The sequence below is a fragment of the Jatropha curcas genome, chromosome 4 (genome assembly GCF_041381405.1).
Source record: "Jatropha curcas cultivar XTBG-Jc1 chromosome 4, XTBG_Jcur_1.0, whole genome shotgun sequence".
Classification (NCBI taxonomy): Eukaryota; Viridiplantae; Streptophyta; class Magnoliopsida; order Malpighiales; family Euphorbiaceae; genus Jatropha; species Jatropha curcas.
Window position 1 is genome coordinate 3,916,130 of NC_143154.1, and position 72,089 is coordinate 3,988,218.

General features: G+C 34.1%; 5 protein-coding genes and 1 pseudogene across 6 annotated transcripts; 5 read left to right on the plus strand and 1 right to left on the minus strand.

Moving 5' to 3' along the window:
• Nucleotides 1-9,510: 9,510 nt before the first annotated feature.
• Nucleotides 9,511-10,245, plus strand: LOC149496711 (uncharacterized). Its single transcript, XM_089720422.1, has 2 exons — nucleotides 9,511-9,771; nucleotides 9,865-10,245. Exons 1-2 carry the CDS (start codon nucleotides 9,511-9,513, stop codon nucleotides 10,243-10,245), a joined length of 642 nt encoding a protein of 213 aa, XP_089576548.1.
• Nucleotides 10,246-12,420: 2,175 nt separating this feature from the next.
• Nucleotides 12,421-12,825, plus strand: LOC149496712 (uncharacterized). Its single transcript, XM_089720423.1, has one exon. It carries the CDS (start codon nucleotides 12,421-12,423, stop codon nucleotides 12,823-12,825), a length of 405 nt encoding a protein of 134 aa, XP_089576549.1.
• Nucleotides 12,826-14,227: 1,402 nt separating this feature from the next.
• Nucleotides 14,228-34,464, plus strand: D2HGDH (FAD-linked oxidases family protein). 2 transcript variants are annotated; one of them, XM_012217481.4, is made up of 16 exons: nucleotides 14,232-14,464; nucleotides 14,553-14,905; nucleotides 15,620-15,721; nucleotides 17,028-17,075; nucleotides 17,342-17,412; nucleotides 17,918-18,036; nucleotides 25,829-25,924; nucleotides 26,028-26,137; nucleotides 27,127-27,207; nucleotides 31,239-31,339; nucleotides 31,980-32,088; nucleotides 32,707-32,812; nucleotides 33,373-33,458; nucleotides 33,545-33,670; nucleotides 33,873-33,969; nucleotides 34,074-34,464. In XM_012217481.4, exons 1-15 carry the CDS (start codon nucleotides 14,365-14,367, stop codon nucleotides 33,963-33,965), a joined length of 1,701 nt encoding a protein of 566 aa, XP_012072871.2. In that variant the 5' UTR covers nucleotides 14,232-14,364; the 3' UTR covers nucleotides 33,966-33,969; nucleotides 34,074-34,464. The 2 variants fall into 2 exon arrangements, 1 of the variants encoding a protein (XP_012072871.2); XR_005176824.2 differs by lacking the exons at nucleotides 33,373-33,458; nucleotides 34,074-34,464 and having other exon boundaries at nucleotides 14,228-14,464.
• On the minus strand, nucleotides 29,133-30,888 carry LOC149496713 (uncharacterized; annotated as a pseudogene).
• A 17,201-nt stretch (nucleotides 34,465-51,665) lies between the features above and the next one.
• On the plus strand, nucleotides 51,666-52,196 carry LOC149496714 (uncharacterized). The gene has a single exon (XM_089720425.1). It carries the CDS (start codon nucleotides 51,666-51,668, stop codon nucleotides 52,194-52,196), a length of 531 nt encoding a protein of 176 aa, XP_089576551.1.
• An 11,065-nt stretch (nucleotides 52,197-63,261) lies between these two features.
• UBC17 (ubiquitin-conjugating enzyme 17) lies at nucleotides 63,262-66,643 on the plus strand. Its single transcript, XM_089720708.1, has 6 exons — nucleotides 63,262-63,424; nucleotides 63,598-63,701; nucleotides 63,901-64,003; nucleotides 64,106-64,169; nucleotides 66,022-66,110; nucleotides 66,284-66,643. Exons 1-6 carry the CDS (start codon nucleotides 63,395-63,397, stop codon nucleotides 66,377-66,379), a joined length of 486 nt encoding a protein of 161 aa, XP_089576834.1. The 5' UTR covers nucleotides 63,262-63,394; the 3' UTR covers nucleotides 66,380-66,643.
• The last annotated feature ends 5,446 nt before the right edge of the window (nucleotides 66,644-72,089 follow it).

The following is a 72,089-nucleotide window of genomic DNA, read 5'->3' on the forward strand; positions in this document are numbered from 1 at the left end:
TTTGCTTCCTAGGCCGTTGGCTTAATGTACTATTTTGTCCTCAATCGAGTAGCAATTTCATCTTAATTTCAGCTTTGCGTCAATAATACCAAGTTTAGTGGCAAAGAGTATATAACCAAGGCATTGTGTCCCCGGTTAATTATCATAAATTTTATGTTTATAAATGTAATTTTTAAATTGCGTCATGATATAATAGAGCATGAATTTTTTTCCAGTGACCAGCATGACCACAATGAAAACATAACTCGGGAATGCTTTCTACAAAAAAGTAGAAAGCATAATTGTAAAAAAAAAAGTAGAGAACATTTTTTTTCAAAATTTAAAATTTAAAAATTTGTGAAATAATTTCTACAAAAAATACTCTTAAAAAATTAAAAAATGCTTGAACTTAATTTATTATTTTTTAAAAAAGACTTGAACTTAATTTTTTTTTTTTTTGAAAAAAAAGTCTTCAACTTAATTTATTTTTTGTTTAAAAATGCTTAAACTTAATTTATTTATATTCGTCGAGAGTGAAATCGAAGATGTTGTTTTTAGGGATAGATGAATATTGTGTTTCTCTAATGTTTCCATTGCCTTTAGCAGAATTTGAGTTTCCTCTACTTGCCATTATAGGAAAATAATATGTAACTTGGAAAATTGAATAAAAAAAAAATTAGAGAGAATAATTAGAGATCGGAATTTGAAGAAATTAATTCACAATAATTTGGACAAATAATTGGAGATTGGATTTTGAAGAAATTATTTCAATATTTTGGACAATAATATATGAATGAAAATTAGAGAGATTGTAGAGTAGAGAGAGTAGAGATTATTTTGTATGAGGGGATTGTAAATGGAGTGAGATATTTATAATAAATCCAAAAAATCAGTTTTCCACAAATACCTTTGAAATTAGCATTTATCGTTGTTAGGAGGGGTAATTTGGGAATTTTACAAACTATTTGAAAAATAAAAAAAATGCTGGAACCGCCGGTTCCAGCTTAAAATTCAAAATCTACTTGGAACCATTGGTTCAAACGGCTAGTTCCAACCGCCGGTTGGAACCAACGATTCTAACCAGCTAGAAGAACTGAGGTTACGGACGGTTCCGGCCGATTTTGAGAACCGCCGATTCACAATTTCAAAACTAATGGAATTAGAACTGAACGTTAGGCCACCAGTTTTGGTTCCGATTTGGACTGTTCCGATTCGGAACCGACGGTTCTGGATCTGGAAATCGTAATTTGGCCGAGTCTAAATAAAGCCTCAGATGACATTTGCCTTTATATCAAACAACAAAGTAACACCACCACATCATGGTTATGGGCAAGAGCTACCAAGGGCAAGGTGAGAGATATGGGTAAAGGCAAGTATTTTTTTTCTCTATATGGGTTATATTACAATGGGTAGAGAGAGAAAATTGAAAGAATGGTAGGGAGAGATAAGAGGACAACGAAGAGTTAGTGTTTAAGGGTGTTTTAGTCATAAAAAAGCTTTATCTCTCTTTTGATTGCATTTTAGTACATACAAAAAGAATGTATTTTACAAAAGGAAGTTCTAATCGGTGCATCTGACCAATATACAATCTCTCCAAATTGGAAAGAAAGTGAGGCGTTTATGGTGGAAAATGCCATTTTTTATTATTTAATTATTGAAATACCCTCATTATCTTTGCTTTTGTATTCCCGCTTTATATTTTGAAAGGTCTATTGGATTCTTTCATTCTGAACTTTTAATTTTGTTGCGATTTTACTCTATTTTCAACTTTGTACCAATTTTACTCTAATTATCACCTTTTGTGGCATTAACACTCCAAATTACAATCAAAGATTAAATTGCAAAGTAGAAATACATTCATGTGGATCCCACTCTTTACTTTGTGTTAACTTAATTCAAGTCACCTTATCATGTAAAACTCTCCATTTTGGCAAAGTAGAACAAAGGACACACGCCCAGAAATAAAGATATTATCACAATGTCTGCAAATAAAAACTTCATTAATGCCTCTTTAACATTTGCTCAATTGCGTAGTTCAGTCTTATATTCTCAACAACAAGCAACTCCAGTTGTGCCTTCGATTTGCTTCAATGCTTGTTTCCTCTTCAGCTAACTTTTCCTCTTTTAATGAAACTTGATGCTCCTCTTTTCTTTTTCTTTTTTTTTAACTTCAATCAAATTTTGCCACCATTGATTTAGAGCAGATAACATTTCATCTGTTTCTTTGACCAAACTACTCTCTTTTTCTAGTAGTTTACTTTATCAATGGCAAGCGAAAGGAAAAATATATAAAATGTTAAAATTCAGAAATAATTACATATGAAACCATCTTCCATAATCTAAATAGTGATCTCTCTCTAACAGCCTCTAATTTCTTTATCGTAGGTGAAGGATTTGTATTCACAATCTCTTTCATCGAGTTTAAAACCTTAGTATCACATTTTAAAGCCAAAAGACATTCAAATATCATCAAGGGATTGCACTATCTTTTCCAAGGTACCAATCAGTTGCACATCTTCATTACAGAACTGACTAATCCTATAACCCATAGAAACTCAGTAAATTTTCCTTTCCATTGACAACTTCATAACATCTTTAATCAAATTTCTTTGCTCAGTCTTCAGCTCATCAACTATGTGTGGGTCCCAAATATGAATGGTACAATCCAAGAAGAGGGTGAATTGGGTTTTCTAAAAATAAAAATTTAACTTTACAAACAAACTCAGAATTCTATAGTATCGGAAAAGTAATGCACTTGTGAGAATAAGTTATTGATTAGAACTTCCTCACAATGTTTTATGCAGAAAATAGAAAGACTTTGCAAAGTACAGTTATTGATTAGAACTGCTTCACAATTTCTTATGCAATATCAAAACTACTTTATAAAGGAAAGCTATTATGTTTAGAACTTCCTCATAAAGTTTAGATAAATATAAAAGACTATGTGAGAAACAGTTATTGAAATCTGAACTGCTTCACAAAGCTTCAATCAAGATTAGAAAACTGATTAGAAACCCAAATAGTGAAATATACTGAAATAAAAGAACAATTTAGAACTTGGTATATTTACTGAGCAGAAGACTAGAGTTCTAATATTCAGAAAAGACAAAGCTTATTCCAGTTTAGAACATCAAAACCATTAACAACTCTTAGCATTTCTAAAATATAAACAGAAGTGTGTGAGTAAAATAGTATTAAGCAAAATTTTAGAAAATAAAAAGATTAACACAGTGATTTATAGTGGTTCAGCGCTAACTCACCTACATCCACTCCCTGAGACTCATCTTGAGATCCTCAACTATGTTACCCCTTTTCAATGGTAAGACACAAACCAACAGTACAAGGCAATAGATCAACTTCAAGATATACCCTTTGTCCCACTAGATTTTCTAAAGGTTTTATTTAACCTCAACCCTTTTTATTTTTAGCAGAGAACAGAAAATTAAATCAAGACATTAGAATCTCTCTCACGGAGAAGTTCGCTTGATAACCTATTTCACAATAGCTTTTCACATAAGCTATTACACAAAAGTTTATCAAATGGAAACCTGTCTACTAAAGATTACAGAATCTAAATAGACAGACAGAAATGCAAATATAAGCACAGGAAAAATAGTTTTTAAGATTAGAAAATCGTTTTAGAAATCAGAACTGTTTTTCAAAAGAAGTTGTTATAAAATTTCTTTTCTGTTTTAAAGATAAAACGTAAAGTATTAAGATGAAAAGAAATAAGGGGGTTGAGAGTAAGTTTTGAGAGATAAAAGATATGATCAATGGACGAATACTCTTGAAAACGAAAACTCTTTTCTCCCACGTCTTTTAAAGAAAAGACGTCATATATAGAGAGGGATGAGAATCCCGTATTTAGAAAGTGAAATCCCTTTTTCAAATCAGAATATTGACTGTCCATTTTTAGAAGATACGAAAATCTTTGTTACCGAATCTTTTGAGTCAATATTCTTTCTTTTTAGTAAGCGAATAGAAGAAAATCTGACTTTCCTTTAAAAACAAGATTTTTGAAAATAAGAGAAAAAAAAATATTTTTCGAAATATATATTTACCAAAAACGATTTGAGATAGAATCTCTTTTGTTTAGGTAAGAAGACAAAATCAAGATTTTGGATCTCTTTAAAAAATTTGTTTCCGAAAATGAAGAGCATAAAAATCTTATTCGATTTATTCTTATTACCAAAATCGTTTGAGACAAAGTCTCCTTCATTTAGGTAAGTGAATAATTTTTGAACCTTTATAAAGATAATTTTTGAAAAACTAAAACAAACTTTTTCTAAGATATTTATTACCAAATATGATTGAGACAAGATCTCCTCCGTTTTTGGTAAGATAATCAAGGAACGAAAAAAGCTTTTGATTTTTAAAGAGTTATTTTTGAAAAATCCTTTTGATAAAGAAAGAAGAAATTAATTTTGTGCTTATAAATGGATGTTCTCTCTATCCTACAATGAATCCTAAAAATCTAACCACTAAGGTCTTCAATAGTCTTCATGATCCTTGAAATTGTAGGACTTTGCCTTGTTTATTTATTACTTTCCATATAATCTGCATAAAAATATTATTAGCACAAATAATATAATTTAAATTTCTTTGTTTTCCTTTAATCATTAAAATCTCGAGATAAATATTTGACCCTTGAGCCAACACTATGGCTTCTGAATTTCTAATTGTTATCTCCTTTAAATTCATTAACCTTTTCATTTCCACTTGTTTTCTGAAATACCCCGAATTTTTATTTTCAAAACTTTTGAATTTTCATTAAATCAAAAATCCAGATTTATGATAATATGGGCTGTTAGGACCGAGTAATTCTAATTGAGCCCAAAGTTTTACTAATTGGGCCCAAGCCCAAAAATATATTATTTAGAATTTTCGTTTGGGTAATACTTAAAATTTCGATGACAATAAAATGGAACACTGATTGTTAATCGATTAAAAATGTGTCTATATATATGTAACTACTATATAAATTAATCAGTCTAAAATTAAATATCTTTGTTATTAATATTTTATGAATAAATTGAGAAAATATTACGGAATTGAACAAAATAATCAAATAAATTGAACCGGATCCAAAAATCAAATTAATTTTTCGAAAACCAGATGAAAAATCCATAAATCAATTGAAAAACCAAGCTAAAACCATGATTTAAACCAAACCAGACTCGAATCGACCCAAACCCCATCCACCAATTAGAAAATTCTAGAAAAAAAAAAAGAAAAGAAAGAAAAGAGAAACGAGAAGAGAGACTCAGTGGTCTCTCTCTCGCTCTTCTCTCTCAACAACCCCCCTCCCCTTTTCTTCTCGTTCTCCGACCACCGGCCGCCAAATCCGGCAAATAGATACTCTAAAAATATCTACTCGTCGCAAGGAGTTTGATTTAAACTTTGGTTTGCGCGATTTGAGCCCGGATTGAGAGAAATCTCGACCGAAACGTTTAGCACCGTTGCAACAACTTCTCCGGCGATTTCCCATCGTTTCCGATGACTTGAGGCGTCGAGGTAGGTGTTGATCGACTCCTCTCTTCTTCCTCTTTCATTTGGTGGCCTCCTCGTCGACTATAATAGCCGGAATCGGAAAACCCAAAATGGGTATCACCGAACCTTTCCGGTCAATTTCCGGCCAAATAGTTCACACCCACCCTGATTTGAATACATATTAGTGATCCTCTCATTGAAATGAATAAAATGATGTATTGTTTGTTAATTTTGGTGAAGATTTGACTTTTCCGGCCACCGCGCGTGGCGGCGATGGCGGTGGTCCGGCGACCGGCCGGCGAGACTCCGGCGAGACTTCAAGAGACAGAATGCTCTCCTCTTCGCGTGGATCACGGACATAACATCTTATTTTCAATCGGTACACTCTAAAGCTTAATTCGCAATTTTTAAATAAATCCCAAATTAATTAATTAATGAACTTAATTAAGTATTTAAGTAAATTAAATTAAATATTGTTAAATATATTTTACTGAATATTAATTATAACTATAAGGACGGTACTAAAATATATATTCCTAGCTAATAATAAATTTTAGGAATTTTATTAACAAATAAATAGTTATAGAACAATTAATTATAATGGACTATGTGAATTAAGTGATTGAATAAATGACGGTTATGGCGGACGAGATTAGTGGATATGAATTTGCCCGATGGATGGGCTGTGCGTGTGGATTTGTGAAAATTTGATAAATTGGGGTAGTACAGTTTAGAGAGGAAATATTGCCGAATTTTTAATAAAACACTTAATGAAGAATTAAATTAGTTATATTCTTAATAAGTAGTAACGACTAAAACCTTAAGTATTATGATTATTATCAGCATTAGGAATATCATTATTATTATTATAACTAGAAATTTTATCTAAAGGTTATAAATTAGAATAAATAAATAAATAGGGAAACTATATATATAGAGAAATATAAAGTTTAGTTTCATATGTGAGTAAAGCGAATAGTAACCAAAACTAATAATTAAGGTAAAAGTACGTTTCTTGGATGAAACCCCTAATGTAGAATTTTCTTATTATGTTAGATGTTTATAGGTTCTGAAAGGTGGAGACAAATGCTGGAAGCGTGCAGTAATAAAGATAGTTCTTTTAAGAACAAAAAAAAAAAAAAATTGTAAGTAGTGTTAGATAACTAGTATCATTCGCCTGCATTCATGCATTCACGGCTAAATGTTATCATGCATTATTTTGTTGAATTGCCATATTATGATGCACTATTTGTTGATATTAAAAATTGTTTGATTACTTGTGCTATGAATATACTGTGCCTTGTTTGTGTGGAATTGGGATGACGTGGACCACCATGGGTTTGTGAGGACGGTCTGTGATATGGATCCTGAATATGATATGATATGGAATTTGACCGTCGGCCGAGAAAATGGGAGATCGGCGCCCCCGTGTGCACCTGATGATATGGATTATATGAAAAACCACAGGATGGCTTCTTGTTGTTGCGCACCTGATAATCTAGATTTGATTGTAGCCCGCAGGGTGGCCTCCTGTTGTGAGCACTTGATGATCTAGATTGGATGGAGACCACCGGATTGCCTCCTGTTGGTATGGAAAAGAAAAGAGAGAATGGAAAAACAATGAGAGGACTGGTCAGTGAGGATTAGACCAGTTGGCCGTATGGGGGATCGGCTCCCTGGTGCACATGTATGAGAGGGCAAGCCATGTGTGAGGACGGCTCGTTGGGGATTCAGGTGGTGACATTGACTAATTTCCACGTGATGTGATTATATGAAGGTGATAATACTTGTGATTGATGTTGTATTGTCATTTGTGTGACAAACTGCATGATCTTATAATCAAACGGTAACCAGATAAAAATATTTTAGCATCTGTGTGATTGTGTGGGGTGAGAGGGTTATCTAACCCTACTCATTGAGTTTGGCGCTCACCCCTGCCTACTATTTTTTTTCAGGTAATAGAAAGAAAGGAAAGCCCTATGGAGTTGAGATACTTATTGTAGAAGACTATTAACGATAGAAATAACGATATAAATATAAGGTAGAGTTCCGCAATTGTATTCCAGTTAGGTTGTAAATAAATAATAAAAGTCCATATTAAATATATGAACTGTATTTTGGATGTATATGTATAATAAGTTAATGGGCCTGAATCCATAATTATGAATAGAATGTGAGATTTAAATAAGTTAGGCTTACTACGGGCTTCGGGGGCCTTAAGCCCACCCAGGTCCTAGTGCCGGTCCGGTCCATGGAAATGGGTCGTGACATTTTCCTTACATTTAGCTTCAATGTCCACTGCTTGATTTTTTACAAAAGATAAAAGATTTTTTATTATGTTTCTAGTTTTTGCTGTATAGAGAACATGAACACCACTTTCTATTTATTTGATTAGCCCTTGATCAATTAAAGATTTTTTATTATGTTTCTACTCTTGAATGCCTAGAACATTCTAGAATATTCCAACCCATAAGATATTTGTTGAAATGTCTCAACCAATCTAGAATGTTCCCTTGCAATCTCCACCACACATTTTGTAGGCAAATTGTAGGCACATATTAAGGAGGTGGAAAAGCTTATAAATACCACTCCAAAATCCTCTTGTGCTCTCTTCCATACTTAGTTTCTATTCTCGCTCCAACACACTTCAAGGCTTACTTAGCACATCCTAAACACTCAAGGGTGACTAAGTGTCATAAGGATAGGCATAGCTAAGTCCTATCTCTGTGACAAGTGGTATCAGAGCAACGATTTCATCCTAGGTACCAAGCATTTCTTATTGATTTATGGCGAGTAGGGAAGCTAACGTGGTTGTTGCTGAGGAACAACAACTCGAGCATGCTGAATCTACTTAAGGACATGAGCCATCGTGTACTCAACCTAAGCAGGGGAAGTCCAAGGTACGGGAGTCTCCCACTGACCCTGTGGAGCGAAGAATCAGAGCTCTTGAGCGAAGAATCAGAGCTCTTGAGCGATCCTTGTCCACTTAAGAGGCTTATGTGAGTGAACTCTCCGAGCAACTTGACAATGTTGCTTAGGAGAACGAAGAGATCACTAAGGCCGTTAAGGACATGATCACCGAGCTTGGCAAAGCCCTTCAAGAGTAGCTCCAAGCCTTTGCAACGAAGTGACTAAGGATACTTGAAATTGCCAAATTTGAAGTTAGTGCTCTACATAAGGAAGTAGATGCTATTTGTTTTGAGTGTCGGATGCACCATCGTGTGAGTAGTTCCACCTCAACTAGTGCTACCACTGATCCTTTGGTAGTTGATCTGAGGTGCCCAAGCCTGCGATGTACAACGGTACACGTAGTGCTTCGATGGTAGAGAACTTTCTCTTTGGTCTTAATCAATACTTTGAGGCCATGGTGTATTGGATGATGTTGCCAAGATTAGCAATGCCCCTACATTCCTCCGGGATGCTGCTTAACTCTGTTGGCAAAGGAAACACACATAGTGTAAGAAAGGCATATGTACTATCCATACGTGGGATCAATTCAAGGCAGAATTGCGAAAGCACTTAGGGCCTCATAATGCCAAAAGCGAAGCAAGGGGTAAACTACATTGTCTATGACAAAGCGGTAGCATCCTCGATTACATCAAGGAATTCAATACCCTCATGTTGGAGATTGATGATTTGTTTGACAAAGATGCTCTCTTTCACTTCAAGGATGGGCTAAAGGATTAGGCGAAGGTGGAGCTAGAGTGGCGTGGCGTGCAAACACTTGATGATGCCATTGCCAAGGTCGAATCTCTAACCGACTACTCCACCCAAGGCAAGAACAAGAAGCTTGCCCCTGGCAAGAGTGGGGGAGAGAAACAAGGTCAGAGGAAGGATCATAGTTGCAAGGAGGGTGGTTCATCCAAGTCTTTCGGTGGAAAATATGATAAGCAATTTAAGAAGAATGAATCCAAGCCTCCTAAACCTTGCTTCATCTGTGATGGACCATATTGGGTATGAGACGCCCCAACAAGAAGGCAATGAATGCTATGGTTATCGAGTTCAATAAGGAGAAACAAAGGACGGGGATCCCAAGCCAACATGGGTTCCCTACAACATTTGAGCTCCATGTCCAAGACCCTTCCTCCTAGCACGTCCAAGAAGGAGAATGGACTATTATATGCGGATGTAGCCATCAACTGCAAACCAGCTAGCGCTATGCTGGACACGGGGGCTACACACAACTTTATAGATGTTGAGGAAGCCAAACGACTGGGTCTTGATATCATAGGAGCTGGAGGTACTATCAAGTTGGTAAACTCACCAGCAAAACCAATTGCGGGAGTGGCAAAGGCTATGCTTGTGCAAATTGGCTCATAGTATGGTAAGCTAGACTTCACCATTGTGCCCATGGATGATTTCAAAGTAGTATTGAGCCTAACATTCTTTTGCCAGGTAAACACACTCCTCTTTTGCCAGGTAAACATTCTTGAAGGAAGTAAGCCATACATGATCCCATTGAAGAGCATAGAGAAATCAACACCAATGATCTCGGCTATGCAATTCAAGAGGGGCTTCAAATCGGCTGAAAGTTATATAGCAACCATTAGGGAACTAAATGAGGGTGAGGAGGTGACGAATCTTAAGCAACCCTTGCCCGAATGTGTCCAAGCTGTGTTGGATGAGTATAAGGATGTCGTGCCTCCACAGTTGCCAAAAAAGCTTCCTCCTAGAAAGGAGGTTGATCATCAAATTGAGCTTGAGCCTGGTGCTAAGTTGCCAGCCATATCTCCTTATCAAATGTCTCCTCCGGAGTTGGAAGAACTGAGGAACTGACTTCAGGATCTTCTCGACTTGAAGTACATTCAACCCTCTAAGGCTCCTTATGGCACACCGGTCCTTTTCCAAAAGAAGAAGGATGACTCTTTACGAATGTGCAAGACTATCAGGCCTTGAACAAGATCACTATCAAGAAAAAATATCCAATACCTTTGATAGCTGATCTATTTGATCAATTAGGGAATGCACAATGGTTTTTGAAGCTGGACTTACGATCGAGTTACTATCAAGTGCAGATTGCGGCAGGAGATGAGCCGAAGATGACTTGTGTAACTTGATATTGTGCATTCAAATTTTTAGTGATGCCTTTTGGTCTGACTAATGCCCCGGCCACATTCTGTACTCTTATGAATAAGTTGTTCCACCCTTTCCTTAATAAATTCGTGGTGGTTTACTTGTACGATATTGTAGTGTATAGCACTTCTCTCGAATAGCATGTGCAACATCTCAAGCAAGTCTTCCAAGTTCTCCGAGAAAATGAATTGTATGTAAAGGTGGAAAAGTGTTGCTTTGCTCAATAAGAAGTGGAGTTCCTTCGGCATAAGATCAAGGAAGGCAAGCTAATGATGGATCTAGCAAAAGTTAAAGCCATTCAAGAGTGGCAACCTCCATCAAACATACCCGAGCTAAGATCTTTCTTGGGCTTAGTAAACTATTATCGCTGCTTCATAAAGGGGTATTCAGTCATTGCGGCACCCTTGACGAATTTGCTCAAGAAAAATTGTTCATGGCATTAGTCTTCGTAATGCCAAGATGCCTTCGAAGAACAAAAGCAAATGGTGTCCAAAGAGCCTATTATGGTGCTACCTGACTATACGAAGCCTTTTGAGGTGCATACAAATGCGTCAGACTTTGCCATTGGAGGGGTATTGATGCAAGACGGTCATCCCATCGCTTATGAAAGTCAAAAATTTAATGATACCGAATGACGATATGATGTCCAAGAGAAGGAGATGACGACCACAGTTTATTGCCTACGAACATGGTGCCACTACTTGCTTGGCAGCAAGTCTATAGTCAAGACGGATAATGTGGCCATGAGCTACTTCTAAACAGAAAAGAAGTTGAGCCCCAAGCAAGCTCAATGGCAAGACTTCTTGGCAAAGTTTGATTACAAGCTTGAATATAAACCAGGAAGGGCCAACGTTATCGCCGATGCATTAAGTCGCAAGGCGGAGCTAGCCAACATCAGTGCTAGTACCCCATAAAGCAACCTATTGGATCCATCCGAGAAGGTATGCAACATGCTACTTTTACTGGAAACTTGCTTAAACTTGCAAAAGAGGGTAAGACACGAAGATTATGGGAGCAAGATGGAGTACTTTACACTCATGGCAATCGAGTCTTCGTGCCAAAATGGGGGAACCTTCACAAAATCCTTAAGGAGTCCCACGATTCGAAATGGGCTAGACATCCTGGTGAGACTCGTACAATGGCCTTAGTAAGAGTTCATTACTATTGGCCAAGAATGCAAGATGATGTCGAGACATATGTCAAGACTTGCCTTATCTGCCAACAAGACAAGGTAGAACAACAACCTCCCGCGAGTTTACTTGAACCTCTTCCCGTTGCGGAGCATCCTTGGGAAAGTGTCTCGATGTACTTCATCGTTGCACTACCAAAATTTGAAGGATATGGCAGCATCATGGTCGTTGTCGACAAATTTAGCAAGTATGCTACCTTTATCCCAGTCTCTATGGACTGTCAAGTTGATGAAGCAACCTATCTATTCTTCAAGAATGTGGTGAAGTTATGGGGACTTCCTCAGAATATAGTTTGTGACCGAGATCCTCGCTTTACTGGTAAGTTCTGGCGAGAGTTGTTCAAGCTGATGGGGATGGACTTGAACTTCTCAACTAGCTTTCATCCCCAAAGTGATAGGCAAACTGAGCATATCAATGCATTGCTCGAACTATATCTATGACATTATATCAATGCTTATCAACGAGATTGGGCCAAGTTACTCGACGTTGCCTAATTCTCGTATAACCTCCAATGAAGCGAATCTACGGGCAAAAGTCCCTTCGAAATTATCATGGGACAGCAGCCCATGAATCCTAATGCCATTGCAGCTTCATATGCTGGGGTGAACCCTACAGCCCACAAGTTCACAAGGGAATGGCATGAAGAAGTTGTGAGACTTGTGCTTGTCTCGAGAAGGTTGCTCGACGAATGAAGAAATGGGCCGACACCAAGAGGCAACCAAAGGGGTATGCTAAAGGAGACAAGGTACTGGTCAAACTTCTCCCTAACCAATTGAAGTTGTTAAAAAAGGTGCATAAAGGGTTGGTGAGGAAGTATGAGGGACCATTTCCCATCGTCAAGCGAATGGGAAAAGCTACTTATCAAGTTGAACTGCCTCCGAAGCTAAAGATCCATAATGTCTTCCATGTTATCATGTTAAAACCTTATCGTGCCAATGAGGAGGACCCAAGCAGGAGTGAATCCACACGAGCTCCAACGACTGTTGTCACAGAATTCGACAGAGAGGTGGACGACATACTTGACTCACGAGTAGTGTGGAGACATGGAGTCCCAAACTACCGCAAGTACTTGATTGCCGGAGTTCGAAGCTAGCTGGAGCGTGAAGACACTCTTTGGCAGTTCGTGGAAAAGATAAAGGAATACAAAGTTCAGGGCGCGACGAGGGCGTCGCGAGCTTGAGTGGGGGAGGGTGTTACGCCCCGCACGGCAGCAGGCGGAATTGCAAGACAGCCTCCAAAATGGCTTGCAAATGTGCTGAAATTTCCAGAAGCTTCCAAAATTTGTGGGAAAGGCTTGGAAGGCTAAAAATGGGCTGCGACAATGAGCCAAGACTTGGGAAGCCTCAAGCCCAAAGGTGGAAGCCTCAAGCCCACAAGGTGTTTGATAAAATGCCTAAGACATTCTAGAATGTTCCAAACCACAAGATGTTTGATGAAATGTACCACTCCTCCCTCATTTGTAATCATTATGTACAAAGTTATTAAAGAATAATACAACAAAGCTCTTCCAAAATCCTCTTGTGCTCTCTTCCATACTTAGCTTTTATTCTCGCTCCAACACACTTCAAGGCTTACTTAGCACCTCCTAAACACTCAAGGGTGACTAAGTACCGCACGGATAGGCATAGCTAAATCCTATTTTTGTGACATTTCACATACTATATTTTTCTCATTTCATTTGGCAAAAATGGAGAGTTTTATGTGAATGAGGGAGAAGTTAACCCAAGGTGAAGAGTAGACTCCATGTTAATATATTTCTACTTTGCAATTTAACCCCTTATTATAATTTTGGGTGCTAATGCAATAAAAGATGATAGTTAGAATGAAATTGGCATAAAGTAGAAAATAGAGTGAACTCGCAACAGAACTGAAAGTTCAGGGTAAAACAATCTATTAGACCTATTCTGGAATGTTTCTCTATTCTCCAGACAATAGACTTTAGGCACTAAACTATTTCAATATGCAAGCAGTTGTTGAAAATTATATTTTGTTAAATTAAATATTAAACTTTTATTTATAGAACAAAACATTTTAAAAATAGACTAAGTATTGTTAACAAATATTAAACTCTTATAAATTTTATACTTTTCTATTCTTTTACTTACATACTGAAAAATTATTAATTCGTTATAATTAATCAAGTCAGTAATAAATTACAATTTAATTGCAAAATGCCCAAAAATGTTTATAAAATGTAAAAATGTAAATTTATAATAATATTAGTTTCCTTCTTCCATAATTTTGGGTTTCTAAATAAAAGAAAATAAAATTTCTCCCTTATATTTTTCTTCCAATGCATAGAATGGAAAATAAATAGTGCAATCCTTCAATATTTTTCTCCCTTATTTTCTTTTCTCTCTTCCCTAAACAATAATGTAAAATTTTTAAAAGTGTTGGAAGTGTTTTTAAAGCGCTGATAATTAATAAAAAAAAAAAATGACAGTTTTTCTTTAATTATCTGATACGTGTCGAATAGTAACCCAAAAAACGCCATAATTCTTAGATTATTAGAACAAAACAAAAACCAACTTGGGTGTCGGGGTACGCATCTAATCCAAATAACACCATAGTTCTTAGATTTTTAAAACAAAATCTGCGAATATAGACTAACAAAAACCAAATTGGGATACGCATGTTGAAGATGATAAACAAGTTCAGAGCAACTCATAGCCTTTTGAAGCACTTCAATTATCGATTAATCCCCGATAATTCCGTCCTCCGTTCCGCTTCAGGCAAGAATCGATTACGCGTTTACTAAGTTTGATCTTTTAATCTTGATTACCGATCACCACCAATAATTGGAACTGTCTATTGAAACAGGCTTTACGCATCACTTCAATGAAAGTGTTGATGATGCCAATCAGAAGCAAGAATTGCAGACTCGTGGTCGTTCCTTTAGGGAATGCGGAGAAATTTTCTCGTCTTCAAATGAAAGAGGCTTTGGAAAGATGCCGGCAGTTCAATGTAGAAGTTTTGGCTCCGCGGCGACAACAATTAAGAGAAATCCATCGTTTGCGACCTTGAATTCTGATGATATATCGTATTTTAAGGGGATTTTGGGCGAGAAATATGTTGTTCAAGATGAACTTGCTTTGGAGCTTGCAAATTCAGATTGGATGCATAAATACAAAGGTTCAAGTAGGCTTATTCTCCTACCTAGGAGCACTGATGAGGTACATTTCTTTACTTGGATTTTGTATTCTTTTGAGTTCTACTGTTTATAAGTTAAAATATGATTTCGCGGTATTGATTTCTTTTTTAATTATTGTGCTATCTAAGTAACCTTGAAATAGTTGGTTTTGTTGATCTTTATGCGAGTTTGGTTCACAGAGATAAGAGCATACTCAAGCTAAATTCACTAAGGTTGCTAGTTTAATTGTTCTCAACTGGGAAAATTTTGTTCCTTCGTGGCGTTGCGCTTTAATTTCCCACATGAAAAACTGGGACTTAATAGTTAATCCATGTCCCTGTCCTATAACTTTTCGCCCTGTGCATTTTATTTAGCTAACGCTAACACAAGAAGGCAAGCCCAGAAGGTATAAAAGAAAGAAATGAGATGAGATTATCTATTAGAATACAAATGATCCATCGAAATTGTTGGATAAATAGTATGATTATAATTACATTTTTTTTTTTCAAACTTGGATATCCCAATTCATAATGTCTATTATTTTTTTATGAATATTCTTTTTTACTTGTCCATGAGAAATTTTTAATAAGTTTATGTGGGGAGAACTATATTCATCCTATGATGTAAGTTCAATTTTTCCTTTTGGCATTCTTAGCTTGATGAAATAATATTTTTAGGTTGAGCTCCACTGAAGAATTCCTTGATCTGCCATTATATATCTGAGGAAATAATATTTCTGTACTCATTTTGTCTGCAGGTCTCCCAGATTCTTAAATATTGTAATTCGAGGCACTTGGCTGTTGTTCCACAAGGTGGAAATACTGGCCTTGTAGGTGGAAGTGTGCCAGTTTTTGATGAGGTGATGCTGTTATTCCACCTATGATCATAACCGCTCATTGATCTTCTTTTATCAGTGCAACCTGTTATTGGTGGGCTTGTCTTGACCTCTACCATATGCTTATGCGAATGTTTTGTGGAAGGTTCTTTAATGTTGCATCATTTGATATTCTTTTTAATTTATTACATGCTATACTTGTTAGGAATAATGTAGGTTTAATATTTACCTATCATTATTTGTTGCTTATTAATTCCTATAAATTGCAGTACATTAGATAAAAAAAATCATTCAATGCCCACCAATGGTTCAATTTGAACAATCAACTTAGATGTTGTCAGGATTTTGTTAAATGATTTAGATGAGAAAAGAAAATGGACTCTGGGTTGCACTACAAATTGCAGTTAGAGCTTTCAGTAAATATACAAAAGCGGGCATTAACTTTGTCATGGTGAAATTGAGAAACTGGAACAAGGATTAGGTGCTAGGAAAAGGAATGACAAAAATGACAGATATTTTCAGTTTGAAGAGACTGGATTCTTATTCTTTTACTAGGAGAAATACCTTGGCAGGTTAGAAAGCAGATGGGGATTATTTAGCTGCTGTGAATAAATTGGTATAACATTTCAACCTGTTAATTGATCCTGTCTTGGATATTATCAGCTTGCATTGAATAAGTAAGGAGTTTACTATTTCCATAAGCTGCAAGTAATTGCAGTTTGACTTAAGAATATGAAGGTGCGAGCTTGATTATGGATGTTATCACACGAATACTGGTTAAACCCCTTTTAACCTTAAATTCTGGTTGAGCTGCATGGTTCATTCTTGCTCTTTCTTAATGACTTAATAAACTGTCGTGAAATATAAAATATTTTCTAGAAACCTGATTTGAGGGTTTCTTTTCTTGGCCAAAAAGCAAGCATGTAGTCTGTCGGTCACCACTCAATTATCTTACTGATTATATATCCATCGATGCATTGAATATCCTATCTATACAGTTTACATGCACCTGTGCATACTAAACCAGGTATACTTGCAGACAGTGCATGCTGGACCTTGAAGAGTGACGAGTTTGTTGCCCAAAATTCATTTTGGCCCTGAAATTGAGACAAAGAACTGCCTAACTTAATCTTAAGATTAGTTGTTCCCAGAGCAACACATTTGCAACCTTAATATGATTATAGATTGGTGATGATGTGCAGATGCACATATAAGATTGTACATATGTGATATAATCCTGGTTTTTTCATATAAACCATAATTCACATCTTTGGAAATATTTCCTATTTGATCTAATAACTGAAATGCTAACTCATGATATGATCTACAGGTAATTATCAAGATGAGTTCTATGAGTAACATTATAGCTTTTGACAAGGTAGGCATGTTATCCCATTCGTTATTATTCATTTGAGTTCTAGGCTTTGCTTGATACTTGAGTTGCATTGCTTCTTTTTTTTTTTTTTTTTTTTTTTTTTTTCGGGTTAATATTAGATTCTAGAGGTTTTGTCTCTGTCTCATAGCTTATATTTTTCTTTTTTAAAGGTGTACTTTATTAATTTAAAATTCAAAATTTCAATTTTAATGGTGTTTAAGTCAACATTTCTGCTCATCTTGGAGTGACTATCTCATTCTTTCTTTCAGGTTAGTGGCATACTTGTTTGTGAAGCTGGATGCATATTGGAAAATTTGATATCCTTCCTGGATAACCAGGGGTAATTCACCTAAATCTTTGTTGTCTTTTCTAGACCTGCTACACATGGAGACTACCAGAAAGAATAGATGAACATAATACAACTATAATTGAAGTTCCGTGGTTGATTTTCCTACTTAAAACTCAATTATATATGATGCTCATTTTCTTAGCAACCACTTATTTGGAATGACAACAGCTATTGATAATTTCATGATGAGTTATTTGCAACTGAATAGCATTCAAATTTCTAAAAATCCTCAGTGTGCCAAAGAATTTCTCAAATGAATCATTTTAGAATTCCAATTTTTACTATAAAGAGAACCATGTATGGGTTAATTTGCAATAAAATGTGATATTGAATCTTCTCAGTTTTATTTGGTGTATGCAGCAGCGCTTTCTGATGTAGTTTGGTTTTACACTATGTCAAATTAGTAGTAATCTCTGGACCATCTAATTAAGATTAACCAAATGGAAAATTGACAATTTGTTTATATTTTATTCAAGTAAATTATGCTTCCATTCAGATTTATTATGCCACTGGACTTAGGTGCAAAAGGAAGCTGCCAAATTGGTGGAAATGTTTCAACTAATGCTGGCGGTCTGCACCTTGTTCGTTATGGTTCGCTGCATGGGAATGTACTCGGTGAGAATTATCATTATCTGGTGAACTTTGATATTTACCTTTTACATATTGTTAAGTCCCCTTCTAATAGAGTAAAGAACAGTTCCAATATCTGTAAATTAAATGGCTGAAACAAAAAAAAAAAAAAAAAAAAAAAAGGAAGAAGAGAGAAATTGTATTAGATTGATAGGACTGAATCAATAACAATGTATTGTCAATACAATAATCTCAGTAGTCTAAAATGGAGAAAAGAAATACAAGAGATAACTAAAATCTTAATTCCAAAGAAACCAAGCCAAGAGCTACAGCTTTCCAACAGAATAATCTGTCCAAAACTATTTGCCAAAAAGATCCTCAACCTTCTCCTCACTTGCCTTCTTGTATTGGCGTGATACGCTCATCATAACCGATTGTGATAGGTGTTACATTCTCATTCCTTGGATTATTCCCCTGTTTTCTTGGATTACTCACCAAATTAGCAGCAGTCTTTGGCCTTCTTGAGTAAACCTTAAAGGACCTGGGCTCATTTCTATTAATACTTCTCCCTGAATTAACAGCCTTGTCCTCAAGGTTGTAATATGGAAATTGCCCAATAAAGTCAGATGCGTCCATCCAGGTGGATTCTTCAACCGGATGGCCTGTCCACTGAACAAGGAACTGCTTGACGTTGGTATCATCTTTCTTGACAGAGCGAGTCTGTAATATGGCAACAGGTTCTACTATAGGCTCTCCAACATCTTGCAGTTGTTCAGATTGTTCGGTGACCAACCTATGCTCCCCAACGACCTTTTTCAGCTGAGATACATGGAAGACCGGGTGTATTCGAGAGGAAGAGGGCAGGAGCAGCTTGTACGCGACGGCTCCCACTTTAGCAACAACCTCGAAGGGGCCATAAAAATGCGCTGCAAGTTTAGCATTAACCCGTGAGGTTACTGATTGTTGCCTATAGGGTTTGATTTTGAGGAATACTTTGTCACCCACCTGAAATTGCACATCGCACCTATGGCGGTTGGAGTACTTAGTCATCAAGTGTTGAGCCTTTGTAAGGTTGAATTTCAGCTGGCGAATGATTTCATCCCGATCCTGAAGTTGAAGTGACACTTCCTCTACCTTTATTTCCCCCGGCAGGTGTTGATGAATGGTGGGGGGTGGACGGCCATAGACTATCTTGAAAGGTGTCTTCTTTACTGCACCTTGGAAGCTTGTATTGTACTAATATTCTGCCTATCCAAACCATTTTGCCCAGCTTTGCGGCTGCTCGGAGTAGAAGCAGCGGAGGTAAGACTCAACACATCGGTTCAGAACCTCAGTTTGCCCGTCCATCTATATGTGGTAGGCTGATGAGAACTTGAGTTGGGTGCCTTGGAGCTTGAATAATTCTTTCCAGAAGTTGCTTAAGAAGAGTGGGTCACGATCACTAACCATAGTTTAAGGAAATCCATGAAGCCGAACAATTTCTGAAGTGAACAATTCAGCCACTCTTTTAGCAGTGAAAGGATGCTTCAATTTCAAAAAGTGACCATACTTGGATAATCTGTCCACGACCACTAAAATACAATCAGCCCCGTGAGATCATGGTAAGCCAGTGATAAAATCTAGGGCGATTTCCTCCCAAATCATATTAGGAATGGGTAGTGGCTGTAGCAGCCCGGCGGCGGATTGAGCCTCGTATTTATGTTGCTGACAAACCAAACAAGCAGCCACAAATTTCTAGATTTGTCCCATCATCCCTGTCCAATAAACGCTTGAGGCAATGCGACGGTAGGTGCGATATGCTCCGGAATGACCACCCGTGGGTGTAGAGTGAAATTCTGAGATTATCTGCTCTAACCACTTAGAAGTAGCAGGAAGCACAAGCCTTCCCTTGAAATAGAGTCTACCATGGATGAGACAATAATGAGGGTACTTCTTAGGATCCTTCCGCAAGTCAGAGATTAACTGTTGCAGAACCCCATCGGCCTGAATTTCTTGGTTGATTTCTTCCCATTCCACCCATAGAGAGCATGACATTACTTGGAATTGAGGGCTGTCATCCTGTCGGGATAGTGCGTCGGCAACTTTGTTGGGGTTTCCGGGCTTATATTCAATCTGAAAATTGTAACCCATTAGTTTGGAAATCCAATGCTGTTGTGCTGGGGTGGTTACCTGTTGGGAGAGCAAGTTGCCTAGGCTTCGTTGATTGGTACGAACCAAGAAATTTGGGCCGATCAAGTATGGCCTCCAATGGCGGACAGCTAGGACTTAGGCCATTAGTTCATTGTCATAGGCTGATCTTCTTGAAGCGGGATCAAAAGTGCCTTTACTGAAGTAGGCAATGGGTTTTCCTTGCTGCATTAGGACAACCCCTATGCCAGTCCCGGATGCATCACACTCAACAACAAAGGGCTTGGTGAAGTCGGGCATAGCAAGTACAAGAGATGTGGTGACTGCTTGCTTCAATGTTTCAAATGAATCTTGTGCCAGCGAGTTTTAGGAGAACTTTTGTTGAGACTCTTTCTTCAAAAGTAAAGTGAGTGGCCGAGCCAAACGACCGTAGTTGCGGATGAACTTCCTATAGTATCCTGTGAGTCCCAAGAATCCCCTAACAGCTTTTACAGACCTTGGGGTTGGCCATCGGAGAATACTAGTAACCTTTACTAGATCCATGGAAACCCCCTCGCTTGAGATTATGTGCCCCAAGTACTCCATTGATGACTTGGCAAAGGAACACTTCTTTGGGTTAACATGTAGTCGATGCTGCTCTAGAAGGGTAAGAACCATGGATAAGTGTTGAAGATGAGATTCCCAGTCCTTACTGTAAATCAGTATGTCGTCAAAGAATACTAACACAAAACGATGAAGGTGAGGGCGGAATATGTCATTCATAATAGCTTGGAACGTGGTAGCAGCATTCATAAGCCCTAAGGGCATAACCAAGAACTCGTAGTGTCCTGTGTGTGTTGGAAAAGCTGTCTTATGAATGTCAGGTGTTGAAACTCGGATTTGAAAGAACCCCAATTTCAAATCCAGCTTGGTGAAAAATAGGCGCCATAAAGTTCATCTAGCAACTCTTGAACCACTGGAATTGGATACTTGTTCGGTACAGTGGCTTTGTTCAATTGGCGGTAATCGACGAAAAAATGCCAACTACCATCTTTCTTGCCCACTAGCAACACCGGGCTAGAGTAAGGACTGTGACTAGGCTGTATAATTCCAGCAGATAACATCTCAGATACTAGCTTCTCAATTTCGTCTTTCTGCAAATAGCCATACCTGTATGGTTTAACACAAATCGGTTCCTGCCTGTTTTGAGAGTAATTTGATGGTCAGCCAGTCGATGTGGAGGAAGAGATCGAATCTCATCGAAGACAATCTAGTGTTTCTCTAGTAACCTGTGCAATGTCGATTCTTATGAAGACGAGAGCTCATTTGTGTGTAGTGGGGAAATTTCAGCATCGACACCCCAAGCAAAACAGAGAAGTCTACGTCCAATAATTTGCGGATGGACTTTAGGGAAGAAGGAGTTCTCATAAGAGACGGGTCACCCACTAGAGAAACGGTATGTCCTTCATGGGTAAACTCCATAGTCATCTGAGCCCAATTGCTCCGTATATCACCCAAAGTTTCTAGCCATGCTATTTCCAGAATGAAATCAACCCCATGCAATGGAAAGATGAAGAAGTTGCCCACAATTTCAAATGAACCAAACCGTACCTGAAGTTGACGACACATACCCGAGGCGGCTACTCGATTACCGTTCCCGAGGCGAACGTAATAGACGGGAGTGGGGGTGACTGTAAGTTTGAGCTCTTTGTGGACTTGGGACGAGATAAAATTGTGGGTTGCTCCACTATCCACCATGATCACAACCTCCATAGAAGAGAAAGTACCTTTGAATTTCATGGTTTTTGGTTTGGAGATGCCCCCAATTGAGTTAAGAGAAAGCTCTATATTGGAGAAGTGAGCTTCATCCCAGGTGACAGGAGGATCGGTCTCAACGGTAGCATCCAATTCGGCCATCTGGCCTTCATTCACTGCGGGCTCGTATTCACTAGCAATTAGGGCACGATGGGTGCGATTGGGACATTCATGAAGGGGTGAGTAAGGCTGTTTGCACTTAAAGCAAAGTCCCTTGGCTCTGAGATTTTGGTATTCTTGGTGGGAGTAGTGGCAGGTGGCTCTTGGTGGACGAATGTGGGTGGCTGGTTTTGTAGGTGGTGCGGGTAGAGCTAGAGGGCGTGGTGAGGAATCTGGTGGTTTGAGGGGTGGGGATGGAGGTGTCTCACGTTTCTGCAAGGTGAAGGTGTTAGTTGGGCATGTGGAGTAGCTTGGGCCTGAGGGTTTTGGGCCGAGCCCGAATTTGGGGGTGGGAAAGTGTTGTTTGGTGGGAGAAGTTAATTTCCCTTTCAATCTCGCGTGCCACCTTCATCGCGCGACGCAAATCGATTTTGTCGGGTGAACGCAGACGGAGTCGAATGTCACAGCGTAGACCATTGAGGAAATATCCTAACAGCTGCGGGTCAGATAAGGATGGGGCTTGGGCTGCTCGGGAGATGAACTCGACAATGAAGGAGGAGACTGTCCCAACCTGTTTGACTGCAGCAAGGAGCTCGTAGGGGTTCTCAGAATCATCCCCACTCAACTGAATGGCTATTTCCTCTTTTAACTGGTTTCAAGAGAAAGCAGGCTTGCGCTGCCGAACCCATCGATGCCAGTGAAGAGCTTCTCCTTCATAGCCACAAGGGCCAAAGGAATCTTCATATCGGGTTCCGACTGATGGAGCTCGAAGTATCGTTTTGCCCGTGCAATCCAACTTATTGGGTCAGACCCATTGAAGATAGGCATGTCAACTTTCTTAATTTGGTCTTGAATAGATGTGGGTGTGGTAGGTGTTGTGGCTGGTGGTGTGGGAATGGTTGTAGTGGGTGCGATGTTTGGAGGAGGCTGTGGACGGGAAGAGGTTGGTTTGGGAGAGGAGGAGTCACCGGATTCTGTTTGGGCCCTGCCGGCAGAGAGAACTGACATAAGTTGGTCGAACTTGGTTGTGAGAGTGGACATTTGGTTGGTGAGGGATGTAAGGTTCTGGGTATATTCATTGTGGAAGGATGTTTGAGAGTTGTCAAGGGTGGCAAGGTGAGCTTCAATGGTGGAAATATTCCTCTCTATCTGATCAAACCGCGAATCTTGTCTGGTGTTTGTCATTGTGGAGGTTGAAGAAAAGGGCAGGTCGGACCAAATTGATAGAGTAAAGAACAGTTCCAATACCTGTAAATTAAATGGCTGAAACAGAACAAAAAAAAAAAAAATGAAGAGAATGTAAAGGAAGAAGAGAGAAATTGTATTAGATTGATAGGACTGAATCAATAACAATGGATTGTCAATACAATAATCTCAGTAGTCTAAAATGGAGAAAAGAAATACAAAAGATAACAGAAATCTTGATTCCAAAGAAACCAAGCCAAGAGCTACAGCTCTCCAACAGAATAATCTGTCCAAAACTATTTGCCAAAAAGATCCTCAGCCTTCTCCTCACTTGCCTTCTTGTACTGGCGTGATACCCTCATCATAACCGATTGCGACAGGTGTTACATTCTCATTCCATGGATTAATCCCCTGTTTTCTTGGATCACTCACCAAATTAGCAGCAGTCTTTGGCCTTCTTGAGTAAACCTTAAAGGGCCTGGGCTCATTTCTATCACCTTTTTTCAAATATTCATAGTAATATGCTCCCTCTCTTCCTTTTTAGGTGTCATGATTCTAAATTGTACAAGATTAAAAAATTCATTATGCAACCTCAGGTTTAGAAAAAAAATAGTTGTAATTGACTAAGTTACCTTTGTATTAGTTCTCTAAATAATCAATGCTTCTTTAGTGAAGATAAAAAGAGTCAATGGTAAAGTTAGAAAAAATAATTAATGCTTCCTTGATTTTCGGAGGTGACAGACAAAAAGAAATTAAAAAAATTTGAATTGTGACATGTAAAAAGGAATGGAGGGAGTAGCAAGGTAATCTAAAATGCAACATGAGCAGGTTAATGAGTAGATACAATCAAAAATTTGATGGTTATATACAGAAGCATGCTATTAGTATTCTACGAGCTTGTTACCCGGCAACGCGCCGAATTTCTGTTTCTTAAAGAAAAGGTAATAGAGTAAAAAAAGTGAAAAAAGTTATGTTTAACTTTTTTAAAGAAGTGATGAAATGAATTGCACAATATGCAAAAGCTATGTTGAATAAATATTATATATTTTTAAAAATTATAAATAGTTAGATATTTGATTATTTTAGAGGTTATATGAGTTGTAAAGTTTAAGGTAAAATCATTGTAATTGTATAATTAAGAATATTTTAGGTATAGAAATTAGGTTTTAAACACTTTAATTAATCAAATAAATGACTGTTAAATATGATATGGTACTTAAAAGATTCTATGTATTTTTAGTAATATAAATACATTGTTTTAATCATCTTAAAGCCATTATATTTATTGTATTTGACCTATTTTATTTTTATTCAACATCTTTATTTTTATTTTTAATAGTACAAATTTATTAATGAATTTATCACTTTGTACTATCCAAAATTATTCAATATATAATATATACTATTTTTTATGTTTTTAAATTTCTCAAATTCTACCTGTTAAGTAATGTAATTTTTAATGATTTATAAACTACCTTCCACAATTTTTACATATATTGTTTACTTTAATATTAAAAAATAACCAAAGGATAATATTGTTTAAATTGAAGCTATAAGTGTAGGATTGTCAAGTTGTAGCAAAATGACATCACTGTAATTAAAAAATATCAAAGGGCTAAAGTATGAAAACATTATTGTGGATCTTATTTCAAGAACCATGTCAATAAAAATGTGTTTTATTACCTCTTTACACAATTTGGAAAAAAATAAAAGAGTATAAATGTAATTAAAGAGATATCAAAGGGGTAAAATTGAGAAAATACTATTGTGTCATGTCAATAAAAATAGGTTTTATTATCTTTTTATACAATTAAAAAAATAAAAAAATCCATTAAAAAGATATTAAAGAGCAAAAGTGAGAAAACATTATTAAGAATAGTATATATATACAATGATAATATAATATCTAATGATTCTAAATATAAATTTGGATGGAATTTTAATTGTTTTTAAAAAATAAAAACAATAATTTTAGATATTGGATGTTGTATCTTGGGCCAGCGTGACCTCATTAGAAGACAGTTGACAGGTGAGATAAGCAATAGGCCCATAACACTGTCAAAACTACCTGTTATGAACAATGAGAAAAAGGCAAAATGTTAAATATACTATTATGGCAATAGTAATCGCTCATGCGGCTTAGATATATGTAATAATAATATGTATTATATATAGGCATCATACATATTTGTTGTATTGTTTTGTCTGCATATGTGTTTGCTGGTGACATACTTGCTATTGATAATTGCATGGCCAGAAGTTTGCCTTCTTATTATCTTATCTATTATGTTGGGGTAAGAGGCACAATAGGGTTGAAGGTGTAGTATGTTGAAAGTTGATATTAGTATTGTATATGTGTTATATATAGGCATCATACATATTTGTTATCTTGTATTGTCTATATATGTATTTACCTGTGACATATTTATTATTTGTTAATTTCATGTCTAGCTTATTATCTTACTTATTATGTTTAGGTAAGACACAAATGTTTTGAAGGTGTAGTAATTGAGTTACCTATTTTGAGGTGTTGAAAGTTGCTATTAGCTTCTAATCTTGCTCTTTAGTGCAAATATTCGGTGATTATACCTCTTGTATTTGTTCTAAGACATTTTTTGGGCATACCATACAGGTCTTGAGGCTGTTCTAGCAAATGGTACTGTGCTTGACATGCTTGGAACTTTACGTAAAGATAATACTGGCTATGACTTGAAGCATTTGTTTATAGGTGTGAGCTAAGGACTCTGGTTGCTGTTTCTATATCAAGGTTACTAGTCAATTTTTTAGTGTATGGTGCAATTCATATATTTATGTTGTGTTTTGGTATATAGGAAGTGAGGGGTCCTTGGGAATTGTAACTAAGGTGTCCATACTTACCCCACCAAAGCTGTCAGCAGTGAATATAGCTTTTCTTGCATGCAATGATTATCTCAGCTGTCAGGTATAATTTCAGGCCCGTATAACTAATGTTCCTATGTGTAAAATGGATTCCTTTTGGCATATGTGCTCACTATATAGACATGCCCAAATCAACTAAGCCTCAAACCCAATCTAGATGGGGATTGGTTATATGGATCCTTTTCCCCCTTTCAACTTGGTTTGGGATTATGTGTACACACACACACACACACACACACACGCACAGAGACATCCACCTTAACTTCAGACATCCAATGGAGAATTTTTTTTCCTTTGGGTGATTGCACAATGCACGTTATAAGTAGTTAGTTTAAAAGTTCATGTTATATCCTAATGGTTGGATCCTTGAAAACTACTTAGCTTCTTTTGTTGTTTAGTCAAGGAAATAGAACCGCTATCACAGTCATTTGGTTTTTCCCTGAAAATTTCATTTTTCATTATCTATCTTGATAGACAATTAAAGCTACTAATGTCTTTTGCTACATGGTTAGTATATCATTAAACAATCTTAATTTGTTTATGCCTTGTTTTGTAGAATTTGTACTATCCTTGTTGACAATAAATGATAACGAAAAGAGAAAAAATGAAATAAAAGTTGAACTAGTAGTCAAAAAGATTTCTTAGACTTTGTGCAATAAGCAATGATTACCTATGATCAATAATATAGTTTTATCACTTGAGGCACAAATATTAGGGTGTCGGTTAAGAATTTAGGATTCAGAACAAGATAACTATTGATGCATTGATTGACAAGATTGAATAAAGACTTTAGAAGGATTTCTGTAATTTTCTTTACACTTAGCAGAAGAGCCAAAAAGAAAAGGTACTTGATTATTTTTTGAGGCGACATAGTTTAGTTTAGAAATTCTTTTTATGATTTACTTTTATGTAGAAGAAATTTTACTAGAAAGTTTGCTTTATTGTTTCTTGTCATCTTCATCATTTAGATGTTGCCTTTGAGTAGATAGAATGTTTTTGTTGCCTTTCCTTATTTTCTGTTCATTTTACCAGAAACTTTTATTGGAAGCAAAGAGTAAACTTGGAGAGATTTTGTCTGCGTTCGAATTTTTGGATAGTGAGGCAATGGAATTGGTTAGTTTCTTTTCCTCGTTCTATTCTTCATTCTCTTGTTATATTTTTGGATATGAGGCAGTGGAATTGGTTAGTTTGTTTTCCTTGTCCTATTTTAGTTTGTTCATTTGTAATGAGCAACTATAATTAGTGGTAGATGTGGAAGGGGGCCACTACTTTTTAGGTAAAACTGTGAACTTTCTGCTTCTATGTAAAGCATTGAAAAAAAAAGAGTAAAGAATTCAATAGGGGAAAAATAATAATTAAAAATGATGGCAGACTCATGACAAAGATTTATATACAAAGCCCTTCTATGTAAGAGGAAAAAACCATGGGCAAAACTATGAATAGATCTTTACTATTAAGAATAAAATTATGATCTTTCCTAAAGCTAGAGGTATATGAAATTATAGTTGTAATAAAAAGATATTCTTAGAACTAAAAAGTAGAGAGATGTCATAAAATAATAGTTCGTGTCTCCCAAGAATACCCATTAGCTAAAAACTAATTTCCACTATTTTTCTCTTTCAAAAACACAAATCTCAACTTTCTCTTAACATAGAGCTCTACTCACTTCATTTTAATAACCTGCTCATCAAGGACCGATATATTGATGAGATAACATGGAAAGAAATCTTCTTGTTTTTTCTTTCTTTTCTTTTCCTTTTTTCTATTTTAAAGTTTAATTGTTAAACCTCCATGCTGAAAGAAATTAAACCATCAAATATCCCCGCAAACTCCATTGAGGGCTCTTACATGCCTGAATTTGTTCTTCAGACTTTTCTTTAAATGATGATTTAGTTGCGTTATTAAACCATTATCAATGGTGTCAATCTTTTCAAGCTCCAATTGTTTCTAATCAACTCATCGCCTATCTAATGTGATTTCATATTGATATTTTTTTACCTAGAATGGAAGATTATGCGATTACTATGGTGATGACATTTTGACTATCAAAATACGGGATGTATCTATTTTGAATAAATTGAAACCCTTGTAAAAACTTCTTCATCTTCGTCTTGCAAGCTTTAATAGTTGCAATGAACTTAACATTTGTTGTAGAGTGTTTTTTGTAACCTTAACTACCAAGATATAGTACCCTTGCAAAAGTAACCAAGTATCTTAAGGTGATTCTTTTGAAGGCAACAATTGTAATCATATGAGCATTTTGTTACATATACGATATAAGTTTTTCACTTCCAGATCAAATTGAAAATTTGGAAGCACCTTGAAGATAATTGAAAATCCATTTTACTCCACCCTAATATAGACTACCAAGATTAAAGAGAAATTTGATAATAACACTAACAAGGTTGTCAAACTCGCATTGTTATATGGAAGCAGTGGATGGTGCACAAAAATGAGAATGTAAACTGGAATTGTAAAATTGTAAGATTTTACAAACCTGCTAAAATAAAGTAATACAGCTCCCGTGCATATTAATGACAAGTCAAGAATAAAAATAAAAATAGAAAATAGATAATATTATCATAATACAAACCAAGTTCACAACACACAATAAAAAAATAACATAATAATTTGTAAGTGAAGAAAAATACTAAATAAAACATAAACTAAAATATTAGAAATAGTCGTTAGCACTATTTTCAAGACAGTGGCTTGCTGGAAACTCAGAGTATTTACTTGATCCAAGATGTGTAATGTATATGCCATTACAAAATGATATATTAATATGCTAATAAGTCATTTAATGACAGTTCCATCTATCACTTTATTGTGAAAGACCAGACTGGCCTGTTCGACCATAACCACCTCCATATTCTGATGATTAGGGTTCGACAATGGATTTGAGTCACTGATTGGCTCTGTCCTCTATTTCATTATTCACATCATTATTAATATTTTCATCACCACCAAATGCATTACCTATATCATCACCATCAAATGCACTATCTATATCATCACCACTAAATGTATTACCTATCTCAGTCACCATCCAAATTAGATTCATGGATTTCTAAATCATCTCCTGTTTCATGACTTTTTATGTTCTCAAATTCATTTGATACTTCGTTTTCACCACTTTGATCTTCTTCATCTATATTTATACCACTTGTTGCTCCACTTCTAAGAGCATCCAACCAATCATTATTTGTTGTTGATGGTGAAGCAAGATGATCTTCTTCAGCTATCCACTCATCATCAAATAGTAACTCTTCAAAAGATGTTGGCTCATCATAATTTTCAGCTTTTCTGTCTTTTAACTTTAAATTATACATTACAAAACCAAATCATTCATTTTCTTTTGGTGCAAGCAATTTCTTTTCTTTGTATGAACCTATAGAGGTAAAGAATGTGACTAAACAATATTAGATAACATATATATGAATTAAAAAAATTATAAAGCACTTCCATTAACGAATGTAACCTTTTCAAATGCATTTCAATTACGCTCACAACAAGAAGAACTACAAGTCAAACTCAATATTCAAATTGCAAATTTTTGCAACTCAGAACATTCACCACCATAAGAATCCCACCACTTAGCTGGAGGTTTCTTGTCCCTGGCCAGCTTTGCAGCTTCTATGCCAGATAAACCTTTTGCATCCTTGAAAGATTCAAGTTGTAGATCTATTTTACATCTCTCCCATGAATTCGGCACAATTCTTTCAAGGAAATTGTGTAGTACAATTCTAATTTCAGCATCAACATTGAAATTAGGACTACAATGGTATATGGGTTCAAGTAATAAGCCATTGCATGCAAAGGCCTATGCAATTGAAGCTCTCATCTTTCATCAATGATTTTCCATACAGATTCATAGCTTTTAAATGAAAAAAACTGAATTAGCAACATTTAAAATATAAATTTAGATTCTACATAAATCAATGTAAATTGCAAAAAAGTACCAAAAAACAAATTCCTACTTACAAAAATTCAGATTTTTTTTCCTTTACCTTTTCACGACTTTATTGAAATTGGCTTGTATCTTCTCTTTTGCATGATCCATCTCTTGATAAATGAAACTAATAGCTGGTTTCTCTTTTGAATCCACCAATCTAAGCGCTTTGAGGAGAGGATATGCAACTTTAAGACATGTGACAATATTTTTCCAAAATCTAGAATCCAAAACCATGTGTTGAACTCGTTTCCCATCTTGTTATTGATAAAAACTTACTAGCTTTCCATGTTTTGGAAGTAAACATGAACATCAAAGACCTTGTTTGATCATTAAGACATCCTATGGTCAAATAAGCAGTTGCAAAACAAGTAGCAGGTCTAATCAAATCTCTATCTTTAGTAGAATGCCTTAGAATGGAAATTAGCAAGGGTCTTACATAAATATATGTTGAAATCCTTCTGGCTTTGGCAATTGTCACCTCATGGACAGTTTACTTCTTCTCAAAATTCTTTGAAATCAAGTCAATGCAGTATGCAGCACAAGGTGTCCAAAACAATCTTTTCCTTTTCTTCATTAACGTTTCACTAGCAACTTTATAATCTGCAGCATTATCACTAACCACTTGCACAATATTCTCCTTCCCCTAATTTCTATACAATTTCATCTAACATTTCAAGAACCTTATCTGTAGTTTTAGAAATGTTAGATGTATCCAATGATGACAAAGAAACTGTTCCCTTTGGACTACTAGCCAAGAAATTGAAAATTGAACGCCTCTTCTTATCAGTCCATCCATTAGACAAGATAGAACAACTAAATAGGAAGTTACTAAATAACATATCTCCTACCAAAAAGAAAAATAGGAAACTACTAAATAGGAAGACTAAACTGCAAACTGCGTAGTTGCTTCTCTAACATTGGGTTTCACATTTAATCTACAAAGACACTCATTTCCATGGCTTGATGAGATATAACTTCAACCATACCAATATTTTTAACCTTTTTTTAATCTTTTTGAATAGATTAAATATCATAAGAAGAAAAGAAAAATTCCTAATTTATTAAGAGATTTTTCTTACTCAAAATCATCCTTTGAAATATGTCTACTGTATTGGAGGGAGATGCAAATTTTGTTACTCTTTGTCTTCTGTTTTGTCTAGGGTTCTGCTCATTGTATTTTATCTAACAGGTTGTTAACCATTTAGAAGGTGTTCGAAATCCATTATCACCCTCAATGCACAACTTTTATGTTCTGATCGAGACAACAGGCAGTGATGAATCTTATGACAAGTAACCTTCTCACCTGTTTGTCATTCTGTCTCTTGTAATACAAGTAAATTTTGTTCTTGTAGAATTCTATGGTACTTAATAAAAAATAACTACATGACTTTGAGATTGAGGCGAACCTTGGCCCCTTTGGGTGGCCCTAAATGGAATTTTGAATTTCTTCTTTCAAGAAATTGATTTGTGTATACAATATTGGTTTAACAGTTATCATAGTACACTTACTCATTTTAAATTGGCAATAGCTTCACAGTCAAATTGGAAAAGTTTGACTGGAAATCTAGTGCTTTTATTTTAATAATTTTCTTGAATGCCTCACTTTGCAATGTGGAACTGTAACATGTTGCAGTCCTATAACCAATATATTACAAAATTGGTATCTTTTCCTTGAAGAAAAATTACTTGAGCTTTAAAATTTTGTAACTAAGGCTTAGTTGTTGTTGTTGAAGAAAAGTTACTTGAGCTTTAACATTTTTTATTTTTAGATTTTGGTTTGACCTTTCATGACCATTTTGCCAAATTGCATTCTTTGTTTGTTCATTTTCCTGTCCAACCTGGACAACATGTGAAATTTGTGTTGGTAATTACATTCGTATAACTTCCATGTCCACATTTCTAAAATTTACAATTTTGTGATTTCATACAGAGAGAAGCTTGAGGCATTTCTATTCCGCTCCATGGAATCCGGTTTAATTTCTGATGGAGTTCTTGCACAAGACAGTAACCAGGCATCATCTTTTTGGCGTATACGTGAGGTTCCCATTTCCAACTCAATCAATTGTCTTTATATGCAGTATTCTTTATGATTTTTATAATTGAAAAAATACTTTATGAATTTCACTTTTCATTTATGAATGAGCAGTTCATCTATTTTTAGATATGTGGCATGCCTTTCATTTTATTGCAAATGCTCCCAGCTACTAGTGTGGATGTATGTATAAAAGGGTTGAACAAAAAGTACAAGAAAGACAAGGCCAATTATTTCTCTAAATGGCAGTTCAAATAAAAAGTCTTATCCATGATTTTAATCTGCAATATAGCTCCTTCAGATGGATGATCCAGTTTTGCAACCTTAAGCTGTTTTACTCTGGATGTTGACCTTGGTCAGTGTTACTTCTGGCTTTTCATGAATCTTTCATGGTTCAACTATCAATTATCTTTTCAACCAATTAACTTATGATCTGTTTGTGCGTGAAGGCCTGTCAAGAAATAGTAAATATTGATATCAGAGCTGGATCATCTCATGATTTATATATTTATGCATACATGAGCGTACTGTTACCCTTTTTTTATCATCCTTAATGATAATTTGGGAAACACATGAGAATACAAATATTAATATCCTTTAACTGGATCACTTAATTTGGTCTCAGGGTATACCAGAGGCATTGATGAGAGCAGGAGCTGTATACAAATATGATTTGTCATTGCCTGTTGAAAATATGTACAATCTTGTTGAAGAAATGCGAGTAAGATTAGGTAAAAATCTATTATTGATTCATTTTACCCAAACTTTGAACTGGTATTGTTTTGGATGGTAGAATCCGTTCTGACAGGTTCAATGGAGAGAGAGAGAGAGCAAGGAAGGGTGTGGATGGGGAATGGGTAGGAAAGAGAATTAATTTCTTTTCCTGACATTGTAAAGGAATCTTTTATTTTTAATATCCTGAGGAATATGTAGTTGAAGAAAGCTACATCTCCTTTTATTTTTTGGATTATGATTACAGAGGATTATTAGTAGACATAGCCCCAGCATCTACTGAGCCATGGGCCCATGGTTCCAAAGCAGAATGGAACTGGTTCATTTCGTTCCGTCTCTTTAAACATCTTCAAGAATTAGATGTCCTAAACCAGATTGTTTTTAGAGAGAGAGAGAGAAAAAAAAAAAAAAAGCTCTCACTGAAACCGGCATGTGTACACCTCTAATTTGTTTATTCTGCATATGATGCATGTAGTGGACATCCATTCTTTAAAGCCACTTTGTTTTATTCTGCATGTGATGCATGTCATATCTCTCACCTGTATGCCATATTTCTCAGCTCAAAAAGCCAAAGTAGTGGGATATGGCCATTTGGGAGACGGCAACTTGCATCTCAATATTTCAGCCCCACAATCTGATGATATGGTGATTTTAATCATCACACTTCAGGGAGTTATTTGCATGCTTCCTATACAACTACTCTTATATGCTATAAACTTTGTGGTTTGCAGATTTTGGCACAAATTGAACCTTATGTCTATGAGTGGACATCTAAATACCGTGGAAGTATAAGCGCAGAGCATGGCCTAGGACTTATGAAGGCAAATGAGATATTTTACAGCAAGTCGCATGAAACTGTATGTATTTTGGATTGTGAAACATCCTAATTCATTTAGGATACGTTTGGTGAGCATAATGGGAGGAGATATAATGTAATCAAAGTCATTTTTAGTGTAAACTAATGTAGCCAACTTCTTACTCTTCTTTTTTTTGTTTTTTTTGGCAGCATGTGTTATCGCTTTGTTATATGTCTAAATTACATTTATTGCACTTGGATAGGTTCAAGTAATGGCTTCCATCAAAAAGTTGCTTGACCCCCATGGAATACTAAACCCATATAAAGTTCTTCCGCACTCGCTCAGTTCATGCTAATGAGGTAATAAATTTGATCAATGAATTCTTGTTTCATTTGAGTATTCATATAGATAATTGTTTCAAAGTAATTTAAGGTTTTAATTGTTTATTGAATTATTTTACCAGTGACCGTCTATATCTGGAACATAAAAAGAGAGGAATTGCTGTGAATAATATCTGACCGAGTTACATCGGTAACTTAAGGAAGCCCACTATTCTGATAGCTAGACGTAAGTATCAGGGCGCGTTCTACCACTGAGCTAATAGCCCGTCTAATTGATATGCAAGCTTCTCATGTATCTTGGTGTATATTCTAATGACAATAAAGAAAGCTTTCATGATAGTTGTATTTCGACGATTTGCTGCCTTTCTTTATTTGCAAAAATAAATATTCACCTCTCAGTGCTTTCAAAATCAGACCAAAGCAGCAGGTTGAACTGTTTAAACTTATTATTGGAAAACAAAATATCTTCTGTTAATGATTTATTTTAGTAAATATAACATGATGTTGCAAATATCTTATGATATACTCTAAACAAGCTTTTGCCATCATCAGTTTAACCATTTGACATAGATATTTTCCTACTTAAATGTTTGGTAGTGGCATCAACTTTTTCTTTAAAAAAAAAAAAATGGAAATCTTGCGCATTTTTTTAATGGAAAAAGCCTGTGTTGATGGTTATAATCTATTTAAATATCATCTAATTATTGAAAATAGGGAGGGGGAATATTGGGATTAATGCCTCAATTAAGTTTATGAATTGAAAAAAAAAAATCTTTTAAGATTTTAATTTTATTGGTTTAAAAATAAAGATAATTTAATTTTGTTCGTCATATTAATTTTGTATTTAAATCTGAATTCTATTGATAAGAATTCAGATTTAATTTGGTAAAATAAAAAATTATATAATATATATTAGATATGGTATATTAAATAGGAGATATATTGAATTTCTTTTTCAAGTTCATTGAAATATTTGTTGAATGAATTAATCTTACAATGTTTTCGGACCTATGTTGGGTTAAAAACCAAGGTATTAGACTAAAGTTTGTGAGATACAGAGGGCCCATTAATTCTAATTGAGAACGAAAGACAAAAAAAAAGAAAAAAATACAAGACAACTAATGTATAAATACATACATATATATATATATATATATATATATAGAGAGAGAGAGAGAGAGAGAGAGAGAGAGAGAGAGAGAACACTTTGTAAAATTCATGTAGAAAATTATCCTCAAAAAAAATCATGTAGAAAATAAACAAAATGTGATAAATATTCATCATCCACATAAAATATGAGCATTATTGTCGATTAAATATTCTAAATTGCTTAATATGATATATTAAAATTATATTATATATTCAATAAAGTATATATTAAATATGGTAAGAATATAAGAATTTAATTTGATAAAATAAAAAATTATATAATATATTAAATATAGTAAGAATATTAGAATTCAATTTGATAAACTAAAAAAATTTTATATTACAATAAAAAAAATATAATTGTCATTTAGGAATTTTCTTTATAATTTAATGTTATGTTTTAATATTTATTTTATATTTTGGAGCATATATTACATTCCTAATATAATTCCTAAAAAAATTAAATTATAAATATATACAACGAGCATAAACAATGTGCAATAATGACTAATGTTTGAACTCTATTTTGACTCAATTTAGGAATTTTAAAGACTAATATTTTATCATCGGTAATAAATGAGTAATAATTAAATTCAATCAGGAATTTTATACGTAAAACAATTAATGGAAAAAAAAAGCACGAGTACGAACAATGAATATAAATGACATGCAAGATGCGTTCCGAAAGACTACTATATAAAAATGAAAATAGAAGGAAAATTGCAAAAATACCTCTACTATAGCGCATCTTTTTTTATTAGATATACTTGGTTAGAATCGTTACTTTTGTTAATTTTGCAATTTGAAATTGAATAATACATGTTATGAATTTACAAATTTGCAATGAAGATTTACTTGTTGTGACTCGATTATATTATTGTTTGTCCATACATTATAAAGGGGAAGGGAATTCTTATATAGTTATTCGTGCACTTAATTAATACTTAAGATGAAAAAAACTCAATTGATCAAATGCGGTACCACTACAAGAAAAATGCCAAATTACGATCGATTTCAGCAAATCGATTATTTTTGGTCGCTAAAAAATTATTAAAATAGTGACCGTTTAGAGATAGGCTGCAACCAAAAAAAATGGAAAAATAAGATAATTATTTAATATATATTGCGATTGTTTAAATTCGAAATAGCGACCATCTTGGAAACTGAATAGAAACCGGTCGCTAAAAGTGGCGAAAATTATTGGCGCTAAAATTACAAACTGTTTTTGTGACTAGTCAGCGATGGAACTGTAAAAAAATTGTATTAAAAAATAAAATTGTTACGGCTTTTCTTTTTATCAACATTTTAAGGGTTTTTTTTTTTTTTTTTTTCTTAATCTCATTATGGCTTTTCTTTTCCCCTTGCCATTGCTTACAAATGAGTGTAGATTGGGTGACCTTCATTTGTTGGTTCTGTGATTTGCTGAAGGTAAGAATTCTCATTTTGTTCTTAGTTTTTAATTTTTCAGTTTTTGAATGCTTCCTCTGTTGTATGCTTTAAATTTTCAAATTTTTGAATGCTTAGTTAGGGTTTGGTGGTGATTTCTGCAATTACAAGTTTGTTTGCCACTTAATTCTTTTATGCCCACGCAATTCTGCAATTACAGTCCTGCAAATTACGCAGATAGTGTGAAAATGCTTAGTGTCGGTATTATTGGTTTATGGCATTGGCAGACATCTTCTGTTTATTACAACAATTTTACTACTGCTCTTCCAAGTGCCACTTCTGCAGCTACACAGGATCCAGCTTTGACCGAGGAGATTCGTCTAATGCAAAGAGCAGATGCAGAAACAAGCGGAGGAAATGAGACAACTTAGAGAGTGGCGAGAGCAGGTGATGCAGCAGATGGGTACCAAACAGGGTCCACGTGGTCCTCCACGTGCAGACGCTACTACTTCTGCAAAGGATGCAGGCATTACACCACTTTCTGACCACTCACCAAATCACTCTGATGATGATACGGATGCGACTTAGATATATTTGACTAATTGATCTATTTCAAACTTCCTTTTTTAGATTTTGCAATTATTGTGTATTAGGATTAGTCAAATATTTATTCTACAACTGTTTGACTGGCTTTTGCTTCCTTCCATTTTGTTTTTGTTTATCTTGGAAGGTTGGAAATACTTGTGTATATTTGGAATATGTTTTTGCAGGTTGTAAATTTTTTGAAATTATATATAAACAATTTTTTTTTCTGTATACATGCATTTAGCGATCGAATTGACACAATTTAGCTATCGAATATTAAATTTATTTTAATTCATTTGAAAATCTTAGCGACCGAATTGTGACCGATAAATGGAATTTAATTTAATTCATTAAAACTATTAGCGACCGATTAGAAACCGAACAATGACTTTTTTCGACCATCTAGAAACCACTTTGTAGCTACTAGAATGAAACCGAATTAGCGACTACCTTATGATTTTTAGCGATCGAAAATCGGTTGTTAATTTATTGAACGAATTACAAAATGGTCGCTAAATGAGTTAGCGACCAGCAAATTAGCAACAAAATCGTTCAGTCACAATTCGATCGCTATTTGACGAGTTTTTTTTATAGTGACTGTATGTTCATAAATATGAACAAGCAATTACAAATATTATAACTATTCTTTATGATAATTCCTTCTAATTTCAATTGTGATAAAATAATTATAAACATGATCAGTAGCACTAAAGAATATTTAGCATTACAAAAGATGGATTATAGCAGCCACTTATAAAATAAATCAATAGCGACTCTATTTCTGAATGTATAAATTCATATATTAGTCCAGATAATTTCATCTTTCTATGGACTTGAATTTTAATTCTAGATCCAATACCTTCCTCGTGAATAACAATTTTATCGCCAACTCGCAAATTCTTTTGACTAGCAAACTTAAGCCAATCTGTTGAAAGAAAATGTTCAATATTTCCATCTTCTCGAATAGAGCAGGGAAAGATACATTGGCAGCCACCGTCATCATAGGCATGCATGTCCACTCTCTTCTTCTCTTTGAAGAATTCTGTAGAACTAGAGATTGGTAACTGAATTTCAATATCAGTATTGGTCAGTATTTTTGAGAAGAATACTCGTTCTGCCATTTCTTGACTTGTGATAATTTCAAAAATACTTCAGCTTGGAGAAACCTGTGTTAGATATCTTGGTTTTCTAACTTGTGCATGTCTGTGCGTGTTTGATGAATAGTTTGCTGCGTAGCGAAATAACATGCTATTTATGGTAAATTGGTAGATAATTAATTGAAATAGTTGATTTTTTCCTTCAGAGTTGTCAAACACAAGTTGATTTTTCTATATTTGAAAATGCAACATTATTTATTATTCTTGCAAGAAATTTAACACTCTTCGATCAACATATTGATTTTTTTATATTTGGTTGCTATATTTCTCTATTATTTCTATAAGAAATTTAGTATTCTTCAATGAAGTTACAAATTAAAGGGGATAAGTGCGATGTTTAAATCCGGACGTAAATGATTCTTGCGTTATCGGTTAGGCTTGGATTGCATTGACTTATTAGGTTATATTATAATTATATTTGAGTAAAAAAAAATACCTTTATTCATTCTAGACATTAAATTTTTATATTGGTTAATAAGTAATTTTATTTTCATGAAATTTTGATTATCAAATTATAGTTAATCTTTTACTATTATGAATATGTTTTCTTACGAAATTATTTAATTATTGAATTTTTTATAATAATAATAAAAATTAATAAAAAATTATATAAATAAACTAAATTGTATTTATTTGCAACGACTACAAACAATGTGCAATATACATTCGAGAATACGAACACGAATGGTGAGGGTAATATTCAGATGGTTAAAAAGGGACATAGTTAATTTAACAAAAATAAATTGTCATCTATTTTGATCTGTAAAAGAATAAATTAAAAAATTATTATTTTTAAGTAATTTTTAATTTAATTGATTGTATTAGTTTTCTACTTACATGTAACATTAATCTTATTGGGAAAAAAATGAAATAAAAATTTATTTAAAAAAATAAATATTAAATGAATGAATGCATATAATTATGAAAAGAGTTAAAATCAATGTAAAATAAAGAATCTAAATTACCTTTGTATCCAAAGAAATTTGTATTTTTAAGTTACTTGATTTAATTTTTTTTTATTCACGTGTTTGAACATTTCCATTCATATGTATATGTGGAAGTTTATACTTTATTAAATTAAGTATATATTAAAATCCTAATTAGAAAGTTGGACAATCTAAATTAGAAATTAGAACTCAATTATGAAAATTTTGTCCTATTATACGAGTATATATATATACACTTGTGTAAAGAAAAATTAACAACTAAGTTTCTTTTTTTAGCTATCAAAGAAGTATTATTTTTTCTAACAATCGACGGTTGGTTTGATTTTGAAATCAACAATTTTTAATTTTATTATTAAAGATACTGTCGAAGACTTCTCATTTTATTATTATTAATCAAATTTTTTATTCTTGAAGTATTACTTTTAATTTTTTTTATTTTTTTAGTATATTACCACAACAAAACATTTTTTATTTGACTAATGTTTTTGGTTTCATTGTCCAAGGTTTGATTTTGATTTCAAATACTATTATTGATTTGGTAACTATTTATAATATATATTAAAAAGAATTATTATTAAAAAATTTACTTTATTCCCAAAAATATCATATCTTATCTACATAAACCTTACGTTAAATGCTTATGTAACTATTTGATAAGTTTTTGTGGGTTGTATATGTTGCTTTCATATTGGATTTATACAATGGCTTTTGTGCTGCAGAATTTAAAAATTCTGCAGACGTACAAAAACTGTGTTTGCGTACAATTTAAGAATTTTCTTCTTAAATCACACATAAAAAAAATTATATATCATGATTTTCAAATATTTATTTTTTTTAATTGTTTCTTGGAACCATAATTTTTCTTAATTCATACAAATTTAGTATCTTTCTCTCTATAAATTCTTTTTTATTTTTAATATTTTTATATATATATATTTTTTTTTGATAATTCTAACCTCATTCTATAATTTTGAAATATGTTATAATGTTAAATATCAAGTAAGGAACATTAAAAGAAACTAATTCAAAAAAAAAAGTTAAAAGATATAAAAAATAAATTGTCTATGTCTATAATAATATGTTAAGTGAAGTGAGAATTTAAATTTCAAGGTAGCTAATTAATATCATATCATTTTATGGTGACAATATTAAAATTATTATTTGTCAATTAGGTGGTAGTCTGATTGATATTCTCACTTATGTGAGGAGTAGGAGGTCTATCATCTGTTGTGTAGCCCGTAATGTTATTTCGGCCCATAAAAGTCTCCAATGAATTAAAAAAATATTAAAATTATTATTTCTTATTTTTTTTTTAAATTTTGAGAAGGCATAGTTAGCTTATTTACAATATTAAAAAGAAAAAACAGTTAAATATATATTTTTTTAGATATGAGAATCAATGTTTTTAATTTATTTTTTTTTAACAATACTGAATTCAAATTTTTTTTTTTTTTTATTCATAAAACTTATGAAGTCCTTTTAGACATTTGGGAACTTGCCCCGGTACGAATCCGAATTAATTGTATAAGTGGACTTTGAACACCTATTGTCATCTTTGCTTGATAATGTTAATTAATAATTATAATTTTAACTTTTTCTTTTTCCAATTTTGCAGGGAACATAACAATATGGGAGAAATCAAACTAACTGGAGTATTTGATTATGACAATATTAATTATTTTGCTCATAATCTACTAATTTTCATGAATTATTTTTGAATTAGTGTATATAGTTATATATCTGTTAATGAACAACGTATAATATTGGCTATATACATAATATTAAAATTAAAAATTTCAATATTAAAATTTAAAAAATGTACAAATATTATTCAATTAGGAATCCTGATAATTAACCTTCTCAATTAGGAACCTTAACGACTAAAATTTTATTTTAACGGTAACTGTCTAATATTTAAATTCAATTGGAGGAATCTTGATATTAAAATTAAAAAAGAAAATGACAAATGTGTTGGCTCTAATTTGTCTATTACGTAAATTTATTATTATGACAATAACTATATTTAAAAATTTATTTTAACTCAATTAGAAATTATAAGAATTATTTTATTGATAATAAAATATTATTATTTGAACTAAATTAGGAATCATATAGATAAAAAAGAATTTATAAATAAAAAATTAGGCTAAATTACCAAAAAAAGTCTAAACTTGTACGATTTTGACAATTTTAACCAAGACTTTTAATTTTATAATTATCATCTCATAATTTTTTTCCCTTGTCAATTATGACCTCAGGGATAAATTTTTTTTTTTTCCTTAAGGGGAAAAAAATAACATTCACCTAAATTACTAATTACCGATTTCTGTTATAATATTTAATTTGTTTACAAGATTTAAATATTATTTATTTAATTTACTAATTAGAATATTATTATTAATTCTTTTTACATTTATTTGTTATTGTGCTCAATTGTTTTTTACAGAAAATTAAAACAATAATAAGTATAAATAATAAAAATAATAAATTACATAACTAGTATCTATAAGAAAAGCAAATAGTAGTAGTTAAAAAAGCAGCAGTTGGTGGACTCTATCTTGTTGGGAAAGAAAATGAAAGCAGAATCAATCTAATAGCTTAATCCATCCATCCATTGCCACTAATTGGGGTTGGAATATGCTTAATCCTCAACTTGGAGAAGAACTCAAAAAGGCATATGCCTTGTTACAAAGCAAACTTTATTTTCTTCAATGCTTGTTGGCATTAGATGACAAGGAATAAGATCATTAGCTCAATTTACCATTTAATTATTATTATTATTATTATTATTATTATTATTATTATTGATTTGCTTAAATTTTTTTTTCATTTCCATTATTAAAAGAGAAATTTATGTGAAAGCAGACTTTAATTGATGGTGGGATTGGGTCATAGGACAATTTTAAATTTTATGAAATTTCCCATTTTAGATAGACAATTGGTAACATAATGTAAGAAGTTCAAAAACCAATTTCACCTTTTCCTTTTTAATTATGTCAATTAAAATAATAAAATATAAAACTTAATTTGTAATTTAGATTAATTTAATAATATAATCGTGGCTATCTAAAAGTGTAAACCAAAGTTTAAAAATTAATTTTTTAATATTTGCAGTAAAAAATATTTTCAAGTAAAGTAGACAAAAAATAAGAGGGTAAGTGAATATAAATTATAGTCCCAAATTTGAAAATTGGAGATGCATTTGCTTCAATTGTTTTATATAGTTATAGTCAATTTATATCCAATAATTAAATAAAATATATTTGTTAATGACAGCTTTCAAAAATAAAAGTATATTTGCAGAGTTCTTTTTGAGTTTTTAAAGAAAGAAAAAAGAGTAGAGAGAATGGAATTATAATGTAGAACTTTTTTCCATTTATTAATCCGTATATGTAGGAAAAATGTAACCTTTTAATTTAGAGAGGATAGTGGAGAAAATATCTCTTCTATCGTGTGTGTATATATATATATATATATCTGTGTGTGTGTGTGTGTGTGTGTGTGTGTGTGTGTGTGTGTGTGTGTGTGTGTGTGTGTGTGTGTGTGTGTGTGTGTGTGTGTGTGTGTGTGTGTGTGTGTGTGTGTTGGGATATTAGAATATATTCATAATTAAAATTTTATGACATATTTTATGGGATATTGAGATACTATTTAGAGATAGAGTATTTCTAACAAAAGCAGCGCTTGATTCTTAGAGGCAAAAAATTGCGCCAAAATTTATTTGAATTTGAAAATACTTTGTAATAAATGTTGAGACTCTTCTCTTTCCTCTTATTCCTTAATATAAAGTTCAACTTTCTTTTTTCTTTTGAATCGACAAGCACCATTTAGAGATCAGATAAATTTTTAGGTTATCGAGCTTTCAAAATATCTTAGTTTATCTTAACTTAATGGTATATTGAACTTAGATTTCTTTTTTCTTTTGAATGGACAAGCACCATTTAGAGATCACATAAATTTTTAGATTGTCGAGCTTTCAGAATATCTTAATCTTAACTTAATGGTATATTGAACTTAGATTTTTAAAGGACTCAAGCTAGGCCAAGTTTCAGGTGGCCAACTAGCTTAAGCTAGGCTGATGGACGAACTAGCACAATCTAGGCTGACGGGTATACTAGCTTAAGCTAGGCTGATGGTTTTAAGCTAGGCTGATGGACAAATTGGCTTTAAGCTTTCCACGTGATGACTTTGAGTTAGGCTGAGAGACAAACTATCTTTAAGCTAGCATGTCAAGAAAGCTAGTTGTAAGGCATGTTGGGAGAGCTAAACATAACTTATATTATTTTCCAAACATTTCAAATTCGAGTTATTCTTTTTCAAACTTCTTAAGGTTGATTAGTACTTTTCCAAACTTCTTAAGTCCGAGTAGTTAAAAACTTTGGCATATTTTATTTAAGTCTCAATTAAAATGAGCTTGCTTAAACTCAAATGACTGATTAAGTTTGTATTGGAATGACATACTTAAGCTTATAAGAATGTCTGAGTGAAATTGAGCTTCTTAGGTTCAGAGGACTACATAGGTCTAGTATAGAGTGAGTCACTCAAGCTTAAAAGACTACTTAATTCTAAATTGAAATGAGATGCTTAAGCTCGAAGGACTACTTAAGTCTGAACTAGAATGAGATGCTTAACCTTAGCATGTACTACTTAAGTCCATTTAAGTATTGAGCTGCCTAAACTTGACATGGATTGATTAAGTTCAGCCTTCAAAGATTGCTTAAGTCCATTTAAGTGTTAAGCTGCTTAAGCTCCGCTGGATTGCTCAAGTCCAATCGTTAAGGAATGGTTAAGTCCATTTAAGTGTTGAGCTGCTTAAGCTCTGCATGGATTATTTAGTCCTAAAAAATCATGACACAAATTTCTCAAATATTTTTAAGAAAAACTTAACAAATTTGATATTTTTAGTCCGGAGATCAAAATCACTTTTTGATCTCCTCTTATACATCCTTTCCCTAAGACCGAATATATGAAGTGAAAAAACCTAAAATTATCTACTTAATATCCTAGAACTAAGTTACAAACATATAATAACATTTCTTTAAATTGTTAGCGTTTCAAGTTTAGGGTAATTCCATACCGTTAATCTTTTTCAACTTATAAATGTCAGGACCAAGCTCTTGGGTGATTGTATATGGTTCTTCCCAGTATTATCTGAGTTTGCCAACCCCTGCCCATCCTTTAAATTTCTCAGCTTTCTTTCAAACTTTGTCTCCATGCTTTAAAGTTCACCCATAGGCTTTGGGTTTCATTCTAACTTTTCTCTGAGAATGTCAAATGGTGAATGATCTTCTTTCTCGATGCTCAATTCCTCCAACGACATCCACATTATTGAAAGTTTTATTGGGGCAATTACATAAGCACCTTCGGCTGCTTTCTGATTGCCCTTAACAATGTCATCAACTAAATAAAACTTAATAATGAGATATTTGATAGAAGTGATTACTTCGAGGTCATAGAGAGTTGGTCTATCTAATATAGCATTATATGGGAATGGTATCTCAATTATCATGAACTCGACTACGAATAACTTGTTGGATCTTTTATCTCCTAACGCGATAGTGATATCGATTACTCTTACTATTATATGTTTTCCTAATAGACCAATCAAAGGAGTTTGGGTTGTGGTTAGCTTTGTTTAGTCTAACTTCAGTATTTTGAAGAATTCTAGTGTTATCAAGTTCACTATGATTTTATCATCAATCAAAATTCACTTCACTTGGAAGTTCTCCATGAATCCTTCAATCACCAAGGCATCATTGTGTGGCAAGTACACGTGTAGTCTATCATTTTCTGTGGATATGATTGGTTTTCACATGTACTTTCCACATTGGGCATTAGCGAGTATATAACTCGGGCATGCCCCTTCCTAGTAGTGTTGTTGTCTCTTCCTGCAGAACCACAAAAAAGTTTGAATAGTACCTATTGTTTCTAATTGGAAAGGTTGCTCGTCCTTTCATCATGAAGGCCTCGCCAATGAATTCTTTTAGTTCACCTCCTTAAATGAGGTGTTTTATCTCCCTCTTCAACTGCCATCATGTCTTTATGTCATGACCAATATCTTTGTGAAACTTGTAGTATTTTCTTTTGCCTCGAAATCCTACTGTGTCTTCTCTTAGATTTCATGGATAATTTAATTGCACTTGTTTTCATGCTCTCACATCCAAATTAGAATCTCAGTATGAATCCTGTTCAAAGGATTGAACTTTTTTTCCCTAGGCGAACTTGTTCTCTCAATGATAAGGAGCTTTTATTGTATAGCTCACCCTTGGATGTTTGACGGGTGATCTTCGTCTGACAGGAGATGGGTATCAATCTTTGATGCTTGGGCTTGTCTGTCCTACCGTCCTTTTATTGTATAGCTTTTATGTACGTATGCGCTCTAGCCATGAACTTTGCAAAAGAGAGGGGGCGGGTCAATGCTTATACTTTTAAATAACTTATTATACTTATACTTCTTCGCCATGGCACTGATGGCGACTTCATTGTTCAAGTTTTTCACTTTCATGGCTAACTTCTAGAACTTGGAAACATATTGTCTTAGAGATTCCCCCTCTCCCTTTTTAGGTCGATCAATTCTGAAGAGTTCAAGATATGCTGGTCACAAAGTGAGCTATGAATAGTGTAGCCAGTTGGGTAAAGGACTGGATAGAACATGTCTTTAATTTCTGTTACCACTCTTAAGTTGCACTTTTGAGTGTGACCAAGAAAACTTTACACATAAGCTCGTCTGAGTTGGTTTCCAGGTATATCATGGTTCTAAAAGTTGCCAAATGGCTCCAAGGATTTATAGATCCATCATATAATTAGAAGATAGACATCTTAAATTTGGATGGAAATGTCGCTCCCAAAATATTGGTTGATAAAGGCTAGTCATCTCTAACCGATAGTTGCTAGTATCTCTGACCTCCTTACACTCTCTGAAAATTTATTTGACAACATTTCAAAAACTAGTTTCATTCACTTCCAAGTGCACATAATTTAATCCTTGAACTTCTAAAGTGAAAATATCATGATAAGCATCTTCCATGATATTTCTAATGCTCTGTTGTCTTGGTCACTAGGAGCCTCATTTGGGTGGAGAGCTCGAGTTCGGCCCAGTTATATTTTCTAAGGTTGTAGTTAACCGGTGGCAACTAATGTCTATTATTTTGTGGAGGAGTGGCCATTAATTGCTTCAAAATGGCTGTGAACTAGGTATAGGCTTGAGTTAGGGCAACGGTTACCTGGGGATCTAATGCTTTAGGAGGAGGAATCGAGTTTTATTCCTTAGTTCTTCCTTTGGTCATCCACTCTATCTTCTATATCTGTGATTTTTAATGATCCACTTGTCATGGTGACAATTGGAGATAGATTAAGTTTCAGATAGAAAATAGTGAAGTCTGTTCCACTCTCACTACACCAATTGATATCTTTCAAAATAAAAGTAATTTCTTAAAGTGTTTGTAAAGTTCTTTTTGAGTTTTTAGAGAAAGAGAATAAAGTGGAGAGAATAGAATTATAGCGTTGAGCTTTTTTACTTTTTTGGGTCCCTATATATAGGAAAATATAACCGTCTAAGTTAGAAGGAATAATGGTCTCTACTTTCATTTATTTATTGGATATATTTATTGAGATATTAGAAGATATTCATAATTAAAATTTCATGAGATATTTTAAGAGAATATTGAAATATTATTTAGAGATAAATTATTTTTAAATATGGATGCTTTTAGATAAGAATTTTAATTTGTAGCTATTAATTAATAGAAACAGTTGCTAATTGAAAGAAATTTCATTTTGGAGCTTTTTATGATCAGTTATTAACTGATTTTTTGTATATCATTATATTTGGATTATATCAAAGTTATAAAAATAATTATTGATAATTTTTTTTTTCAAATTACCTGAATTTTGTTTATAAATATTAAAAATAATAGATAATGTTCATATAAAAATTTAATTAATATTTTAATTTATATGACATATTAAAATACAAAATAGCATATATAAAGAGAAATGTACGTATATAATAAAATAAAAATAATTATAACTCATTTTATATTTCAATAATAAATATACTAAAATTTTACTAATAATTATCATTCAACAATTAACTGCAATTAGTTACCAACCATTATAAATAATTAAACTAAGGCCATATTAAGCAATATTAAATGTTAATTGTTAATAACTTACGAGTTGTAATTCTGTTGGCAACAAAAGCTGGAAATATGGAAAGAGCTCTTGGGTTCAATCCTCTAAACCTATTTGCAGGGAGGGACGAGAAGCCTTGACTGTGAAGCTGAAATTTTTATTGTTAATAGTTCATCATTTATAGTGATGTTAAAAGTAAAGTAATTTAAAAGAATTTGATTAGTTGTTGTGAATTGCTAAATGTTAAGGAAGGTCTTTCATGAAATATTTCCTTAGTATTAGAAATATTAAGTTATCAAAATTAGTGTTTTGATTCTAATCAAAATGATAAACATTATTTTAAAAAGTTGTTGTTGCCGAGTGGACACAAAATTAATTAATATGTTTTTATTTAATGATTAATTGATGATTCCTATGATAATATTTTTGAACTTTTACTCCCTTTATACGGTTAAAATTTATTATTTTTGACTTTTTTTTTTTTTTTGTTTAAATGACACTTTTACCTGCATCCTTGGTTAAGAAATAGAGTTGCAATTTCATCTCCTAAAGCACTATAGGAATGAGATACTTATACCTCTTATAAGCTTCTCATTTGAATGTTTTCTATACATCTTTGATGTGCTATCACATATATTTGAGTTACATATGCCATCTCTGGTGCCACAATTTTCGGTATTTAGAGCTAGGGATGATCAAAAGATTTGATCCGTTGGATATCTGGTATGATTCGATCCGAATGGAGCGAATAAAATTCGATCCATTTAATAATGGATCGGATATGGATATTAAAATAAAATCTGATACAGATAAGGATCATATATGGATATAGTATACTCTGATCCAAATCTAATCCGTAGAAGGTAATTTTATCTTTTCTTTATATTTCTAAACAGTTGATTATAATTCTAGATGTGCAGTTGCCTTTATTTTTCTCTTCCTCTTTCTCTTCCATTTACATTTTAAATTACTATCTCCAACTCTTTCACCCTTCCACATAAAAAAAAAAAAAAAAAAAAAAAAGAATACGAGTTGAACATTACAGTTACTAGCTTGAATTTTTTTGCACTTAACAATTGTTAATGTCTTTTCTAGTTGCAATAACATTTTTTCAAGTATAATAAATAATATGAATTTTTATTAAATAATTGTTCTTTTTATGTTCTTTTAAATATAATAAAAACGGATAATATTCGATCCAACCCAATCTAATTTGACATTCAATCTGAACCGAATCTGAGCAGAGCGGATATGGACATTGATATATGAAAATCTTCGCAGATCGGATATGAATTTTGCATATCGAAATCAATCTACAAGCATCCCTATTTAGCGTCCTAAGTATAATCTACTTTCCATATTCTATTGATGTGCCGCGACTTTTTATGATTAAGACATTCATTTGAAAAATTATTGAAACACAAAAGACAATATAAAACCAGGTGCTTATTGTAGCAATCTTAGATCCGATAGTAGTTTCTTAGGCTTTTGCCTTTTAATGGGACAAAATATATATTAATTCTACCGGGGCTCAAATTAGGATAAAAAAAAATCAACACCTCAGGTATAATCTATGTCTCCTTATATTTTTCATAATTTAATTATCTTGGCACATTGTCTTTTAAATGCTATCATATCTCTTACAGGTTTTGGAAGTGATAGCCTCTCATATCAGTTCCAAAAGGGAAAATACCAAGCCACCTCCATTAAAGAAGCAAAAGTAAGTGCCAACACTAAATATTTAGCAAGGTCTATCATTTAAGTTCAAAGGTAAATCTCCCATTATAACATGACTTCGTTCTAGGTTAATATGATATGGTTGACCAGAATTCATTAGATAGGTTAAGGTGGCAAGTTTGAAATACTTTAAAATATCCACGTCAGCTTTCCATTTATTCTCTAATAGAAGAACTAATGGATTCCTTTTTATGTACATCAATTAAAGTTTTTGTATTTTTGCATAACAAATTAAATTTTATGCACGACTAATGTAATATGGTGTATAGTTGAGGTATGGCAAGTGAAATGAAGCTGAAAAATCTCATTTAAGTTTATCTAATTAATTCAACATCCATCAAATCTTTATCTTAAAACTTCATTATAATTAATCTAATTAAAATAGGGTTTATATTAATTTCAAACTTAATTAACCTAAATTAATTAAATAAATTATGGTCTAAGGTGAATAATTTATGGGTGATCCAAAAGATATAAATGTAGTGACAACTGCGAACAAGTTCAATGGACGTTAGTTATTTAATTATTTTATTATGTTTATTAATAATAAATTCTAGTTGAATATCTGAGTAGAATAAAGAGAATCGATATAATATGAAATTATGGATAAAAAATTAAGTGGTTTAAATTTTTTTTTAATTCATAGAGAAGCTCAATGGGCCTAATTATTCAATTATTTTATTTTGTCTATTAATAATAAATTCTAATTGAATATTTCAAGAGAATAAAGAGGGTTAATAATATGAAATTTATGTATATAAAATTAAGTGGTTTATATTTTTTTTATTCATAGGAAAACTCAGTAAGCCGAAATATATTGTGTGTTATACAATATAGGTAGCTATCTTATTGGCTCATCAAATTAGTGAAAACTATATTAAATTTTAATAAACTTTTTAAATGGTTTGAATTTTATTAGTGATAAAATACAAAAATTATTATGAAAAGCTTCTCAATTTAAAAGTATGACTTTTTCCCTTTTAAAAAAGATGGAATTGAATTATGATGAAATTTACAAATTTGCTCAATTTATCAATCCAAATAACCTTGAAATAGTTTATTTTAGTAAAATTTAATGAAATGAGTTATTGAAATAGTTTCTTTTAGTAAAATTGAATGAAATGAAATAATTTTAATGTGAAGTAAAAAAAAATTTGAAAATGAAAATTTTAATTTCAATCATAATTGTATAATTGATTGTAATTTTTGTATTTTATTTGTAAAATTTTTTAGGTGAAGTTCTTAAATTAAGTATACATGAATTTTTAAAAATAGTTACCGATATTAAATAGATGTATATATATTCACTTCTTATACACTCAATTAAAAATTGATTGTAATTTAAAAATAATGTAGCGGTTAAAACTTCATGGTTCAACTTATTCACTTGTAGTTGATAGCTAATTTTCATTTAACAATTAGACTAGATGTATTTGATTAGAAAATTTAAATTGCTTTAGCATTTTGGAGTTTTTTTAACCTTATGAAAATAATGACTATTAAAATTATATTTAGATTAATTTATTTTTATGATCATTTTATTTATACCTATTTAAAAATTTAATTACTGATAATGCTCTTGTTGCAGTTGAAGTTTTTCACCATATAAAAGACAAGGCTATGGGCGGGTTAGTTTGCTCTTAAGTTATATATGAGTAAAGCCAACGATAGAGTGGAGTGGGATTTTATTCTAGATGGGTAAAGCTGATAATAAGCTACATTGATTATTACTGCTTCCTTTTTTATTTTAATTAATGGGGAACCTAAGGAGAATTTTTTCCCTCAAAAGGTCTTTGTCAAGGAGATCCGCTATCTCCTTACCTAATTTCTTTTTTGCGCAGAGGTTTTTTTCAGGATTAATTGCTAAAGCCGATAGAGAAGGAAAGCTCCATGGAATTAAAATTTATCAACTTATTTCATATTTTTTTTTTTTTTTGGCAAATGATAATCTTATCTTTGGTAGGGTTGCATTGCAAGAAATTAAAGAGGTTGGAAAAAATTTTACAAGATTATGAGAGGGCATCAGAGTAGAAGATTAATTTAAAAAAATCTCAAATCTCTTTTAGCAAGAACATAAACCTGGCTACCCACACAAAAATTATGCATAGTCTTGGAGTGATGGAAATTCAACAACACTTAAAATGCCTAAGCCTTCCAGCTGTGACAGGGCGGCGTAAAAAAAAAAAGTATTTCAGAGCATTTGTGGTAGGGTGAAATAGAAATTAAATGGTTAGAAGGAGAAGATGCTATCAAAAGTGGGCAAGGAGGTTCCCCACAAAGCTGTAGCCCAGACAGTTCCTAATAATTCAATGAGTTATTTTCTCTTTCCTTTGGAGATTTGTAAATCCATTGAATCGATTATCTCCAACTTTTGGTTGGGTCAGCGCAAAAAGGAGCAAAGGATACATCGGTGTTCTTGGAAGAAAATTTATACTTCTAAATTTGTGGGTGGTGTTGGCTTCAGGGACATACATGCTTTTAAAATAGTTGTTCTTGCAAAATAGCTTTGGTGATTATTAAAAAACTCAGAGGGCTTAAAGAAGGGTTCTCGTTGATGGTGGGAGATGGCGGTTGATTCGTATTTTGCATGACCGATGAGTCTTAGGACAACCTGATTTTCATGTGTGTTATCGATTTCTTTATCAAGGAGAATGCACGTGTATGCAATTTAATTGAGGAGGACAGCTTCAGTTGTAATTATGGCTTAATATATGCTACCTTGATTCCTCTTAAAGCAAAAATAATCAAGGTCATCCTTCTAAGTCACAGACGAGGTGTGAGTGTGTTGGTATGGCATCACACTCCTGATGGTCGATACTCAGTTAAGAGTGGGTATCAAGTGGCATTTGCAGCTCCTAATTCCCTTAACACGATGTCCTCCTCCAATATGTCGAACACACAATTTTGGAAAACGGTATGGAACCTCAACATCCCTTCTAAGATTAAGCATTTCTTGTATAGAGCTTTAACGAATCTACTCTTTGTTTTGAGCGTGTTAATGGTGAGAGGTATGGAGCTCGATCCAGTCTATGTGGTGTGCGATTTGGCTATAGAATCTGTTGTCCACATGTTAAAAAATTGTGTTGTGGTTGAGCAGGTCTGGAAACTATATGCGCTCCATCTTGATATAGGTTCTCACAAGTCTGATTAGTTTTTAGAGTGGTTCATGGAACTGATAACTGGTTTTGAAGTCGCTCAAGTGGAGATATTTGCAGTAATTGCTTGGGCTTTGTGGAAGATGAGAAACTTGTGTTGAATAATCTTTAATACAGCCCAGATCTATTGTTCATAGAATTTGTTTGACAAGAATATACAATAATCGGAAGCGTACCTTGATCCATAACAGCAGATCTATGTTATGGGTTACCTCGTTGCGGCAATTCGATTCTCTCCATAACAGCAGATCTACATTTCTTCACTCTGGCCTTTTGTCCGTAAGTGCTCTCTTAATGGTCAGAGAATAATCAACAGCTGTGGGAGTTTCTTTTATGAGCTCTCTCAAACAAACTATCTCCGTATGTGTTTGAGGTAGCCATTACACTCTCTTGTTTCTGTGTTAATCCTAATCTGTTGATTCCTTTATCTTTTATAAGGCAGAGGAAGGGTATTAAAACCCTAACTGGCTCTTATCCATTAAGCCCAATAACCATCATCTTGGGCCACCTTAATTAGAACCAGCCCTTTAATCACATGGGCCACATACAGATTATTAAAATAATCTAACAAGTTGTTGAAATTTCAGCACAAGCATCTTTCAGTTTTGCAGATTGTTCAACTGGGCATGTCTATACTGCTTGAGTTTCAAGGTTAGGTGTTGATAATATTTGTTGTTCAACTAAAAGACTCTCAACCATAGGCTGATTGAGTTCAATGGCTTCCACTTTCTCCCGGTTTCTACAAAATGAACTCTGATGCCTCCTTGAAGGAACTAGTGAGCAATGGCTTCGGCTTTGTTATCAAGAATGATATGGGTGAGGTTATGGGTGCTGGGTTTAAAATAAGCAATATCACAATTTCACCAAAGTAAGCTGAAGTGGAAGCCGCCTTCTTTCGTATTTCTACAGTAATAGATAATACACGCTGGATTAATATGTTTTACATCTTGTTAACGCAATTGTAGTTACTAAATTGCACTTATTATAATCGTTGGGGGAAAGGGAAGGGGAAAACAAAGTGTCGACGTCGCTCTAGGGATTTTGAAAGTTATCTCAAACACAGAAAGAAATTAAAATTTTCTTTTCTCTCAATCAACAAAATAATTTCACTTCAAAATCATTGCTGAGAAAGGGAGAATCCGAGTTAAAAGAACGATCACGCTGCTAAGGATCGAGGATTTGAAGATCAAGTATTTCAAGTGCTATAATACTGGTTAGGTTTAAGACTTATGAGCAACGATTGATTTGTTTGGTTTTTTGCCTTTTTTTCTCGATTTTTTTTTATTCGAAGCCTAACATAATATTGATTTTGGGGTTTCTTCGTTTAGTATCTATCACACGTGGGTTGCGATTTTGGCTTTGGGTATTCTTTGTTTTTTTATGAAATAGACGTAAGAGACTATTTAGATAGGTGTTGGGTTGTGCTTGTTTACTATTTATTATGCATGAACAGTACTTTATTGTGGATTTGTTTGAATGGAACTTTGTTGTTACCGAGATATGGAATCTGGGAACAGAAAGTTGAGTGCTTTCAAGATGTGATTTATTTATTATTTTTGTTTGCTTTTTGTCTACTTTTTGACTTTGAAATAGTTGCAAAAATATATACTCTCTCCGTTCTATTTTGTTTGCATGGTTTGATAAAACATGCATATTAAGAATTTAGTCAATAAAAGTTATTTTGCCCTTCTTTACCCTTAATAACTCATTAAGATACTAAAAGCCCTTCATTCAATGAACGATTATAAAGGTTACCATGGGAAAAATAATTGCTTACATGTCTAAATTTAGAAACCTTGCAAACATTTTAGGACATCCAAAAAAGGAATAACGAGCAAACAAAATGGGATGGAGGGAGTATAATATTAGTTAATAAAATATGATTTTCATTTTTTTTTAATAATATAGGATGGCATGGTCTGTAATTGATTTGTATTATGGTGGTGTTTTCATGAATGATGAGAGGGGTGGACCTAAGGATATATGGGTATTTATTTCATGGAAGTTGAGGTCGATATTGGTAATTTCTCAATGAAAGACAATATACAGAAAAAGATGGGTATTAAAGCACTTGTCCAAATGAATTACAAATCGGTTGAGGATAATGTTAAGTATGGGTTTAGGGTTATTTTGAGTGGGTCCATTGCAAATATGCTTGAGTTGGTAAAAAAGTAAAAAGAAGAGACATTTATACTGAACACCAAATGTTTAAGGATAGAAGGATAAATTCATATGATAGGATCTATTCTCAGATATTTGACCTGATAGATGGGTTCAAGGGTCAGTATACAAGCGATAAAGTTGGTGTGGAACGTGAGGTTAGGGTAGGGGAAGTGATGGGGTTGGTGGCAATGTTAATGAAGAGTTGAATGAAGTTTCAATGAGGTAGCAGAGGGAGAGGGAGGCAATTCAACACCAGATCTTGAGGCAGTAGGGCTGAACTTAGAGAGAGAAAGTGTAGATGTAGATTTGGGTGGTAATGAGGAAGAGTGTGTGAATGTAAGTATTGGGGGTGGAGAAATACCTACTATGGAAGAAAAAGAGGATGGTAATCAACATAATCCACAAGATGATGAAGAAGATTTGGTTGACTGTGAATGGATGTCAAGTGATGATGAAGAGTTATAAGAAGTAAGACAAGCTATGAGAAACTTTAGAGAAAGAAAGAAAAAGTGTAACACCCCTTCCCGGTCCACCCGAAAACTCGAATGAACCGAGTCGAGATGTTATAAACCGGTTGACTTAAATGTTCTGACATGATGATATCATCATGTATATTGAAAATACTATCATGCTGTGTACATTAATAATGTGTTTAATATTTACAAAACATGATGCTATTTACAAAGTGAAATGGGCCCAACTGTGTGCCCTGTACATGCCATAAAAAGGATAGACAAAAGATACACAGTAAAATGACTAGCTACCCTGAAGATTGAGTCTTCTGTAGATGAACTACTGCAGTTGTACGCTGACGCTCTATAGACCAGTCTCGAAACCTGCGAGTTAAACAGGTAACTCGCTGAGCTAATAAAGCTCAGTGGATATCGCAATATAAAATAAACAAATAAACACATACATATGTCAAAGAACCATGTAAACACATATAGCACAGATAAGCACACAAATCATGACATGTTCAGTTTACTTTGATGGTCTTTCTTTCTCTTTATCATACTGTATGATTAAGTCAAAATATCTGTATGGCTCCATAAGATTATAGCGAAACCGAAGTGATAAGATAAACTGTATGAAACTGTATGAAAACTGTATGAAACTGTATGAAAACTGTATGCTTGGCTGCTATGGCCTGTATAATCATATCCACTCAACGGCCTGTAGCCGGAGTTCCAAACTGTATGGGGCGCAGATCTGCTATTCTATGTCGCGACATAGCCTTATCTACATGGTTTCTACCCAACCTCAATGGAGCTTAATATTAGCATATCAACAATGTAACACAATAGCACATAAATGGTTTTACAACTTCATAGTTCATCATATTGATTTGAGTTCACATCATATAATTGCTTACATGTTGTTTTAATCCATGTTCTTATGTTGTATTTTTGTTTTACAATGGGTGGATACATGCATGATGAGCAAAGGAAGTCACTTGCATAGGAAATAAAATCAAAAAGAATGTCAAAGCATCAGTCGTGAGCGCGACATGCCAAGTCGCGAGCGCGAGTTACACTGAAGAGGTAAGTCGCGACCGCGCTTTTGAAAGTCGCTAGCGCGAGAATGTCAAATGAGAGTCAGTGAGTTTCTGGCTCAAAGTCGCGACCGCGCAACCTTAGTCGCGAGCGCAAGACCAAGTCGCGATCGCGCATATGGAAGTCGCGAGCGCAAGATGTGCCATTTGAGAGGCAGTGACTTTCTGGCCAAAGTCGCGAGCGCGCATGTGAAAGTCGCGATCGCGTAGAATGAAAAATGAGAGTCAGAGAGTTTTAGGTGAAAGTCGCGAGCGCGCAGATGAAAGTCGCGACCGCGTAGAGTGCAAAATGAGAGTCAGAGACAAGTCACGACCTTATTCATGCAATTCGCGAGCGCGCGGTTCCAGCCTACACAGTCTGTACTCTTTTGGCCATATCTCACAATATACAACTCCAAATTGAGTGATTCAAAAACTCACGTAAAGCTAACACATAGAGGAACAAATAACTCTTCTATGACACTTCCTAATTCCATCATTTAATAAGGTCAAAATCAAGATGAAGTTGCTGGTAAAATTTCCAGCAAACTCTGTTTCCACTTCATATATTCATCCCCTGTTTTCACATCCTTTCCACTTCTTTCACTCAACAATAAGCAACACATGATCTCATGAGCAACACTCCACACAATTTTTCATGCAAAGAACATGGGAAATAACAAGAGATATCAAACCTTGCATTCCAAAAAGCTTGGACTCTGTTTTTAGCTTCTCTTTTCTGCTACTTTTGAACTTTCTTCTCCTATACACAAGAATTCTCATAACTCATCTCCAATATAACGAAATTAAAGATTGAATAACATATAACTTCAAGGAATTCTACTTACTTGGAGTTGACTTAATGCGTAACTTGCATGAAAAGTGCAAGGAAATGGAAGGGAAACGTAAGAAGAGAATGAAAAACGTGAAAATGGGGAAAGTGAAAATGATAGGAACGGGTAGACTCTAGAAGAAGGTGATTTGGCTGTGTAAACTCTCTAATTGGTACCTCAAGTATACCAAGGCTACAACTGAATACCCAAGCTGTATGTTTTGATGCAAACAAGTCCTAAACTTTCCATGCAAATAAGTCCACTTATCATTCATTCTACCCCAACCAGGTTTGGTTCAACCCAACTCAACTCACCTCTATGAAATGACGCAACTCGTCTCACTAGGATGTTACAAAAAGAGGGAAAGTGGGTCTGAGTCAACACCTAATCCAGCAACTGAAAGTATCTAGACAAATGCAGAGCAAATTGCAAATGAAGATGATGGCTGCCTAACTGATTATGCAGATTTTGATGGTGTAGTAAGTCTAGAAAGTAGTGATGGGGATAAAAGTGATGAGGAGCATGTTTTGAGAAGAAACAAAAAATATAAAGCCTTTGATTGAACAGCTGAAAAGGTGCATTTTTCTTTTGGAATGACCTTCAAGAATGTTATAGAACTTAAGGAAGCTGTGAGCACATTTTCTATCCAACAGAGGAGAGAAGTGAAGTTTATGAGAAATATTGCAACTCATTTCCGAGCAAAGAGTGTGAAGAAAGACCATCCTTAGTTAATATATGCATCAACAGAAGAAGCAAGGGAAGATTTGGTTTTGAAAACACTAAGAAATGAGCATACTCGCTCCATCTCTTTTAAAAATAGGAGGTGTACTACCAAATGGATGGCAAAGAATGTCCTGCCTAAGATCAGTGCTTATGAACCATAATACTTATTGATCCAAGAAAAAAAAAATGAAGACTGAAGTTAATATTGAAGTAACAAGTGCAAAGCTAAGAAGAGCTAAGATGATAACATAGCAAGGTTAAATGGTGACTTTAAGGGTGAATGTGCAAAACTGTGGGACTATTTGGGTAAAGTGGACAGATGAAATTCTAGAAGTAGTACTTATTTAGTTGTGCAAAGACCTATCCTAGATAGAGTTCTAGTGTTTGATAGGATGTACATATGTTTGGAAAACTTGAAAAAAGGATTCTTGGCTAGTTATAGAAAGGTTGTTGGTCTATATGTGTATTTCCTCACAGGGGCACTTAAGGGTGAGATATTGACAGCAGTTGGAAGGGATGGTAATAACCAAATGTACCTTATTACATGGGCTGTGGTGAATGTTGAGTGCAAGTCAACTTGGCACTAGTTCATCGACATTCTAAAGAGGGACTTGGAAATCACTGAAGGTGAAGGTTGCAATTTCATATCTGACCAATAAAAGGTGAGCTCACTGGCATTTACTTTTCTTTTCTTGATTTGATTTTCATTGAATTATGATATATTTTAATGAATGAAATTTATTTATTGCTGCTTGTTCATAGGGATTATTGTGATGCAATTTATGAGAAACTTCCTTTGTGTGACTAAAGGTGTTGTGCTAGACACCTCTATGCAAATTGGAGGAAGAAACATAGAGGCAGTGAGCTCCATCAGCAGTTTTGGGCATGTGTTAAATCATAGAACAAGGCATGTGTTAAATCATATAACATGCCTAACTTGGAAGCCAATATGAATGAGTTGAAAAAGATGTCCAAATCTGGATTTAAAGTCCTTCTGCATACTCACCCTAGCCACTGGTGCAGGGCCTACTTTAACATTGAGGTAAAATATGATATTATTAATAACAATTTGAGTGAAGCTCTCAATGGTAGCATTGTTCAGGCTAGGAGTAAGAATGTGATATCAATGTTAGAGGATATTAGAAGGATGGTCATGACTAGGTTGCATAAAAATAGAGATCAAACAAATAAATGGATAGGTGATTTGGACTAGGATTATGAGAAAATTTCACACTCAACTAAAAGCTAGTAGATTTTGTCACATGATTTGGAATGAGGTTAATGGGGGTGAAGTCTTGCACCAAGGAGATACTTATGTTGTTGACTTGAAAAACCATACATGCCCTTGTAGAATATGGCAGGTGTCTAGTATACCATGTTGCCATGCTATTTGTGCAATCAATGACCTTGGATATAATCCATATAACTATATTTATGACTAGTTCAAGAAATCAAAGTATTTAGAGGCATATACACATATGCTTATCCTATGAACAACATCAAATTCTAGAAAAAATCTAGGAAGGAAGATCCACTGCCACTAAAACATGATAGAAAGCCGGGGAGGCCAAAGAGAAATAGATCGAGGGAAGAGGGTGAACAAAAAAGTAGGAGTACCAAGTTGTCTAAGAGGGATAGGATCATGACATGCCAAGCATGTTTTCAAAAGGGGCACAATAGGAAAACCTGCAAGTACATAGAAAGAGGTAATGTTGCACAAGAAATTGGAGGTGAGAGAATGATGTTCATCCCTACCCCAATTGTGAATGTACAAATAAAAGTGTCAGGTAATACCATCCCTAACCAATCCAATGTCACTACATCAACACAAAACCAAATGCCTACAAAGAATCAGTTGTAATGTAGTAAATGTCATTGTGTGTAATTTTTCATTCTTTGCCTTCATGTATTAGGTGAGGAGAGGAAGAGGAGACACCAGCTAGTCAAGACCTTGCCAGCAGCCTCAAGCCCAAGAGAGACAAAGTAGTCAGCCAAAAACTATCCAGCAGGCTGAAGTGAGAGGAGGCAGCCAGCCTGAACCCTTAGACAAGAGCTATACATTCAATAAGATGAAGTGCTTCAAATCAAGGAAAACGTCAAGTGCTAAAAAAGCCACTAGATTTGGTGCATACACTGACGAAGGAGGCAATGTGACTATCAATGTGAGTTAGTTATAAAAATTGAGCACTTATCATTCTTTATAATGATAAGGCATCTTATTGTTATGTGAATCCTCTTTTTTTTTTCCCATAAAATAGCCTAGAACTTCAAATGAAAGGCACTTGACTAGAAAGATAAGGGAGAGGAATCCAATTGAGCCAAGTTTCATGTCTGAGAAGATTGAAGGTTTTAAGAAACATGGAAATCACTACATTACTAGAAGCCAGTTATAGGTTTTTGCATTATAAACTCTACTTATTTTATTTAGAGTGATCTGAATATGGTATTTGGTTGTGATATTTGACTATGATATCAATTTTAAACTATGATATTTGATTGTTAATATGTGGTATTTAATTAAGCAATCTGTGGTATATGTGTGAAATCTATTGATTTTGATGAGATGTTTCACTGATTGTAACCATAGGCAAAAGCATAAAAGAGGAGGCTTAGAGTTGGTGCAAGCTCAGAACCAGTTGGGGTCACCACTAGAAGCAAGGGACAAGGACATGGAGGGACTGCTAGAGAACAAGAGGTTAATGATGCAAGTCTAGGAACTCAAGAATCAACGGCAAGACAACTCAATTAGGAATTTAGTGATGGACTTGTCATTAGGAATTTAGGAATTCAGTGATATTTTGTTAAGCAGATATTGTGATGTTCTTTTGCCAATTTGTGTAAATTGCCCACAATATTAGTCATTTAGGAACTGCAATGCATGAAATTTATTCAATGCATTTAATTTTTTTATCAGTTTCAATATTTAGGTACAATGATGTACAAATAATGTTCTTTTTGAGATCAATTGAATTACCTCTAATTTCTATGACATTTTCAATCAAGCTATTATGTCAATGGAAGTATTTGTACAATGTCAACTTTTTATTATTGGATGAATATTACATGTGATTTACTATGAGCAGAAGTTGGATTAAATTATTGAATGAATGATCATCCTAACAGAGTTGGATCACATTGATGTTAGCTTTACTTTAACTTTATGAGTATCACATTGCCAAAAACATTATCAATTAAGAAAACAAAATTAAATAAAAAATCAGCTTCACTTCATTTAGGCATTACATCAAACAGTTGTTATGCATGGCTATAATGTTAGCTTTTCATTTAAATGCTTACAGTACTCAACATAGAAAGGAAATAGTAAACACTAAAGCAATTCCAGAAATTTAAACCAAAGATGACACTAAAGCAAAATCATTCTATTTGAAGAAGATTAGAATGACAGATATAATCATCCCAAGCCACAACAACTTCTCTCTTCTATCTCGCCTCTTCAATTGTGCTTTCAAGGTGTTAATTTTTCTTAGTAATTCAGGAAGTATTTGCTTTGACCTATTGCAAATGACAGGGTCCACCCATTCAAAGAATTCACAGCCACCACTGTGTCTCACCTTCAAAACATTCCTCCTCAATCTCATATTCCGTTTGCAAAAGAAATTTCACAAGACAAGAAATTAAAAAACTTATAGCTCTTGTCTCACAAGACATGAATCTCCTTCCTGTGTTCAAATCGGTCCATGAAGTTTGGATAATACATGGTTTCCCACTTCTGCAAACTCTAGTCTCTATCTCCAACGACAATAGCTTCTATTCTAGATAAGGCTATATTAAAAAGAGAGAGAGAGAGAGAGAGAAGGCAACGTATAAAAGAGGAACGTTAAACCTAATAGAAAGAGAGAGAAGGCAAAGAATAAGGGAAGAATCAAAATGAAAAGGCTACACTAGTAAAATCCAGGTTTATGTCCACTAAGATTGCCATGTCACAGCATGACACATCAACAATTTTTAACATGTCAACAATCTCTCCACATAGTACCACATATACTTAGATGGAATTCTGACATGCCACGTGAGTGAGCGACACTTAATTGAAAATTTTTAATGGGTTCAAACACTTGATTGCAAACGTTTTCCGTTAAGACACCAAAATAGAATATTTTGCAAAGTCCAGACTAAGGGTGAGCAATAGTCGATCAAAACCTAAACCCGAGATACCTGAAACCCGAAGTAAGGGTAGTTGGCTTCATCGAACCTACCTGTTTAATAGTTCGGGCCCCACCCGAATAACCCAATAAAAATCGGGTCAAGTTATTGGGGTTCCATTTAACCTGAAAATCACACTTGTAGTCAAATCCAAATAGCTAACCAAAATTACCCCAACGATGTTTTAGTAAGCATAATACCTTTTGCTAATATCTAATATTTCTCACAAAGTAAAATCTAAATCATGATGTTAGCATATATATTGGAGTACAGATTCGCTCTCCTACTCAGTAGATAGATCAACGAACAACAACTCATAGATTACTCTCCTACTCAACAGATTGATCAAAGAAGAACAACTCAACAAGCATAAACATCTGCAAATAAATCTTTCTTTAATATAAAAAACAATTAAAAATAAAAAAAATGCAAATATCTCTTTCCTGGCAGATTTTTTCCGATAATATATCATATCCTAAAATGACAGCTATGAACTAAATTAAACCACAAATGAAATTAACAATCACCCAACAATACCATTTAAAAACTATCATAAAGAAAGATCTTGTAAAGATTGATCATGGCAACATAAGGAAGAAGGTTCGGTGGAAGAAAGAACTCAGTGCGGCTTGTTGTCGTTGGTCAGTGCCACCGCAGGTCCGGTGGTTGTCCAGTATGGTGGTGTGATGAGAAGGTGGAGGCGATTTGGATTAGTTATGGTTTTTGCTTTTCTGTTCCAAAATGGAGAGAGAGAGTATTTCTTGTAAACAAAAGGAAAGAAATTGCCAAATTGGACAATTGGTAGGTAAGGATATTGCACAGTTCGAATCGGGTTAAACAAGATTTTTACCCGACCCGAATAAGATGTATCAATCTCTTTAATTTTCTGGCTCAATCCGAATCGACAAACCCATTATAATCCTACATTTTCGGTCGAGTTGGATCGGGTTGTTAGGATTTTGCGGATCGGATCGGTTATGCACAACCCTAGTCCAGACACTAAATTTTTAATTACCCATTGCTTGAGTTATTAGAATTCTTTTTTCATTGTCAAAGAAAAAAAAATAATTAAATTTTTTATTTATATAATATATAAAGTAAAACAATATAGAAAATAATCACTATTAAAATTTTAACAAATAATCAGCATTGATCAACCAAGAGCTATCAATCATGTGCCACTAACTATTAAGATTCTCTAGGAATCACCACTCAAGACAAACAACTAAACAAATAGGTAGTTTTTTTTTTTTTTTTTTTTTTTTTTTTTTTTTTTTTTTTGAGTATTAGGAGAGGGAATTCAAACTTGGATTCGTTACCAATCGTATATGCAGTCACCACCGGGATATGTCTTTAGTGTTTATTATTATTTTGTTCTTGTTTAATAAAAATAACTAATTCTTTTATTATATTTATTAGATATATACGTATATTTTTGTATGTAAATTTTTTATACATTTAACATTATAAATTGTAACTAATTTATATTTTAATATGAATAATACGTGATCTGATTGGACTTTGTTGATAATAATAACAATATCAAATAAAATAAAAATAAAAATAAAGACTATATGATGATAATAATAAGATGAAATCTCCTTTGAAGAAACGAAAATAAATAAAAAATAAAAAGGCAAGATATGGGGGTGTATGTAGCAAGTGGGGAACACAAAGAAGGTCACGCCCTCTCATAAACCGTCGCTGCTTATCTTTGTCCCTTTCATCAATAACCTCTCTCTGGCACTGTTATACGGAGATTTAATACAGAGATTGAAGCATGACCAGCTCTTCCGCTAACGCTCGCAAGGTTTTTCTTTTTTTCTTTTTAATTATAATTATCCTATTTTTCAATTTTATCTTTTTATTTTTAATCTGTATTCCAAATACATAAATACAGTTATTGCGTGTGATTGATGCCCTAAATGATTAAACTTGAGTTTTTGATTTGGACTCTTAATTTTAATGATTTGATGTTTTTAGGCGCTGAGTAAGATTGCTTGCAATCGCCTACAAAAAGAGCTGGTGGAGTGGCAGGTCAACCCTCCTACTGGCTTCAAACACAAAGTCACCGATAATCTTCAAAGGTTTGATTTTTATTCAATTCTGTTTTCTCCCCTTTTGGTTGGTGAGAAGAAAAAAAAATAACCCGGAAAGGAAAAACGATGAATTAGTGTTTTCTACCGTTTCTGCGCCAGTTCTTCTCTGCCAAATCATTTCTTATACATATTCTTTCAACTCCTTCGATTTTTTTTTAACTTTTTGGTTTTTTGTTTTGAATTAAAGGTGGGTTATTGAAGTAAATGGAGCTCCTGGAACTCTATATGCGAATGAGACTTACCAGCTTCAAGTTGATTTTCCAGAGCATTACCCTATGGAAGCTCCTCAGGTTTGCATAATGGAATTCGTATGTCTGCATAGATTTATTGGATGGATTTTTTTTTCTTATATACATAGTTTTTTAATGACTGTTTTATTGTGGGTTAAACAGGTTATTTTTCTTCATCCGGCTCCACTGCACCCACATATTTATAGCAACGGCCATATTTGTTTAGGTAATTGTAGGGGTTTTAATACTGTTATACAATAATTTTTGTATCACTAGCGTAGTTTCATTTTTGATCGCTTAATTTTGTCCCCAGTATCAATTAAAAGTGGCCCGCTCTTTCTTGGAAGTTTTGCAGTCTGATGTTGCATTGGTCTATGTTGAGTAATTAGCATCTTTGTTTCTTTGTCCTGAATCAATTCCGATCACTCAGTTTGTTGAAAATGATGGTTTTGTCTCTAAATGTTAGTCCATGTTGATTATTTTGCTTAGATTCTTCCTTGTCTTTTTGAACAAGATTTTCCATTTCATGCATGGCCATTAAGTTTTTTGTAGATATTTTAGTTTCCCTTAACTTTTATGTAAAGCAGAATGCTCATGGTTGCTTGATAAACTTAAATTACAAAATTAAATCACCGTAACTCTATTTGTTTCGTGGACAAGGCTTTTTTCATTCTCATGATATCTGAAATTGGAATGTATTTCTAGTTAAGTTCCATTTTTGTAACCAATTCTCTGAAACTAATTACTTTTCAAAGAAGTTTTTCCACATTCTGGGAAATGACAACACTTCAAATACGATTTTGCATGGGGAAATGGACATGCGGAAATGTTTCTGCAATGTGGAGATGCACACAGCTTGAGTTTCCGTGCATCGTATTTTCCATGAAAGAGATGGTACCTAAACTGTACATTTTAATGGCACTGGTGAAAGCAAAGTTTCCTTTTGCTTAGTATTGCTGTAATCATTTTGGTAAAAGATTCTATGATTGATATAACTGATGTCTGATGATGGAAAGGAATTAGGAACTTTGGACCCTCCACTTTGCCACTTAATTGTTTTTTTCTTTACTTTGATGCTTCCAACCTAAAACTAAAGTCTATGTATTTTGTTATTTAATAGAAGGGATCACAAGAACCTTTAGATGCTATTTTTCTCCTTTCCTTTTTTTTTTTTGGATAATTTGAGAACCTTGAGTGCCCACTGTGTGATGGAGATGCTCATCTTATGCTTGAATCTTAAATCTAAGGAAAATCTCTACTGACATTTTATGTAGGTCCTTGTACAAGAAAAGCTAGCTTTTTTTGGCTTTTCCCCGAACCATGCTTTTCTGAAACAAGAAAAAAACAAAGAAAGAAAGAGAGAAATTCAGAACACAATTTTAAAAAACAACTTCGAACTCAATCCTAAATGGACAGGAAGTGGTGTGTTGATTTTCTGAAGTTTTAGGTTTAATAGGTGCTTGGCTTTTGACTTTTATTTACAGATAACAAGTTGCATGATTGCAGTATGTAGAGACATGATTGCAGTGTGTAGAGATTAAAAAACCATAGTTTGAGAGAAGCTAGATTTTTTACTTTGCCAAACAATTCTTTACTGAAAGCCAAAAAAATAAAAAATAAAAGAGAGGGAGTATTTCAGCTGTAATGCATCTCTGGGCTTGCCAGATTTGGATTCTTTTTTGTTATTTGCTATGCCATTTAGAATGTCAATGTGTAAATTAGTCATTTTAAGTAAGTTGGTAAATAATGTGATAAATGGAATTATAGAAACTTTAAATTGAAGATTTGGTTATTTGCAATTTGTAATTGAAATAGATATATAGATGGTATTAACTGGGGAGGAGCTTAAGCTTTAGATTGCTGCATACCTGCTTGTTGGTACGTCTGAATATTTCACTTTATGATTGATTTTGATCTAGCAAACTGATTGTCTTGATCCTGGACAAAATGAGCATTAATTGTAGTTTTGACAACCGAGGGAATAGGATAAACCATGTTATTATGAGATTAAAGTATGAACCACTTTTTCTAAACTATCTTCGTAGCAAACCTGACATTTGATGTGTTACCGAGCGCAGATATTTTATATGATTCATGGTCCCCTGCCATGACTGTTAGTTCTGTCTGCATCAGCATTCTCTCAATGCTGTCAAGCTCAACTGTGAAGGTTCAATTCCATGCCCAGTTTTATTTTTTATTTTTTTATTTTTTTGGCTTAATTACCTCCATTTTCTAATCATAATAGGGCATGAGCATGTAACTTACGGTTTTTGATTGTAACATGAGATAGTAAACTCTCTCTCTTTCTCTAATATCATGTTTAAATTCACTTGCTTGCAGCAACGTCCTGAAGACAATGACCGCTACGTAAAGAACTGTAGAAATGGGAGATCTCCAAAGGAGACTAGGTGGTGGTTCCATGACGATAAAGTGTAATAACTAAGGCATCTATGCACATTAGCTCGAATAATTTAGCGTAAATGGCCGTTTTTTTTTTTTCTTTTTTTTTAAAAGAACAATTAAAACATAAGGGGAAACATTCTGAAATGTGCATTACCTTCTGTAAATGGCAATGCCTGGTGTGTAAAGGAAGAGGAACAATGTGTTTTTAGTAACATGTGAAGGACCAATTTGTTTTCTGGTTACATTAGAAGGAAGATTATGGTGCTTTTGGCATGGCACATGATTGGAACTCTTAAATCCTTGTGTAATCACTTTCACCATTTTTTGTCTTCAAGTTTCTGATTTTAGTTTGGCAGCATTATGGATGGATGGTTCCTGATAACAAAGAGGTACACAATGCAATTCTGGCAGGATTTTACTTCTTTGACTGATGTGAAAATTTGTTGCAGATTTCTGCCGTTGTATAGTTGTATAGGGGTTTGCAAACGGTTGGTTTGGTTTAACTGGAGTGAAACCAAATCTCCAAAATGAAAGTCAAAAGAAACCAGATAGTGGTTTGCATTTATTGGATCAACTTTTTTTTTGTCGGATCGGTCACTCTTGCTGTTTTTTTTTTAATTGAGTTGTATGAAATCAAAACCTAACTGAAAAACTTTCGGTTTCATCCATTTAAAGCTGAAAACTTGAAATCAAAACCTAACTGAAAAACCTTCGGTTTCATCCATTTAAAGCTGAAGACTGAACTCTGAAAACTGAACTCAAGTATTCGAAAATCTGACCAAATCAAATTCAACTGGTTCAGTTGAACCCGAAAAATGTACAGCCTCACTTTTTTTACCATATGAATTGGATGTCAAAGATTTTTTTTTTATTATTATTTGAAATCATTAGATTGGATGTCAAGATTTGAGTTTTTCACGAGGATAAAAAGGCTTTTACTACCATACAGATTAGTTAGTTTCTGTATTTTCTATATTAGAGTGATAAATATTATCATCGTGTAAAGGGCACTTGCTACAATAGATTAAGGTGATTGGTTACTTCATTTACTTTTTTTAAAGAAAGATTTGGGTGATTAGTTACTTCATTTACTTTTTTTAAAGAAGAAGCGGTTTCAAATGTAGAAAATGTAGAGAGGACTTTTTTTGAAAGATCTGAAACTAATTTTGCTGACGCTATCCAACAAAGAGTTCTTTAAGGAAATTCAATCGGATAAGTTTAATTTCAATAGTCATAGACATGGCCACGGTTCTGGAGCTGAACTGCAAATTAACGGTTCCAGTTCCGGTTCCTTAACGATTCCAAAACCGATGGTTATGGCCAGTTCCCCGACCTGTTATTCGGAAATCGTATAATTGTAAAATAAAAAAATAAAGAACATTTTTCTTCAAAATTTAAAATTTAAAAAATTTGTGAAATAATTTCTAAAAAAAATACACTTAAAAAATTAAAAAAATGCTTGAATTTAATTTTTTTAAAAAAGACTTGAAGTTAATTTATTTTAAAAAAAAAGTCTTCAATTAAATTTATTTTTGTTTAAAAAAGTTGGAACTTAATTTTTTTTTTTTTTTTTTTTTAAAAAAAGGGCTTGAACTTAATTTTTTTTAAGTTGCCTACATATCCTCTTGGGGTTTAGAGGAATCAAAGCCCACGTAGTTCTTATTTACCTTGTACTAATTTCACTCTTTTTACCTTAATTGCTATTTCCACCACTGGTTGATGTTTCATTGAGGACCCATCGTAAAGATCATATAAATATTTATTTTCTTTGATATTCTCTTGCGCTCTTAGTTCGGCCTTGCTCCAATCATCCACGCATGATTGTGATTCTAGTGAATTGGGTGTCATATGAGATCGTGTTTCATCAAGTATGTTTCCTCATTGACTAAAAGCTTAAAAGCTTGTTCAACCGCAACAGTGGAAGCTGCTAAAACTTGTTTTGCAATTAGTGAAAGGGGTTGGGAATGTATTGGTGTGACAACTGCACCAATCTAGAATTAGAAAGTTATTATCTGCAAAACTAGCACCACACTCGAAAGAAATGGTAAGATAATTATCAAATTCGGAAAAAGAACCGGTTCCCTTGGTCTTTTTTTGTCTTTGTAGTAATATACGTTCAGCAACACCAACACTTACCATTTCAGTTGGGAATGATTGGTTATTGAATTGAGAAGAATTAGAAGAAGTAGAAGAACTAGAAGAACTAGAATATTGGAAAAATTCAGTATATAATTGAAAAATCCTGTAATTTTGTTTTTGAAACTTTTGAATTTTTATTAAATCAAAAATCAAAAATTTTAACTACGTCGACTGCAAATACTTTGTAATCTTTTCCGAGTCCAAATTTGTGAGTTGTGCTCAAGCCCAAAGTATAGTATCGCAACTCCTAATCGAGAATTTTATAAACTCCTTAAGACTTATTTTGTGAGTTAAATATTAAATCAATTAAAATAAATTAACTGCCGTAAATCCGATTGAAATTTTTTAAAAACCAAGTGAAAAACCCGTAAACTAAGCAAAAATAGAGTGAAATCATTGAATTGGACCAAATCGGTTTGAATCGAATCGAAATAGTCTAGAAACGCTATATTTTTTTCTTTTCTCTTCTTCTTCTTCTTCCTCTCACGTACGTCGCTCACCTCTCTCTCTTTCTCTCCCTTTTCGACCACAGTTCAATGAGGATGAGGTGGTGATCGGTCCCTTTGCCTATGCTGGACACAGTTCCAGCCTTCCCTCGCTTCAGTTGGACCTCCAGTGGTGCAGATATGATGTCCTCTTCCTCTTAGCGATGCAGCAGCGATTCCGGCGAGTTCAAGCAGTTCTAGTTGCTTGAGGCCTCGAGGCGAGTTTCGATCAGCTCCTCTCTCTTGTGTGAATGCTTCCCACCTAGAAATTAATGCTTCCAATTGAGGGAACTGAAACCACTATGAGCGGTGGCATGGGGATGGCTGCAACAGTCGATCCAGCCAAATGACCCACTGTCTCCTTAAGTTAGCACCATATTTGGCCTCTACAGAGGATTTCGAGTGTTTTGGTATAAAGATCGAATGAATCCAGCCAAGTTTGATTTTTTGGCCACCGCACACGGTGGTGGCGGTCCGACGATCAGCTGACGAGCCTCCGACGACACACCAAGAGACAGATTCTTCCTCTCCTCACATGGATTCTGGAATCATCGCCCGAATTTCGATCGCTACGCCCTAAGACTTATTTTCCCAATTTTAGTATAAATTCAAAACTTAAAATTAATAGTTGGTTAAATTGAATTCGAATAAATAATGTTTATTAGAGGATGCTATTGTTTCTTTGCAGAAGCCTGTGTCTAGGGAGGAGGTTTGAGCTGTGGTTTCTAGTATGGGTTCCTTTAAGGCTCTTGGGCCTGATGGTTTTCAGCCTTTATTTTTTAAGAAATATTACGATATAGTGGGTGATGAGGTGATGTCCTTTGTTTCTCATACCTTGACTTTTGGTAGCATGGATCCCCATATGGCTAAGGGGTTTGTTATTATTATTATTCCCAAAGTGTCTGCGCCAGAAGAGATTACTTAGTTAAAGCTTATTACTCTGTGTAACGTGCTCTACAAAATTGTTATGAAAGTTCTTGCTTTGCGGGTTCAGCCTTTCATTAATAGTTTGATCAGTCCCTTTTAGAGCAGTTTTATTCCTGGACGCACTACAGTTGATAACATTATTATTTCTCAGGAGCTTCTTCATTCTTTTCGGCGCTCTAAGAGTAAGTCGGCTCATTTTGCTCTGAAAGTTGACATGGAGAAAGCATATGACAGAGTTAATTGGGACTTTCTTTAGTTTATGTTGATTTCTTTTGGCTTTCCTGGTTTATGGGTTTCTTTTATGAGTGCTCTGTCTCAGTCTTCTATGGTCATGCTTTGGAAGGGAAGCCCTTTGTCTTTCTTTTTGCCAATGCGGGGTTTACGGCAAGGTGATCCTTTTTCCCCCCTACTTGTTTGTATTGTATATGGAGGGACTTTTATTATTGATTCATCAGCAGCTTGTCAAAAAAGAGTTGGGTTCCTGTTCGTGCTTCCAAAGGTGGGCCCCCTATTAGCCATCTGTTGTTTGCTGATGACTTGATTTTGTTTGGGAAATCTTCGGTGCATCAGGCTAAGGTGGTTCACGAAGTGTTGGCTAACTTTTGTAGTGGTAGCAGTTAGAAGGCTAATTTCGCCAAATCTCGGATATATTTTTCTAAGTCTGTTTCTTGTGCTGTGCGGCTTAGAATTCAGCAGTTGCTTGGGGTGGCGGTTACCTCAAATTTGGGCAGGTTTTTGGGTGTGCCTTTGTTGCATGGTCGCTCTTCCGTGTCGCAATATCAGAGTATTATTTAGAAGTTGGAGTCTCGACTGGCTAATTGGAGTGCTCGATTGAGTAGTCTTGTAGGTAAGGAAGTTCTTATTAAAACTTCTTTATCTTCCTTACCTTTTTATGTTATGAGTATTGTGTGGTTGGCTTCTTCTATTTATGGCGCTCTTGATCGTTTAGCCTATAATTTCTATTGGGGTTCTTCTGTGGACCATCGTAAGATGCATTTGGTGGGTTGGAATTGTCCTATTAAGCCAAGGCAGTTTGGTGGGTTGGTATCTCGTAGTGCCCGTCTGTTTAATATAGCTATGTTGGGTTAATTGGGTTGGAAGCTTTTTGTTAATGATTCATCCCTTTGGGTTCAAGTTTTGTCTCACAAGTATTGTCTGGGGCATTCTTTTCCTTTGGCTTTGAGAGTTTCTGATTCTAGTACGTGGAAGGGTATTGTTCGTATCTTTATAATTTTGCAATCTATTGTTAGATGGCGAGTTAGGAATGAGCAGCAGATCGGCTTGTGGTATAATTCTTAGTTATCGGTGGGTCCTTTGGTGGACTTGTTGGAGATTATTACATGGGGTGAGGAACATTTTAGGGTGGGAGTGATTATTCGGAATGGTATAGGATTTTTTGGTGCTACGTACCTTTCTTCCAGATGATATTAAATGCTTAATTCAGGTTGTTCCACTTCCTTTAGTGGTTGTTGTTCATGATGTTCCCTTGTGGGATTTTTCTTTTAATGGTGTCTTTTCTATTAAAGCAACTTATTCTTCTTTGTTGTTTGAGGAGGGTTAGGTGACGCGTAATTGTGATGGTAGTAACCTTACTAACCCTAGTATCACAGCGCCAGAATGTCGTAGCCTTTGGCATCCATGTGGCACCTAGACTCAGCTCATAATCTAGGCCAGCCATGTATATTCCGAGGGTCTTTGCATAATATTCGATTGTCGGACTCATCTTGTATAAGGGTCTCACACAACCAAGTATGAGCTCAAGGCCTTAGGGCATCCCAGGCAGTATAGAACTGCCTATACCGAAACCTTCACTTGAGGAGAGATGTGCACTATAGGCCTTCAGCCCTATAGTGTCCATAGAGCTCCTTCTCTATGGAAACATCAACCTCTCTTCATAAAACATGATGCCCGCATCCTAGTTCACTTAGGCAAGATCGCGCATACCGGCCATGGGGTGACGGAGAGCATTACGTCGGGTCTCCCCTCTCATATTCTTAGTCCAAATACCATCCAACATGTTATTCTCATCTCCAATAGCCTTACTTTGTCTACAGGGTCACCATGGTGTGGCACCATGGGTAGGGATGCTGGACTCACCTCTACATTCTCTCCCCTCAAACGGATCGATGACCTCATCAATCGTGCTACAGAAACTCTGTGCTTCTCATCTACAATCATCATTGTTCTCAGCT

Excerpts from the sequence above, each read along its gene's own strand:
- LOC149496711 (XM_089720422.1), top strand. The coding sequence starts at position 9,511 with ATGGGTTCCCTACAACATTTGAGCTCCATGTCCAAGACCCTTCCTCCT. Across the intron at positions 9,772-9,864 it reads GAGTGGCAAAGGCTATGCTT|GTAAACACACTCCTCTTTTG; the intron begins GTGCAAATTGGC and ends TTCTTTTGCCAG.
- LOC149496712 (XM_089720423.1), top strand. The coding sequence starts at position 12,421 with ATGAAGAAATGGGCCGACACCAAGAGGCAACCAAAGGGGTATGCTAAA.
- D2HGDH (XM_012217481.4), top strand. The coding sequence starts at position 14,365 with ATGTTGAAGATGATAAACAAGTTCAGAGCAACTCATAGCCTTTTGAAG. Across the intron at positions 27,208-31,238 it reads ATAGTGAGGCAATGGAATTG|GTTGTTAACCATTTAGAAGG; the intron begins GTTAGTTTCTTT and ends TTTATCTAACAG. Across the intron at positions 32,089-32,706 it reads CTTTTTGGCGTATACGTGAG|GGTATACCAGAGGCATTGAT; the intron begins GTTCCCATTTCC and ends ATTTGGTCTCAG.
- LOC149496714 (XM_089720425.1), top strand. The coding sequence starts at position 51,666 with ATGTGTGTTATCGATTTCTTTATCAAGGAGAATGCACGTGTATGCAAT.
- UBC17 (XM_089720708.1), top strand. The coding sequence starts at position 63,395 with ATGACCAGCTCTTCCGCTAACGCTCGCAAG. Across the intron at positions 63,702-63,900 it reads GTCACCGATAATCTTCAAAG|GTGGGTTATTGAAGTAAATG; the intron begins GTTTGATTTTTA and ends TTTGAATTAAAG. Across the intron at positions 66,111-66,283 it reads TGTCAAGCTCAACTGTGAAG|CAACGTCCTGAAGACAATGA; the intron begins GTTCAATTCCAT and ends ACTTGCTTGCAG.